We start from the raw sequence: 71,055 nt of genomic DNA, 5'->3' as shown, positions 1-71,055 counted from the left end.
AAAATCAGACTATTTCTAACTTAAATGGATGAATTTATTTTGCTGTTAAAAAAATGGCCTATTTTCATTTTTTTCATTTATTCCATTTTATCACATTTTCATCAATTCTCTATGAATTTTTATCATCATGATTTTTTTCTTCCGATAATACGTTTCCATAGGAAATTCGGTTTTAATAGGCGTACGGTTTTTTTGTTATGTTTCGGTTCATTTTCTCGTTTACGGTTTTTCAAGTATAAATACTGAAACCATATAAAAACCATATGTAATTCGGTTTGGTTACGGTTCGGTTTTCACAAATTATCGGACTTATAAAAAATGAATATCTCGGCTCGGTTCGTTTTCGGTTGATTCCATATTTTTTAGGTTATTCCATGTTTTAAAAAATAAAATTGATGCATAAATAAAAGATATCGTAGAATAAGAATAATTTATCAATCAATAAGTTTTACATAACTCAAAGAATATACTGGAAGCCCCCTTGGCCCATTGGTTGACCAAAGGTTGATTAATGCTTCAACACTAAGAGGTCTGGGGTTCGAGTCTCAGATATTGCGATTTATTATCAAATTTGCACATTAATGGAGGTAAGTGTGCATGAGATCTCCAGCGATGTACAATTATAGCCGTGCGCCAGGATTCTACGCAGAGAAGGAAGTGTCGCCAGGTCGTGGATCATTGAAGGTATTCATCAAGATCATGAAGAAGGAAGTGTAGTCTGTCGTGGATCTACTAAGGGTCGGCAGAAATTGTCAGTTGTAGAATCGTCTATGTAACAGTTCTCATAATTTGCAATTAATAATAAATCTAGACGACAAAAAAAAAAAAAAAAAAACTCAAAGAATATAATCCAAATCTAGTTTCCTAAACCCAAATAATATAAACTCAAATAATTCAAATATAGAATTCAAATAATTATAAGCGGGAAAAAAAATTCTTAAGGACATTATTAAATATATTAAAAACTGAACAAATATAATTATCTCAAATTTTCATCAAAAACCAAAAAAAAAACATTCGGATTTACGGTTTTTAATCAAACCAAACTAAACCAGAAATTTAATAAAAATGACAGTCAAATGAGTTTTTAAGATAAACTATACAAACCAAATAATTTATTTAGGTTCGGTTCGGTTTTTCGGATTATGGTTTTTTCCCACCCAAATCATATCATCTTGAATAAAGTATCTCTAATTTCTCGGGTTTGAAAGCAAATTGCTTAAATATTTTCAACATGATTTGCCAACATATTTGAGACGAATATTTATTGTCATTGTAAATTTTATTAAAAAATTGGTAAATCTACATACGCCTAAGAAAAAGGTCAATATGCTTGAAAACTAAGCCGACGAAAATGTTGAAATCTCCGAAGATAACAGGCCTAAAAAGAGAGATAATTTGGGAAAAAACTAGTAAAATATAAATCAAAACTGCTAAACCCAAGTTTTTACCAATTAAATTTTAATCATATTCATTTGTTTTTTTTCGAGATCATAAATTGTCTTGATGTCAATAAAAATCACAAACCTCACCAAAAATCTATGGTATTCATGTCCTCACTTGGTGTTTGGTGGAATTTTTAAATTGAAATATATGCTTACTTATTCCAGTGTCGGCTAAATCTTGATGATTAGATAATTCAAAACAACAAACACATACATACGGCGTGCCTCGACATCTGCATAATACTCTGGGCGACGGTATGTGGGCTCCCCATATTTCTTTGACAAAAAAAAACAAACACATACGTGAACAATGTGGCAGGACAGACGAAACAATCAATCACTGTCTTTTTACATGTCCTTCTGCTATTTTAACTTGGAAACTATCAAATATTCCGATATCACCTTCGCATCTCTCGTTAACAGATGTTGAAGAAAATCTTTCAAATTTGTTCAGTCTCCAACAAGTCACTGGAATTTCAAAGGAGAATAAATTATTACCCTTTTGGCTTCTTTGGCAAATATGGCGTGCAAGAAATAATCTTGTCTTCAATAAAATCAGAAGCAGTCCATCTACTGTTACTTTGAGAGCAAAAGCAGATGTAAAGGAATGGATAGAAACAAATGAAAATAGAATTTCTTTTAACAATAACTCGAACTCAATGACGGCAACTGTTTCATCTTGGACAAAACCTCCATTTGAGTACGTTAAATGCAATTTTGATGCAAAATTTGATGTTAATATTAATCAAACAAATGGAGGCTGGATAATTCGAAACCATGATGGAACAACAAAAGTGTGGGGTTCACCACGCTTGAATGTCACAGGATCACCATTGGAAGCAGAAGCACAAGCGTTACTCTCTTCGATGCAACAAACATGGATTTGTGGATTCACAAAGGTATAATTTGAAGGGGATTGCAAGATTTTGATTGATAGCATCAATGATGGTTTATCGAACGCATCTATCAATGGAATATGTGAAGATATCAAGTTTTGGGCTTCTAAGTTTAAGGATCTTTCTTTTGTTTATGTTAACCGATCGATCTTGTAACCAAGTAGCTCATAGTCTTGCTCAGTTTGGATGTACTCATTCTAGTTTTTATTCTGCAATTTCAGATCCTCCCCCTTGGATTGGATTGTGAACATTTTGTATGATGATCTTTCAAATTAATATAAGTTCTTTTGATGAAAAAAAAAGAGAAGAGAAAATGTATTTTGAAATTTAGAAATGTACTTAAATTAAAGAGTTTTTCTTTGGTTAAATTAAATTTTAAGAGAATATTAGAAATTAATATTATATTTTGTTGAAATATATTTAAATTTAAAAGGAAAAGTAAAATTTTCCAAAAAACCTTTAAAAATTAAATTATTTATTGGATATAATATAAGTGGTCCTAAATTCATTGATAATAAATTTTATAATATTATTAAACAGAAATTGACACACATCCATTACAATATTTATGAGAAATATCATATTTAGACACTTCACTAGAAATTTATTTACAATAAATAACATTTTTATAAGAAAATAATAAATTTAAATCACTTATTCAATCTAAAATCACTTATTTTATCATAAGAAAATATATGGTAGAAAGTTTTATTTTCCAAACCTATAATAATATGTTTTTATTATGTACCAAATCTATAATAAGATGTTTTTACATTTTTGTTCTCTTAACAGATTATTATAGAGAAAATAAATGACATATTTTATCCTAATTAACTCGACGACGCACCAAACCCTAGTTCTATCTAGGTTAGAATTTAAACTAGGTTTCTTTTTTTTGGTGTGTGCAAAAACTAGGTTTCTTATATCTTGTATATATATACACATGTATGTGAGTCGCAGAGGGCAGAGCCCTCTCTCTCAAAGACGAAAACTTAAAAGATGGATTCAAAAAGGAAGAACCCAAATCTTAGCACATCAGAAGTCGCAGAGCCCTCTCTCTCAAAGACGAAGAAAAAGCAAAAGATGGATGTGAAAGGAGCGATGAACAAGCAAAACGACGTTGCTCTGTTCCTTGCGGGGAAAGTAATCTCTGCCATAGCCAAAAACTCTAACTTCGTCTTCTCTCCGGCATCTATCAACTCTGTTCTCACCATGACCGCTGCTACCACCGACAGCGAAACACTAAGATCCTTCATCCTCTCCTTTCTTAGGTCTTCTTCCACTGGCGAACTCAACGCAGTTTTCAGTGAAATCGCTTCCGTCGTCCTCGTTGACGGAAGCAAAAGAGGTGGGCCAAAAATCGTGGCGGTTAATGGAGTGTGGATAGAGCAATCACTTTCGTGTAGTCCCGAGTCGAAAGATCTCTTTGAGAATTTTTTCAAGGCTACTTACGCTCAAGTTGATTTCCTACACAAGGTTGGTTTCTGATTTCTCTAGTTTTCTCCAGAAATATATCTTATTGATTTCGAATTTGCTATGATTAGATTAGGTCAAGAGCTTTGTGAAACTGTATAGTAGTTTCCTTAGAGAAACGTTTCGGTTGTGGTTTTGTGATTATGGTTTTTGTTGTTTTGAAGGCCGAAGAAGTGCGTGGGGAGGTGAATTCTTGGGCTTCACGTCACACCAATGGTCTCATCAAAGAACTTCTTCCTTCTGGATCCGTTACAGATGAAACCATTCAGATTTACGGAAACGCATTGTACTTCAAGGGAGCCTGGGAAAAGAAATTCGATAAGTCTATGACAAAACACAAACCTTTTCACCTTCTCAGTGGAACCACAGTGTCTGTGCCATTCATGAGAAGCTATAAGGATCAATACATTAAGGCTTATGATGGTTTCAAGGTCCTTAGCCTTCCTTATCGACAAGGCGATGATGATACCAACCGAAACTTCTCAATGTATTTCTATCTCCCGGACAAGAAAGGTGAATTGGATAATCTTTTGGAGAGAATAACTTCTATTCCTGGATTCTTGGATAATCACATTCCAAGAGAAAGAGTTAAAGTTGGTGAATTCAGAATCCCAAAGTTTAAGATCGAATTCGGGTTTGAAATTCTAAAAGTTTTCAATGACTTTGAGCCTAATGTAGCATTCTACCATAAAGCTTTGATTGAGATCGATGAAGAAGGTACTGAAGCTGCAGCCGCTACTGCTCTACGTGCCCTCGGTAGCAAGTATATCCCGAAGATGATAGATTTTGTGGCAGATCATCCATTTCTTTTCTTGATTAGAGAAGATGTAACCGGAACTATTTTGTTCGCTGGTCAAATCTTTGATCCTTCTAAATTTTCTTCTGCTTAGGACCGGCCTTAACCGGATCAGAGTTTGATATTTTAATAAGATTTAAACTAGGTTATAATTTTGCTGAATTATGTTTGATCAATTAGAACCTTGAATCTCATTCTGAAGATCCTTTGAGTCTATTCCATCTAGCATCCTTTGGGTCTGTGTGTCAAAGAATATGATAAAATTAAATACAGAACACTAGCATGTAAAAACTCAAAACAAAGACTTGTCTAAAAAGTCAGCAACTCTGTTCAGTCATATTTTATTGCTTCTAAAGAAAAAGTCTTTCTCTATTGCTGTTAGTTCTCTTTTCTTCTATATATGCAAATCTCATTTCTGGCTTCCATACATATACACAACTCTGAAGTCAACAATCTTTTGTCCAAAGAAATTCATCATCATGGAAACTCTAAGAGAGCAGGGTCCTTCAAGCTACTTGGTTAAGCTGGTGGGTTTCTCTGAGGTTAGATTAAGTCATGAGTCATCAACCTCATATATGAATCTGCTGACATAAATGGTATAGTCAACCCAATCTAAGATCTCCTATGTATGATTTGTTTATGGGTGATTTATCAATGAAACAATGATAAATCGAATCAGGAGATTGATATTTTACCCGGCTGGAAAGGTAGAAGAAGGTGGAAAAGACCATGTTTCGATTTATGCGAGGATCGACAATGTTGGTGCTTCTGAGATGCAGATTGATGTAGAACTCAAGTTCTTCATCTACAATCACAACATCAAGAAATACTCTGTTTTCCAAGGTATGAACATATTTATAAACACACTTTTTATTAAGATATATCGATTTATAAAGCTACATTGTGATCGATTTTGCCGGGTTTTTTTTTTGTCAAATCTGTCAAATGAAAGAAGATATTACTTGGACAGAGTTATTTTTATGGTGTGTGTATATATGTGTAGATGGAACTATGAAGCATTATAGTAAGGAGAAAAAAGAGTGGGGATTAGCACAAATGCTTCTTCTTTCGAAGTTTAACGACCCAAAAAATGGGTACATCGATGGAAATGCTTGTATCGTTGGGGTGGAGATATTCGTTATAAAGCCGAGAGAGAAGGTGGAGAGGGTTGCATTCACACAAAACCCACCAGAAAACAAATTCACCTGGAAAATCTCTCATTTCTCAGAAATAGGAGACAAGAGATATTATTACTCGGATGAATTTGTGGTCGGAGATAGAAAATGGTGAGTTTTTATTCATTAGTATAATGCTTAATCGCTAATTTTCGATATTGATTACTTGAAAATATTTATTCTGTGCTATTATGATATTTTCAAGGAGAATGAAGATTAGTCCAAAGGGAGACAAAAAGGTAAGAGCACTTTCAGTCTATGTTCAAGCCATGGCATATCTGCCAAATGCGGTAGCTTCTAGCACTTACGCAAAGCTCAAACTTCGGCTAATAAATCAGAAAAACTCTAACCACATTGAGAAACGCGGTACATATCAAACTATTTCTTTTTCTAACGCGTAGAAAAATCGATATGACATCCTTAAAGACTGACTTTGTGTGATGTTTGTGTATAGTTTTTCATTTTTATTCGAGAGAAACTCAAGACGGATCAGGGATATCGGAGTTAATATCTGTGGAGGATCTAAATGATGAATCAAAAGGGTACCTTGTGGAAGACTCCATCATTCTTGAAACTACTCTGCTTTGTGTCTCTGAGACGATGTTTGTCGACTCTATCTAATGACTCTTATTACCTCTCTCTTTCTTTGCATACATCTTTCTTTTGTAAGCAACAAAAAGTCTCCTTCGCTATTTTCTTTTCTTTTCTGTTTTATTGTTTTTTTTTAAAATTTTAGTTTGTTAAATATATTGATGTTATTGTTGACTGATTATGTAAGAATCTTTGTACAATTTGGGAAGGTATTCTTAATCAAAGCTCTATAATTCGGTCATTTAATCAGCACTGGAGCAGTTGTTTTTGATGTCTTGTACATTACACAACACAATGAGACTTTAGTTTGATCAACAACTTGTTTTTGTTATCAAACAATCTACTGTTCTTATTCCTACGAAAAAGACTAAATATGTAGTGACCATATGAAATCAGCCACTAATTAGCTTCGGTTCGTTCTAAGGAAATTCAGGTTTATTTTTCCCCTTGTCAAAGAGATATTCCAGTGAAGAAGGTGCAGTTGCAAAGTACAAAGATTGCGAGGCCTAGCAGCCGAACCCTACTTTGAATAAGGCCTCGAGGACGAGTGAGCCTCGGAGTCTCCTGATTCTTCAAGAGATAAGTGTTACACCTGTCTTAAGACCTAAGTCTCGGACTCGGGGTTAAGCATTCAATAACCCAAAAGTTCGCTGATAAAACAAGGTATTCAACTAAATGCAATGCATAAGAGAAGATTAAAAAGGTGGAAGGCTATGTTCGACTAATTACAAGAAAACTTAGCAATTTTGTTAAAACTTTTAACAATCTCCAATTAAATAATGTCATAAACTTCCGACATTAGACCTTTAGGGGGGTGTATTGGAACAATGATTTTGGAAAATTTTGGTTTTTTTGTTAAAATCACCTGTTATTCAATCAGTGATTTAAAATTTTCTTCTCAAATTCCATGTTATTGAAACCGGAATTTATGTAAAATCATTCCAAATCATTTCAAATCTCATGTTATTCAATCATGAATTTCTAAAACCCATATCAAATCCACTGTTATTCAAACTTAACAAAACTTTTTAAAACAAATATTGAAAACTGATTTGGTGAGACTTTGGATACCTTTTTAGTGTAAAAATAAGAATTAAACAATCACACCTCTAGGGGTGGTATTTGATTTTAAAAAAAAGACGTAAAAAAAAAAACATGTGGCTAACGAAACTAAACTAGTGAAACAATCTCCTCTCTTCATCCTCGTCTTTATCTCCCTCGATCTCGATCCCTTGAACAAAAATAACATAAGAGAGTCTCTTCTTTGGTAGTGGTGGTGACTCACTTCTCGTCCTCACAAGTCTCGAGCAGCTTCAATCTAATTCTCAAGGAGCACAAACGGAGATTTAAATTGATGAATAAAACTATTCGACGATTAGAAGTCAAATTGTTGCGAGGTCGGTTTTGATCTTCAGTTCTGATGTTTGTTTCTTCGCTAATAACATAATAGAACTTTATTTGCGAAATTGATAAATTTCAGATAGAATTTTGAGTTAGTTTATGTGTCGTCAAGCATGGAGGTGAATCTCGTTTTGCTTCTGTGTATAGCTTTGATTTGTCGCTGATAACACTAGATTTTTGAAACTAGGTTGATGGAGTGACATAAGTTTTTGTTTTGAGCTTGATCACGAATTCCACCACCGTCAAACGTGTTTTCGAAATTCAAACGGCATGTTTAAGAAGTTACCACAAACCAGAGAAAATTATCAAGGCAAGTTTTCTTGTTGTTATAGCTTGGCTAGTTGCACATGTTACTTGTTGATGGTGATTCCAATTATTTTTAAGCCTTTGAATGGTTCATTGATATTGATTATACCGTCGGCAATTTTTTAGGAAATCCCAAATTTTCTATTTTTTGTGCTAAAAATCTCACCAAATCACCTATATATTATCTCTTTAAAAGCTCACCAAATCACAAATTATCTTTCTTTTTTTAAAATGAAAAATAACAATTCCACCAAAAGTATCCTATAAACTCATTTAAATCTCTGCAAATCCAAAATTTTCTAAATTCCACCAAATTCTCCTAAATCTTTAATCGAATACACCCCCTTAGTCTCGCGTCCAAACTTTACCACCAAACCTGCCAATGTACTAATCATTTCCGTTACAACCCCTCTACAACACTCTAATCTGCCTAAAATCGTTAAGCCATTTTTCACAACAAATCCATTGTCTCTTTCACCCTTAAAGTTTTGACGGAATATATTCTGCATATTTTTATGGACGAAATTGACAACAAAAGGTAGTGGAAAACATGATTACGAAACAAAAATTCTTAAAGAATATAATAGTAAAGTTGCAAAATCAAAAGAATAATCAAAAGGATAAACAGTTGAAAGAGAAGTGGAGGGTCAAAATTTGTTGAACAAAAGCCAAAACATTACGAATTATTTAAGAATCCCATTATTTAAAGAAAATATGTAATGACTCTTAAGGGAATCTTGGTTCTCAACCAGACGTTAAGTCTTAAGTCTTCATTTTTCAACTCTTTTGACTTGATTCTCACATTACGTGGAGTCAAAAGTATTTCTAGCAAAATAAATTATCATCCAAAATTTCGGATTATTGATGATACTTGCATCATTTAAAACGAAATAAATACTTTAAATAACAAAACATTCACAGAGGGGTTCTCTTAGAAAAACAATTTTTTTTTCTTTTCAACAATCATCAGTTCATCACGAAAATTAGTTATAAATTTATTTTATTGTAGAATTCTCGGAAAAAAAATGAAAGTCGTTTTTTTTATAATTTTATCTTTCATCTTCAAAAATTGCAAGTTTATTTCGCAGATTCAAAAATAATACGCAGTATAACCTCTATTCGTCATCACCGTTAAATTTGTAAAATTTTGATAAATAGTATATTAACTCTATGTTTTCGCGACGAAGAATTCGAATCCACCTTAAAATTTTTGAAATTTTAATATATGTGATCGCGATAATTTTTAAAAAATACCATTGAAAGTTATATTGCGTATTATTTTAATTTTTTATAATTAATTAATATTTTCTAGACATAGAGGTAAATTAGTAAAAAAAAAATGGTGATTTGGAAGTTTGTTTTGCTGAAATTTTTTATTGTATCATATAAAAATGCTCAATGTTATCTTGTTCAAAGAGTGGTACACTAACGTGTCGTGTTCTCATTTGTTTAGTAAGCAAGTGGAATCCAAGTTGAGTTATGCAATTTAACTGTGAGATAAAATAAGTAACGAAGCTTCTCTGTCTGAAAATCAGCAGCAAAATGTCCGTTTCTGTTGACTGACGCCTACCTTTCTCATTACCTACTTTTGTCTGTCTCACTCACTCACCGTCCATAATTTTTACATTATGTGTCGACATACCAAAGTATGTTATATAGAACCAAGAACTATGTGTGAAATCTAAACCAAAAAGAAACAAGCAAACTGATTAGGGTAGTTTAGCAAATAGTCTAAGACGATAAATAAATTTGAAATTACTTGTCTTTTTATATTTATAATACATATTTATGATAGATACAAAACGATTTGAAATCATAAATATGTATTATAAATACAAAACGACAAGTAATATATACAAAAATTTTAATGTTAATATACTCCTTCCATTTTTATATTATTTGTCGTTCTAGTTGGTTTATAAATTAAGAAAACAATTAAATTTAATGTTTACTCCTAATTAATACACTATTTTGTTTGATATAAGTAATTAACATTCTTAAAAAGTAAGGATAAAACTGAAATTTTTATCATAAATATGTATTATAAATACAAAACGACAAGTAATATATACAAAATTTTTAACTCTAAGACGATAAATAAAACCAAATGGAAGGAATAAAATTTATAGGTTATCTGTTTCTGAAACTCTTAGCTAAAACTTCTAAAAGTCATTAAAATGCTTACAAGTACTCTTTGAAAATGTCATTGTATAATCATGGTAATCTGATATATTATACAACTGGTACAATAATGTAAATGCCATTAATTATGTTGATTGGTATTTTTTTTGCGCTCAAAAATGCACCTTATACTTGTTGACGTTGTGCTTATCATCTTCTAGCCATGTTTCTAGTACTATTTTCATTTCTATAATTCTACTTTCGTCATTTGATAGGATCATAGGAGTGTTCTGATCAAAAGATTTGGTGTAATATTGTTGGTACAATTGCATCTTACCAGTCCCTCTATTAGAGGTGTTCTAGAAATGTAAAAATTAGATCAGGATATTTTAATTTATTATTGAAATATTTCTAAAAAATAGATCAGGATATTTAATATAATTGTTTGTGTTAATATTGTCGTTATATCACCATCCAAATCAAACCCGAATAATACATTGAAAATTTTATTTTATTAACTTACATAAATTTATCTGAAAAAATGCTTTAATTTTTTTTTTTGTCAACAGCTTTTAATTAAAATTTAAAAGAACCAGGGGAATGTTGTTTACATAAGTGATATGATGCGGTTCGTACGAACTTTTCGTGCCACATTATCCGCTTTTACATTTGCACTACGAGAAATTAAAGATAAAGAGAAGCTTGAAAATTCCTCCTTGTCGCTCTTGATTTCTTCCAAATATGCTGAAAAAGTCGGCCATTCGGTTGGGCAAGACACCATCTTCACAAGATCTGAACAGTCTGTATAAAAAGCTACATCTTGGTTGTCGGCTCCAATCATACACTTCATCGCCCAGAGAAGAGCTTCCACTTCGATATGTAAAGGTGAGAGACTTCTTCGGATATTGGCTACTCCCATAGTTGGCGCCTCTCCATGTGATGATGTGCAGAACTACCCTGTTCCTGAAAATTTATTAGTCCCTTTCCATGATCCATCCACGAAACAACGATATCCGGAATAGATAGTATCATGTGAAATATCTCTCTCTCGAACTCGTGTTTCGCAGTTTGAAGGACCACGATTTTCATTAATAAGCTCGAATTGGGCTAGTTGCCAAGATTGCGCCTCTTTTTCCGCTAAACATAAAACCTCCAGTGGGTCTTTATCCACATTTTCAAAGATCTTTTCGTTTCGAGCTTTCCAAATATACCAAATTATCCATGAAAATGAAGATGAATCCACCTCTGAAGGAATTCTCCAAAAGAGGTGATCCAAATTCGCATAAATTAAAGTCGTTGGGACATAAATTTTAGCAGATTTTGTTGTCAACCTACATGTTTTACAAACATGCTCTTGTTGAGAGTCAAAATTACTTTATAAAGCTTATTTAGTGTTTTAATACGTAACACAAGACGGTTTTCATACAACATGAAATTTGTATGCTGATGACAAAAAAAAAAAAAAAAAAAAAGAAATTTGTATGCTTTGCATCACCGGTAGGCCTGGCATTCGGGTACCTGTACCCGATCGGTTCTTTTTTCGGATTTTGGGTCTATTCGGGTAGAAGGGTTGAAACCCATTCGGGTATTCTAAAAATTTGGTTCGGATTCGGTTCGGGTATTTTAGTAAAAAAACAAAATATCCGAAAATAACCAAAAAATACCCGAGATATTTTTGGGTTCAGATTTTTTACTCATATATACCCAAATCTAACTGAAATACCCGATTACTCAAAAATACATTGGTTACTATTTACCCAAATATAACAAAATATATCTAAAAATACTAAAATTACCCAAAAGAAAACTACAACATTGGTTACTTTTTACCCAAACTAATATATCCAAATATATCCGAATTACTCAAAAATATCTAATATTTTCATATTTATTATTGTAATTTTAGGTATTCGGGGTATAATTAATATAAATATAACTAATATTTTTAAGGTGTATATTTGTATTCGGATACCCACGGGTATTGGATTCAGTTCGGATTCGGTTCGGGTTTTTTAGGGTAGGAAGGTCTAGGATCCATTCGTGTATTTTTAAAAATCGATTTCGGTTCGGTTCGAATATTTTTTCGAGTTTTTTGGTTCGGGTATTCGGTTCCGGGTATTTTGCCCAGGCCTAAATTCACCGGCTTGAATGTCTAAACTTTTTTATATAATATAACTTAGTGACAAACAAAAGTTTATTTAGTAAAAAAATGTAAATAATATTCAGACTTAATAACCCGCTCAAAATTTATCTTTCACCTTTACCAAATCAAACAAAATTTTCTGTTTCTTCCTAGAAGAAAATCCAAGTATTTGATATCTAGTTTGATAGATTTTTTCATGCGAATAATGAATATTTAAAATTTCACAAAATAATAATACCAATTTTTTTCTTTACTTGTGTCTCGGTCCTCTCAAATCCAACCCACCAAGACAAAGAAATAGATATTCCCATTCTTGTGTAAAGACAAAAGTCCATAAATACTCTCTTTCCACACCTCTCTCATTCACCATGCAATTTTTCTTTCCTTGTGACCAAGACTTCTCTCCAACAATAACCCAAAAAACACAGATTTTTTCTTTCTCTGATTTCAAGATTCCCAACACTTTTTTTTCCAAGATCATCTGCAACTTTCTTGATAGGCCTCCCTCTTCTTCTTCCTAAGTTTGATCATTCAGTGAAACTAAGACTTCTTGATCACAAACTAAGTTACAAAAACAGAGTACTTCTAAATCAAGAAACAGAGAATTTGATTGTTTTTTCTTCTTATAGATGGCAATAGGAATCTTTGGATTGATCCCAAGCTCATCACCAGACGAGCTAAGGAAGATTCTTCAAGCACTTTCGACGAAATGGGGAGACGTGGTCGAGGATTTTGAGAGTCTTGAAGTGAAACCAATGAAAGGAGCGATGACTAACGAAGTTTTCATGGTTAGTTGGCCAAGAAAAGAAACAAATCTTCGATGTAGGAAACTTCTTGTTCGTGTTTATGGAGAAGGTGTTGAGCTTTTCTTCAATAGAGACGATGAGATTCGTACTTTTGAGTATGTAGCTCGTCATGGCCATGGACCTACTCTCCTTGGACGCTTCGCCGGCGGTAGAGTCGAAGAGTTTATCCATGCTCGGGTAAATTATTTTATTCTTTCACTTTTATTTTATTGATTTTCTCAAAATTTTATTTTTCTGACCAATCTTGTTTTTAGATTGGTTTCGGTTCGGATGTTTGGTTTTTTTTTCAATTGTTCGGTATATGGAATTTTAGAACCGGATATTATTATTATTTATTTTTTTTGTCAACAATTTTATTAGATTAGCTTGAATTTAACATATACGGAAGTTTATCAAAAAAGAAAAAAAGATAGAAACCGGATTGAAACCAAACACTAGTCGGTTTTGGATTAATATTTAGTTCATGTTTCGGTTTAGAACATATTTAAGACGGATTTTTAAAGGAAATTAAGGTTTTAATCTGTTTAGTTTCTTCCGGTTTGGTTCACTTTCGATTTGTTAGATGAGTATAAGATTAATAAAACCGAATCAGTTTAAATTTCCTTTTGGTTCAATTTTGGGTACGATTATGGTCCGGTAAACCTTATCAATCATATATTTGGTTTACCTTTTTTACATGTGAGTATTGTACCGGGAAAAATCTAAACCGGTTTAGCTGTGAAGCTGTCCCTTTTAAACTAATGCCTCCACTAGATTCATGAGCAAATTCTTCTGCTGATCTCTTTCCATTAAGATTGTAACAATATTAATACTTGCATCTGTAACTTTGGTTCAGACACTATCGGCAACCGATCTTCGTGATCCGAACGTATCAGCTCTGGTTGCATCTAAGCTAAAAAGATTTCACAGCATACACATTCCTGGAGATAGAAATGTGCTCATATGGGACAGGATGAGGTAAGAAACTGCAAAATTATAAGTTTATTTCTAGTAAATTTTGATCAGATGAAGGTAAATACCATTGGAACATTGAAATGACAGGACTTGGATAGGACAAGCCAAGAATCTGTGTTCAAATGAACATTCAGCAGAGTTTGGTCTAGACGACATTGAAGATGAAATCAACATGCTGGAACAAGAAGTGAACAATGAACAAGAGATTGGCTTCTGTCACAATGATTTGCAGTATGGTAACATCATGATTGATGAAGACACCAATGCCATTACTATCATTGTAAGTCTACCTCATAACCACAATTGTTCTTAACCTGTCTTCCTTTTTTCAGAATGGGGTGTTAAAGTTAAAACCCATTTTTTACGGTACGATTAACTCGAGGTAAAACAATATCATCACACATTGATGAACAAGAGACTTCTCATTTCTATGTCTAAACGTTTGTGTGAAAATGGATTTGAACAGGATTATGAGTATGCAAGTTATAATCCAATCGCTTACGACATAGCAAATCATTTCTGTGAAATGGCGGCAGATTATCATTCTAACACTCCTCATATCTTGGACTACACTCTATATCCAGGTACAGTGATTAATCAAGAAATGTTTATAATTCCATAGTCGTCGAAAACTGAGTTTTCTTCGTTTAACTATGGTTTGGGAAATGCAGGAGAAGAAGAAAGGAGGAGATTCATCTGTAACTACCTCACTTCTTCAGGTGAAGAAGATATAGAACAGTTCTTGGATGATATTGAGAAGTATACATTGGCAAGCCATCTCTTCTGGGGTTTATGGGGAATCATCTCTGTAAGCTAATTCTCTCTTACTCTAATGCAGATCAAAGTAACTATAGATGAAAATAACAACAATCTCAGAAGCTTATGTGATTGTGCAGGGTTATGTGAACAAGATTGAGTTCGATTATATCGAGTATTCGAGGCAGAGATTCAAACAGTATTGGATTCGAAAGCCACAAGTTTTATCTTTCTACCCATCCTAATAAGTAAATTCTCTGTTTACTTATGTTTACTGTTTGCGATAACGCGGTATAAAACGATGATGGATTCATAATATAGCTATGCCAAAGCTAAAAACTATGTGTAATTCTTTTGTTCTGATACTATGTAATGAGTAAAAGTTAATAAATATCCAGCACAATAACAATGCCACAAAGGAGAAAGATTGATATTGTTACCTGCAATCACATTTTATTTTCAAGAAAAAAAAATTACGACGAAGATGGACATTTAAGGATCAAGAGCTGCCATGGAATGCACAGTATCAATGACTGAGTCTATAAGGTCATGGGACTTGCTTGTACCTGCAAGCTTTAGATGTTTTGGTGCTTCAGCTCTATCGAAATAGAATGAACCAGAGACCAGCTTCTCTTTAGGCTGCAGTGCTAACCAGACTATTGTGTCTGCTCCTTGTTCGCTTGTTCTAAGCTTACCCGCGAACCTGATTCACAAGTTTACATTCTTTAGCGCAAAAAATGATGATTCCTTTAGCATAAAAGATGTTTTCTTTAGTAGAATTATCTTACGATTCACTGAAACTCGGTAAACTCTTGGCAACACCAGGTGTCTCAGCCCAGCCAGGGTGCATTGAGTAGTACCCTATGCCTTTTTCTTTGTACTTATCAGCCCACTTTTCTGTTAGAGCAACCTAATAATTTTCACGTAAACAAACTCAGAAAACCAAACAAAAAGGGTTCTTGACTAATAGATTCTGCTTTTACGGACCTGGATTCTTTTGTTCCGTGCGTATTGTTCCACTCCATCGAATTTTTCACCACTAAACTGCAGAAACAATATGTAGCCTGAGTTATAGATCCGACATAGGAGTGATGCAAACAGTTCCAAAGAGGTTAAAAAAAATTGAACATAAGCAATTCCTGAAGATGACATACATGTCCTGCAGATTGATTACCTGAAGATCTGTTGTAAGCGGCGAGGTGTACATTCCACCAGAGGCAACTGTAATGACTTTGGCGTCTGGTGTTGCTTTCTCTAACAATGGAAGCATCAACTCTGTCATTGTGTAAGTCCCAAGTACATTCACCGCGAAATTTAATTCGAATCTGGTATAACATAAGATCATATCGGAGTAAAATTAAATAAAGATGAAATGAAATTGGAACGTTCAAGAAAGATAAATGAGACCAACCCTTCAGGTGTAGTAGTACGTTTGTTCTCAAGCAAACCGGCATTATTAACCTAAAATTTGAAAATCAGAATCAAACAAGTTCTAAGTAGCTGAGTTATAGTAAAAGAAAAGACCACATACCAGCACATGAACCGGAACATCCTTGGAAGCGAAACTTGAAGCAAATGACTTTATTTCATTAACGGAAGACAAATCACATACCTAAGACAACGGCAAAGCTAAAAGGGTGGATAAAGAGTATGAAACTTGCAAAAATGAATTTGAAAGTAGAAGATAACATACTTCCAGGTACACATTCTGGTTTCCTGTTGAGGTTTGAATCTTAGAAAGAGCCTCTTGTCCTCGTTCCTTGTTCCGGCACACCATGTAAACAGTTGCCCCACTGGAAAAACATAAGCAGACATTATAAACTTTGCCAACACTCTTCCCACAAGATCTCTTTCAAGAAGACGATAATATTTTCAACTATATCCTCTATTGAAATGGCAAACAAACTCGAGAAATTTTCGACACAAGTATTCGATTGATTCCCTTAATTGGATAACTAAGAAACTTACCGTGAAGCTAGACCCTCTGCAGCAGCATAACCAATACCAGAATTAGCTCCAGTAACCACACAATTCTTTCCTTCAATTTGTAACTGCATATCTTCAGGTTTAAACTTCTTTGAATGCTCTCTGCCAAAACCACCACAAATACATCAATCACTTCTCTATAACAGAGTTTCTCAAGGTATCAGTTTTCTCATGTGAAAGTAAATGTTGAATCTTTCTACGAAATTCTGATTCCTCCAGTTATACTAATCAACAAACTCACAAAGAACATGAAACAGCATGAATCATATAAGTCTCCAAAATCCATAAAGATTCAAACTTTTCATTTCCACAGGATTGAAAAATGTAGAAACAAGTGAATTTGACTTACATGAAACCGTTCTTGGTGAAATTCATATAGCCATAAACCCCAAAAGCGGTTGATCTCCATGTCTACAGATCAAAATCAGACAAAAGTAACCATTTTTAATCAGACAGTAAACAGAAACAAACAAGCGATGGTAATGAGAGGACAAAAAAGGACGTACCTTTAAGAGAAACATTTTCGTGAGTTGTGGAAGATAGTTCCTGAGTTTTTGGAGAATGAGATGTTAGATTAGCGATAATGGTGCGGAGTTATAAGTCATGCGACGACGTTTCGAATCCTTAGTCAAGTCGTCAATTGAGAATAGAGAGGTTCCGGTAAGGGTTGTGCCACGTAGAAGCGAGCCTCACCGTGAAAAGGACTTAATGATGACGTAGGTTTTTTTTTTTTTTTTTTAATTTGCAAACAAACCCCTTTTTTGTTCATATTTCAGTTTTGGCCAAAATATTATAAGGTTTGGAATTAAGTATTTTGGATATAAATTTTTTTTTTTAAATCCTTTATATATTAATAAATAGTCAGTGATGCTTATAATTATTTTCATCTTTTTTAAAATTCTAATATCTTTCTTACCAAACACTATTAATCGCTTAATTCTATATACTACTTATTCTTATAATTTACCAAAATTAAATATCTCGAATTTTTAAATAAGAAAGCTTCTATATAAAGAATTTATTTATATTAAATGTATTGTGTTTTTTAATTGGAAGATTAAACAATATAAAAATATAATATAATATATATATATATATACTATAAAAAAAACACACAAATTGTGACGTCCAATATCCCTCGCAAATTTGCGAGGCCATTGCAAGTAATTTACTTCGACGTGGACTCGCCTCGCAAATTCGTCGCAATTTTGTGAGATACAATATCCCTCGCAAATTTGTGAGGGAGTTACGAGTACTTTGCGGCAAAGCCCTAATCCATCGCAAATCACCCGCAACTAGCGAACATTTGTTTAGTTTTTCCAAAAGACATTTAAAACATCTATTGTTCAAATTAATTTGTTTGAAAATACTCTATCCATCACATAAAGGTATGTTATTAATTATTACATTTCATTGCTTCTAGTAATAATATTTTTTCTTAGTAATAATTAAATTTATATTGTTACATTTCGAGAAAAGCACTATATTTACATAATTTATTGATCTATATCCAAAGACATGTAACTAATAATTTTTAAGTGTGTTTAATTCTTTTGTTCCAAATTGATTTTCTCTTTTAGCGAGAGAGTTACGAGGAACTACTAGCAATTCCCTCGCAAAATAGAGTTTTTGCAATGGCTTTGCGATGGAATTACCACGGATCCGTAGCATATCCCTCGCAAACATTTACCCTAAACCCTAAAGTACTTAAGAGTGTTTTGTAAACTTTGATTTTCAATTGTAAAAGTGAATCCAAGAGGCCATATAATCAGGCAAGTTGAATATATAGTGATGCATGAAAAAAGAGTTGGATAGGTTTCAATACCAACAATTTCAATAGAAAATGTTATAGACATTGATCCATATAATAGAGAAATATAAGACATCATTGATGCATTTGAGGAAGATGCACATTCAGACGAATTCGAACAATCTGATAATGGGGTAAATTGAAATGAAGATAATGAATTTCGTAATGATTTAAAAAATGAATCCGAATGATTTTTAGTAGTGCTTTGTTGTTTTTTTTTCAAATTGATTATCTTTTGACGAGAGATTTGCGAGGAGCGAATAGTAATTCCCTCGCAATTTTTTTTTTATGCTTTGCTATGACTTTGCGAGTGATTTGCAAGACATTTATAGCACTTTCCTCGCAAAACTATACCCTAAATCCTAAATTATTTAAAAAAATTTATCATGTTTTTTTGTTTGCGAGGGACTTACTAAGAACCGTCGCCAATTCCTCGCAAAACTATACTTTAAACTCTAAATTATTTAAATATTTTATCATTTTTTTTGTTCGCGAGGGACTTATTAGGAATCTTTTCAAATCCCTCGCAAAACTATATCCTAAACCCTAAATTATTTAAATATTTTATCATTTTTTTTTGTTCGCGAGGGACTTACTAGGAATCTTTTCAAATCCCTCGCAATACGAATCATGTTTTAATTGTTTTAATTGTCGCGGTTGCTTTGCGAGGGACTTGCGATAATATTTTGATAGGGATTTGCGACGAAATTTATATATATAGGGTATAGTTTTCCCTCGTCTTCTCCGATTCAACCGAAAACCCTAATTTTCCCTCGTCTTCTCCGATGATCTCTTCTTCTCCGATGATCTCTTCTTCTCCGATTAACCGCTCTTCTTCTCCGATTAACCTCTTGTCTTCTCCGATTCTCTCTTCTTCTCCGACCAACCTACTTCTTCGTGAATCTACAGAGGTAAAGTTGTTCGATTCGTTTTAGGGTTTATTCTTCTCTGTTTAATCTCTCTTCTTCTCCGTTCAAATCCTAAACAAATCTATTATTTTTCAATAGATATTAGTATTTTTCAATTTAGGGTTCCGATTTAGGTTTATACACAAATCGATTTTTGTTCTCGATTTAGGGTTTATACTAATCAACCTAATTCTTTTTAAATCTTCAGTTTTCTTTCGTTGTTTAGGGTTTCTATTTAGGGTTTCAATTGTTATTTAGAGTTCCTAATATTTTCTTTGTTTCTTGTAGATGTCTGGGTATTCTGGAAACGACTATAATAGGTATCTATCCACGCAAAATGTAGCTGCTCCTTCCCGTCGTGCTTCCAATTCTCAAGGCAATGCATTGAGAAACCGTAATCCAACCTCGCCTCAGACGCCAGCCAGTCAAAACCAACAAGCCGATGGTTTGACTCCTCCACCATCCAATCCAAACTCGCCTAATCCATCCCATTCAGCGACTCAACCACCAACTGGGCGTCTCAACAATCTGACATTGGAGGAGCTACTTGAGAGTCCCGGTCGTGCATCTTTGAAGAGACTAGACCCTAAACGTCCTCCGGGAACTCTCTGGTAATATGTTTTATTTAAGATGATTTGAAGTAATTGCCTTCTCATTCTATGTTTTGTGTAAGTTATCAGATTTCCCTTCTCATTCCAATTGATTTTTTTTTTGTAGGTTTGACGATGACCCTGCAGTTGCAGGTACTTTCCGCAGTATCTTTGAAAGATATTTCAAAGAACCTCATGCCAATTGGACACACACACTGGAGCATGTGGTCAACCGTTGGTATGAAACTTTTGCGGTAAGTCCAATTTGTGTTGCTTTTTTGTTTGAAGTTAATGACTTTAGTCCATTCTGATAGGTCTTGTCTCTATTTTGTAGCAAGTATATAACTGGGACCGTTCAATAAACAAGAGAGTTAGGATTGAGTTTGAAACAAAGCTGAAGGATATGATGTGTAATCAAATCTCTAGGTGGAAAGGAAAGTGGAAGAGTAAGGGTGATGAAGCCAAGCCGAAGTGGATTGATCCTGAGGTGTGGGCTGGTCTTGTTCGGTATTGGCTAGATCCGCAGTCAGAAATAAGGAGTATAAGCGCACGGAATGCCAGATATCATGATCCCGAGGGCCTCAGCATACATAAACACCATTCTGGTCAGACCTCTTTCAAAGCCCGTGCCCAAAAACATGTAAGTTAAGTATGCTACTTTACTTAATCCACAATGTTATATTGACAACTAAAATTATCTGTTTATGTGTTTTAGTGTGAGAGGACCAAAGAAACAACTCATGATTTCCTTGTGCTCTTAGATTAGACACTTAGAAAACCTGATGGGACTTTCATCGATAGAAAGTCAGAGGAGATCTACAAGGAAGATTCATCGAAGATAGAAGAGGAGGAGTCTCAGCTGTGTACAGGGGATAATACGGAGAGCTCTGCTTCTGGTGGCTTAAGTATTCATTCCAAGAACAAGATTTATGCTGAGGTAAATTTGTATATTTCAATTCATTGTGTCCTTTATTAGTGCTTTGTCTTTGTGTGTTGTGTATGGTGTCCGAATTGTTTTGTATGATTATGTCAAATTTATATGATGATGTTAGCAGCCTTATCATTATACTTGTGTATTTGGTAGGAGTTTCTCTTGATCTTGGCAGCCAACTCATTATATTTGTGTGGTTTGTATCAGGTTGCTCCAAGGAAGAAAGGAAGGATTTATGGAGTTGGTTTTCTGCAGCATGAAGCATCCTCAGTCCATGTTGGTCCACCGCCTACTCATAATGATCTGGTTGTTCTATCGTAGAAGCTTGCTGTCGCTGAAGCTCTTCTTCAATCCCAGGCTGAGAAGATCCATAGCTTCGATGCCTACTTTGAATAACTCGCACAGAAAGATCCAGTGTTTGAAGACATGTATCGAGGAGGATCCGAACCGGAAAATGCAAACGCGACGAGAGGGCAACGAGACGGGAGGTGTTCAGACCGGATCCGAGACGGGAGCTGATCAGACCAGAACCGAGGCAGGAACCGGTACCAGAACCTGTTCTGTACTAGGATCCTCTCCTTCACAAGTCTTTTAATTTCAAGTATTTTGTAATCTCCCTTTTAGAACTTACTAGATCCTGACCCGCACGTACGTGCGGGGTTTCATATTTCAAAAACATTTCTTACAAATTTTCATACAATATAGATTATTTTATTGTTTTTATGATGTATATTTTAGTGTATTAGATCTAGATCCACATGTACGTGCAGAGATATTTTTTTAGAAATTGTTATATAGATTTTAAAAATATAAAATATTTTGTTGTGTTAGTGAACTTTATAATAATATAGATATTATAAAGTTAGAGTAATGAACGAAATTTAGTTGCGTTAGTGCATAGTTATATTTTAAGATTCGGACCTACACGTACGTGTGAAATTGTATTTAATATAAAATTAAGATATTATTTAGTTGCAAAAGTTAAGTGATGTTACGTTTTTATTTTCTAAACTATTCAAAACATTTCTAACAGTTTGATTACATGTGTTAAATAGGATACATATTCGGTTTAGTTTGGATTATTTCATGTATATTAGCTAGGCGTAACTATTTTGGAACAGGAAACCTATCCCGTCTTGTATATGTCATAAATTTTTCGTCCCATAACCCGTCTCGTATACGTGAAATAAAAATATTACGGTCCCGTATCTGTCATAAATTGTAACTAAAAATGTACGTATAAGGTTATGTGTGTAAACAAATTTATTTTATATAGTGCTCATAACACAAACTCATACCAGTTGAGTATTAAGTTTGATTTTTAATTTATGTTCCTCTGCCATCCCGTCTCGTAATTCTTATTCTCATTTCATTCCATTAAAACCATGTTCCAAATTCTTGTTTGCTTACTTTAAAATATCATAAAATACATACTGTGAGTTTTGCGGATTAATATGTATGATGTTAAAGTTACAAATATTTTAACAAATTTATTAATGTTTCTTTCCTTAGCTAAATTTTGCATATTCTTCTTTTCATTGTTTAATCATAATTAGTTCAATATTTGGACTAAAAATAAAAGTTTTAGATACATCTATAAAAGGGATATGCTATTGTTGCATAATTTGTGTTGAATGCAAAATATATAATTAGTTTACATAATTTCAAAAACTGTGTGCAATATATTATGGATTTATTTAAGGAAGATCTGAGTTGAAAAGAAAAAAATAAAACACAAAATATTTCAAAATTAATATGTACATTCTATTGTTTAGATTTTTTCAAAAATTGCTCTAAACGAAAACCATTATGATAATTACTTAAAATTTATTATTATTTGAGTTTATTTCATAGTAAAAATAAATATTTGTTAATATTTAATATGGTTTTTTAGAAATTATGAAATAAAATTTCGTTTTATATTTCAAAATTTGTAATAAAAATATTATAACAAAACTGAATATTAAAATATTTGCATTTAATTTTTTTACCAAATTTCAAATTCAATCTTAAAATCTTCCTTAAATAATATTTGCATCTAGTTATTATTTAAGGAAGATCTGAGTTGAAAAGAAAAAAATAAAACACAAAATATTTCAAAATTAATATGTACATTCTATTGTTTAGATTTTTTCGAAAATTGCTCTAAACGAAAACCATTATGATAATTACTTAAAATTTATTATTATTTGAGTTTATTTCATAGTAAAAATAAATATTTGTTAATATTTAATATGGTTTTTTAGAAATTATGAAATAAAATTTCGTTTTATATTTCAAAATTTGTAATAAAAATATTATAACAAAACTGAATATTAAAATATTTGCATTTAATTTTTTTACCAAATTTTAAATTCAATCTTAAAATCCTCCATTGATAAATCTTTTTAAATGATAGTTTTTTTTAATTTTGAATTAAAATGATATTATTTTTATTTGTATTTTTGATATAGAATAGTCTATTAGGATTGGTTTAGAAAAAATCTTAGTTGGATATCAAATCTTAGTTTTTCAATTCCTATTGGTTAACAATTTTTAAAAAATTAATTTCAAATTTTCGTTTATAATTAATAAGAGAGAGAAAATTAGTTTTTTTTTTTGGAAATTAGTAAGTATTTAAAAGAATTAAACTATTTTTTATTTAAATATATTAATTTTGTGATTACTATTGTACCCTTAATGAAGTTATTTAAAAACACTAAAAACCAATGGCATTTTTTGTAATTCTTTACCCTTTATAAGGTTATTTATTATCCAATGCTTCCTAATTAATAATATAGATGTTTTAATTTGACTAATGTTTTGAGACTACTGTTTTAATTTGGAATTATTTCTTTTAAGACTAATGTTTTAGTTTGGAATTATTTTGTTTCTGATTTGATTTTTATTTTATTTAAATCAAATTAAAATCAAACTAAATTCGTTCGTATAATCATACTAAATATAACAGAAAATTTGTAAATGAAAATACCAAACAGACTTGCAATAGACTTGCAAATCCCTAGCAAACTTTGCGAGAGAAGTGCTACTGTTTTATTTTGCGAGGGATAGTGGTCCTCGCAAAATTTGCGAGAGATTCTGTTCATCGCAAAATTTGCGAGAGAGTTAAAAGATATAACTGTTTGCGAGACACGTTTTGCGAGGAATGACCTGGTGTCGCAAATCCCTTGCTATACACGATTTACGAGGGATTTACGACGAATGCTTCCATCGCAAAATACATGTTTTCTTTTAGTGTATATATATTTCAACATCAAAAAATTCTTTCATATATTATAAAAGTTTAAATCGAAACCGCAAATCTATAAGTCTAAACTTATGAATCATGTAAATGTAACTTTATTTATATAATGTAAATTATTAAAATATTTGAAATTTAATTTGTAAGTTTCTTTATAGAATAAAAGGTAGGGTTTTGACATTTCGGAATTCAATGATAAAACATTTGAATTTTTTCTAAAACCGTTCAATCATAAAATTAAATCGAATAAATTTACCCTACGGGTTGTGCCACTTAGAAGGGAGCCTCACTGTGAAAAAAACTTAATGATGGTGTAGCTTTTGTTGTTGTTGAGAATTTGCAAACTAACCCGTTATGTTTTTGCATATTTCAGTTTTGGCAGATATATTATAAGGTATAAGTAATTTGAAATATCATCCCGGGTTAATTTGTATACCCCAAATTAATTTTAAATTTTATTCTATTTAAATTAATATGTTTGCATGATGTATGTATTATGAATAGATAATTAATGAACTAATATAAACTTGTTGAGTTTGGCTATATTTTGATGACTTGCGAAATTTTAATATACAAATTATTATCACATGAAAATTATTTTTGTTGTTTTTAATATATTAAATTATATAGTGGTTTATTTATTTAGATAAATCATCTAATTAGATAGCATAGTATTTTTCTATTAATTTTAAATGCAAAATGTATTTTAATTAGTTTCTGATAATTTACATATAAATGTCAAATAAAAAGTTTAAAACAAATTTTGGTCATATAATTTAATGATTTTAATTTAATTTTCTATCTATAACAAAACTATGAATTTTATTATAAAAGAGATTCAAAATATTTTGGTAAAACATATCAGCACCAAAAATCGAATCATATCTTTTGTCAAATTTTGAAATAAATAAATTAGGAAATAATAGAAGATTTTCAAATTACCAATATTTCGTATCTATCCATTTATGAAATATGTATGTGTGTTTGGTTAGTGATTTAAAGTCAATGAGGATAAGTAAAGTTGTGTTTGGGTAATTGATAGTAAAACTAAAAAAATTAAAAATAAAAATGCTGAAAAAAATTGTAGGCTTGCCACAGCAGCACCTATCATGTGTGCACATTAATTCCCCAAGTTTATATTGACTACGCAAATCGAACCTTCAAAGTCAACGTTAAATAAGAAAACGTAAAAGTTAACGTTGACTTTTCCTGAACCTAATTTTGCGTAGTCAACACAAACTTGAGAAATTAATTTGCAAACGTGAAAGTTGAAGAATAATTTTGCAAAATTGTAAAAAGTTAAGGAATTTAATGACCATTTTCTATACTTAGGGAGTTAAATGATCATTTTCCTACATCACAAAACGATCAAATATTGTTAAGCTTTTTTTTCTTTTGTGGGTCTAACCACTGGAGGCAAGTTTCCTATACAAACGACAAACACGTCGAGGTTTTGAAAACACGTTAGTGGAATATTTTCTAACGGCTCTCTAATGTCCAAATCAGAAAATTATAAAAAGAAAATGACAAATCACGGTATTAATGCGTCAAAGATGTAAAAAAGTTAGAAAATAAAGGAAAGAAGCGGATAATGAGATTATGTATTTGAGAAGTATATAACCAAAAAATGGTGGAAAAAATAGAGATCCGAAGTCTTAAAACTAATGAAAAGGCTAAAAGGAGTGTATTCAATCTTTAATTTTGAGTGATTTGAATTTAATTGAGTTTTTGGGTGTATTCAATCTATGATTTTGATGATTTTAGGTGGATTTGAGAAAGTTGTTAAGATTTATTGTAAAATCCTCCCAAATCCAATCTAAAACCATGAAATTTAAAATTCAGTATTTTTAACTTAGGAAATCCATTCAAATCAACTCAAATCTCCTAAGGTCATTAAAAATCTAATCCTTAAAATATTATCAATAACATGAGATTTTAAAGTAGATTTTCAAATCACTATTTTAATAACATTGATTTTCATTCGTCTTTTTAAACTCTATGATTGAATAACATTAGATTTGTTATTTTAACACAAATCACTTAAAATGTTTAATTGAATAGACCCCCTAAGCGTTTAGTGAAAGTACTCTTGTTAGAGAATAAGATGTTTTTTAAGAATTTTACCTCCCTGGACTAGGAACCAGATCATTCGTTCGAATCGGGTGAGATCTTATAGTTCGGATTGGTAAGCACCCTATCGATATAGAGCATTTCTGTGTTGGATAGGAAACTTGTAGTAAAATTAAATATGTAAAAAAATGATCATTAAATTCCTCAACTTTTGAAATTTTGCAAAATTATTCCTCAACTTTCACGTTTGCAAATTAATTCCTCAAGTTTGTGTTTACTACGCAAAATTAGGTTAAAGAAAAGTCAACATTAACTTTTACGTTTTCTTATTTAACGTTGACTTTTTAAAGTTTCTATTTGCGTAGTCAACATAAACTTAGGGGATTAATGTGCGCACATAATAAGCACATAATAGTTAAGGAATTAATAAGTCAATTGCAAATACTTGAGGAATTAAATGACTATTTTCCCTTTTAATATATAGAGGATTGCATTCGTAAAAAAAAAATTATTTACAAACATATAGATGCTATATCATACAGAAATTATATATTATATATTGAAAATATAAACTAATACGACTTCACAACTATTCTATATCTTCAGCGTAAAAGAGTAAAATAATGTTGTATTACACATCAAGTGTGCTGGTGAAACATCAATACAACCAAAATAATCTAAAGATAATTTTAATGATCTAACAACACATTCACATAACCAACATCAACTTCAAGTCTAGCATCTGTTATTTCACACCTTGACAAAACACAATTATAAAATAGATAAATTTATATTTCCTATAAGAAATTTTTGAATTTTCTAATAAATTTTGGTAGCTTTTGGATATTACCATTGCCAATGGTAAATTCAAAAATGACAATCTTTCACTACCAACAAGATATGAGACATTTACAAATTTCTTCCCAGCAAAAATGCCAACGTTAATATGATGTCATCAAACACAGGTAATATAGTTTATGTACACTAAATATTTGCAATATTGATAAATTTACTTACATTTTAGGTTAACTAACATTCGACTCAATAAGCATAATTTCATTAACGATATCTAAATTCTTCGTTAAATATTTAATATTCATATAAAACACGAAAAAGACAGTTGTATTTCATTTTTATATCTATTTTATTAGTTGGCTCCAGAATTATCTCGCCAGAACTTTCACTCGCTCCTTCTCTGGTCTTGAGATGACACTCTCAGAGAATTATACTCGCATCACATTTCATGGGACAAACCCAAAGACAATTCATATATTCGGAAATTGTATCCTCAATTGTGACTCTAAGGAAATGAGATGTTTAGGCAATGAAGAATAAAAATAGACAGCGGAAGGAAATTCACTGCCTAATTACAGAGACAGCAGAAGGAGATGCTTTACTTCATCTTCCGGTTGCTCTGGTGCTTCTACATCTATTATCCAGAAGTAATATAGTGATTCTTTGTAGGTAGTTATGGGAATGAGCTATTACAGAATTTTAGACTCTCTGACTAATCTTTGATGTGTATTTTTGATGATATGTTTATAAGAGTTTCACCTGTTTTGTCAGCAAGACCGTGTTCTCACAGTCCGCGAAACCGCAAGACTATAAGGATTTCCTGATTTCTATAAGCTATTTGGCCCCATTACGCAAAAGTGAGTGCTCTTCTTCCTTTCTTGTTACAGTAATATGTTCTTAAATTGCATAATGTTGTAAATCATATATCAAACCATAAAAAACAAGAAAAAACAAAAACCATTATTATATTAATGGTATACAGAAATTGTGGTAAATCATCAAACCATAAAAAACCAAAAAGCATAATGTTGTAAATCATATATCAAACCATAAAAACCAAAAAACAAAAACCATTTTATTATATTAATGGTATACAAAAATTGTGGTAAATCATCAAACCAAAAATCCAAAACCAGATTCACTTCCTAAATAACATAGGGGATGATTAAAAAAAGAAAGAAGTTAATGATGATGTACTTGTAGAATAGTTACAGTAATGTTGATATGGAATTACCACATTAGCATCACCAGTCACTTCCTGAATAACATAGGGTATAATTAAAAAAAAAAAAAAAAGTTAATGATGATTTGAGTCATACTTGTAGAATAGTTACAGTAATGTTGATATAGCATTAGCATTAATATGATCTATACGACATCAACCTCTATAAATAGTTACAGTAATGTTGATATGGCATTAGCATCACCCTTGTCTTCTGCACTCTTCACGTTTCTTCTCTTCTCCTCTCTTCTCCTCTCTTCAATGGATTATGCTATTTTTACACTAAAATAACTAGATTTTAACCCGCGGTACACCGCGGGATGATTTAATTTTAAAGTTAGTATAAAAATATTTTGTAAATTGTATCTCCTTATAACATATTTATTTATATTATAGTTTACAATTGTTATTAAGTAACGGTATACCACGAGTCCACGAGATAATTATTAATAAACTGAGGATTTAACCCGTATTAAAGCGGTATATAAATATTGATTCAAATTCGTCCGCCATATAAATCATTTCCGAAATATAACCCGTTCCATAATTTCTTAACCCGTCCTGTGATTTGTATTAAAAAAAATAAGGATTAAATCCGTATTGAAGCGACAGATTAATGATATTTTAATCTTTTTATTATTGTTGATTCAAAAACCCGTCCCGCCAAACCCATCCCACCAAAAAACTCATTTATTTTATTAATGTTCTTATTTATGATATGATTCTGAATCATTGTCTAAATATTTTAATCGATGTAGAACGTTGAACACACATTTTCGTCAATTGGATAATATATGTCCGTTTTTAAAATTTCGAATCACAGTTTATGCAGAAAAATAATTGATTTTTTTTTTTACTTTATGTATTATATGATGATTCAAAACAGTTAAAAACAAATCAAACAAAAATGATAGGAGAATCATAATTATAAATCTTAATCAAATCTTCTAAAAATCTAAATTATTAAATATGGAATATCCGGTGTATGAGTTGGGTTAAATATAACCCGACCCAACAAATTTTTTATGAAGGAATTTTTAAAATGGGTCGGATATCCGATATACCCGAAAGCTTTTTTACCCACCCGTCACAAAAAGTGCTGCGATTATACTAGTATAGATGTTACACTAATATCAGTGTAATGATTAAACATTAAGGGGGGTGTATTGGAAGTAGGATTTTAAATTTTTTTGGGTTTTATTAAAATCACCTGTTATTGAATTTGGAATTTTCAAATCTCTTCTCAAATCCAATGTTATTCAAAAAACCATTTCTAAAGTTGATATCAAATGATCTGTTATTCAAAACACAACTTTTTTTAAAAAAAAAACCATGACATTGATTTTAGGAGACTTTGGATACAATTTTACATGAGAAATCCAATTGAAAAAATCACACCTTCGGAGGTGTTATTTGAAGAATTTCCTTTTAAAAAGAGAAATTGTCCTTTAACAACAACAAGACAGTCCCTTTCTCTTCCTTCTCGGTTCTGACATCGCTTGGAGATTTTCGTTCGTGTCTCTCTTTTTGTTCATCGTTTTCAATCTGGGTAGTCTTCAAATCTGTTAATTCAGTTAAATTTCCCAACCCAAAATTATGGATTTCAATTTTCCTCATGATTTACGGTGGTCGACGACCATAAGTCTGGTCTGATTCCGTACACAATTCATGCTTTACCAGGATCTTCTAATCTGATAATCCTTGATTCTTCCGGCAGTAAATTCTACACTACTTCCTTTCCTTTATCCGGTGGTAAATACAAAAGTCACTCTTTTGTATCATCTATGGATCGAATCATTATATTGTTTTTGTATATGAGTAGTGAAATCGTGGATGCGTAAAAATGTTATGGGCTAGTCTTTTTGGAAGAATAATAAATATATTATGATGGGCTTTCACGTTTAGCTTTTCATTAGGGTTACTTTGCAAAATCACAACCACACCACACCATGATTTCTCTATTTTTATACTATAGATGAGTTTGAACATGTTTTCAAACGTATTGCATAGAGAATCCAGTTTTTCTATTTTTTTTTGTAAAACAACGTTGCAAAGAGAATCCAGATTTTGTGTAAATCAATGTCGCATCGTTCTGTTTTGTAGATCCAATTTTTCTATTTTTGTTTTAAAATCTCACCAAATCTCATCAAATAAATCTCACCAAATCATCCAATATTTTACAATTCTACCAATCAACTCACTTAACTTTCTCAATATATCCAAAATTTCCTAAATTCCACTAAATCCTCCCAAATCTTTAATTCAATACACCCACCTAATATAACATAAACAATCCAAAATATAGTTTTCTTATTCAATAACACATTCACATAACCAATATCAACTCTAAGTCTTTTATATAGTTATCCTTTCACACTTTAGCAAAATAATTATATAATAGAAAATTTATAGTTACTATATCAATGTTTTTTTTTGAAATTTTAAATAAATGTTGGTAGCTTTAGATATCTATACTATTAATTGGGAAGGATTACATAAAAAATAACCTTACAATGTGTACAAAATTACAAGAGAATGCCATTGGAAAAATTACATTCAAAGAGTAAATGAAAATAATTGTTTAAGGGTAAAAGTATAATTACAACTTAAAAAAAACGCGGATCATGGGCTACTGGATCGGATAAAGACGCAGATCCTGGACTTCTCTGGTGGGTCGACGCGCGGATCATGGGCTCGACCCGGACGAAACAGAATTTGGCAATTTCATTACTTGACATCGATCCACGGCTTAATCTTGAAGCCCGTTGAGATTTGGTAATCTGAACAAATCACCAGAAACCATAAATGACATTTACGAATTTAAAGGTATTACCAAAACAAACATATCCCTTTAATTCCGAATTGTAAATAAGGATATATTGTAAATGTAACAATAATTAGTTTTAAGAATATCCAAATTTGAAGATTGTTTTCAATATGATTCGAATTCAGTTACCAAAATATGCAAATAAAACAATAACTATATATTGATTATCTCTAAAATCAAGTATATACCTTAAATCTTTATTCAAAAACTTGATTCGTACATATATTCGAATCGATCTAAAAGAGTTAACCCTAGCCGACCTCTGTTTCCTATAAATATAGAATGTATGATTCCATTTCCAAGCCTCATTAAGCTTTCAAACGACCTCTCTACTTTTTTTCTACTACAAAAAAAAAGGTTGACCTCTCCGTACAAGATATTTTAGTGTTTTTCAAGAGATTTTGGTGTAACAGGTAGCAAAACAATTTTTCTCTGTAAGGTTTTGACTTTTATCTACTTATGCTATACTACGATACAATTCTTTTTGTTTATGTGTTTACAGTTAAAAGTTGGTGTCTACCGTGCATTAAGCAAGAGTTGGTGTTACAGAATGAGTAATGAAGAGAAGAAATGATGTTGCAGCCAAATCGCCCGTGTTATTTTCATGATTTGTTTTTCCAGACTCTCTGACATTATTTTCAAAACAGCTTAATTTTGTTTTTCAAAAGTTTTCTGTCTAACTAACGTCAGATTAAGTATTATGAAGTTAACAATTCCATATATACAAGCAGTATGGGTTATTACTGCTTATCAAACAATAAGAAAAATTATAGTGTATGGAAGCAAGCAATTGGAAAGAGCATAAGAATATGTATATATTCTTAGCAACTAAACAAAAGTGTTATACTTAATATCTGACTAACCTTTTACGTTTAGAATTCTGCAAATCTCCACAAATGATGGGCAAATGATGGTTGGCCTGCAGATATTGAACTTATAATCATCAGGGTTACTTAGAAATAACTGACGTTGTCTAATTTAGGTGAAGAAAACTTCTTCAAGTCAAAGGGATTTTTACATTTAGAATTCTGAAAATCTCCAAAGTGAACATCTAAGCTACCTCCTCCATAAGAATTATTTTCTCTTCTTTTGGCAACATCATTATGTTTGTAATACTCTGAAATTTAAATGGAAACAAATCTAATTGGATCTATTTCCAGGTCTCAAAATATACTGTGTCTACATAGTTAGAAGCCCTCAATCGTGTTTCAACTAGATGATTTTCAAGAAATCCTATCTCGGTACAATGAAAGTTTTAGCCGGATAATGGATTTTTTAGCTAAAGTGTTCAAAGAAAACGAAATCAATTGGTATCATTTGATCTAAAATTATATATAGATTTCAAAATAATGACCTATAGAAGATCCTGGTTTTTAACAATCCTTGGCGAAGATTTATATTAAAACAACATATTTCAAAGATTAGAAATTGAATCGACAGATTTGAAAACAGTAAAAACCTAATCTAATGCAATAAAAGTCTTACCTCTTTATAGAACTAACACTACATTATAGACAAAGTATAAACAGAGATGAAATAGGTAGATTCCCTGTGAATTTCGCTGCAGATTCGTCGATCGATCGATGTTCGACAATTTGTGTTCGTTGGTTTTTTTCTTTTTAAGATGTGTGTTCTACTTCTAACAATAATTATCTGTAAAAAAAAAATCATTAATATATTAAATACAAAACAACAAATCTCTATACTATTAAAAGAGAAGTACAAATGAAAATGGGTCGGGTTAAAATCAGAAAATTGACCCGAAATTCTGAAATCGGATCTTTGAAATTTTTTTGAAATATAAATTCAAATTAATAATGAAAAATCGAATTAAAATCAAATATTTATGGAAATCAAATAAAATCTGATTGTACTTATGGTAACTAATAATAAAAGCATATTCCGAACAATATTATACATTAATTACGTATAATAAATTTGTTCATATATTTTTGGGACTAATTCCATAACAATCAACGTTTTTGTCATTAATTTCGCTCATTTTAGCCAATTATCATTAATTGAAAGATATTTTACTTGCTTCTAAAGATTTCTAGAAAATTTATCACAAATAACCCATCTGTTTTATAAATTAAATTGATATTTTTATTTTGGTCGTGTAAATTAAATAGATATTTTTATTTTGGTCGTGTAAATTAAATAAATACGAAATCCATGTAACTAATTTTAATTTAATTAGATTAAATCGAAATTATGATATTTTCATACCTATAGCTTACCAAAAAAGTTTAATTTTCAATTTATAAAGATTTCTTGAATATAATTTTAGAATTATTCAACAAGATAATAAGTATTTATTAAATTTTGTGAATCATGAAAAATAATAATTAATTTTCAATCATTATACTTCATCTTTCAATCTCTCATCTAACAAATAAGATACATATTCTATTATTCCTATGTCCAAACTTCATTTTGTTGTATGACTAAATAATATTCCAATTAAAACTGTCAAAACGAGTTGATTCGTCCCGCTAAGTCCGTTTTGCGATAGACAAAAAATATTTTGACTTGTAGTTAGTCGGTCCACACGACCCGCGGGTAGCATATATGAAATACAAACCCGTCCCGCGAATGTATGCGGATTTGCGGGATTGTCCATGGATTTTGTTTAAATAATTTTAAAGTAACCAAAATTTAAAATACTACTAAAATAAATAAATAAATAAAAATACTATTAAAAGTTTGTTTAAATTACCACATGTTGAATAAATTATAATTTTATCAATAAATACTAATATGCGGGCTGATCCGCCAACCCGCGGATGAAAACCGATTAAACCTATGACCCACTGCGAATTAATCCATGTGGTCCACTTATTTGCGGGTTTAATATATTTTCCCAAATCTGCCCTATAGTGAGATGATGTGGGCTCGACCCGCGGTTTTTGACCTATTTTGACTGCTCTAATTCCCATGAATCGTCTAATTTTAGAATTTTAAAACACAAAATTCTATTTTGTAAATCATAATTAATACGATGGGTATATTTATAAACAATTTTTCATTTTCTCTACAATTCGTTATTAGGAATATTTATAAGTATACTACACGATTCGTTCTACTAAAAAACACACACAATATTAAACGCAACGTATGTAAACCAATATTCTCCCGCGGTGGACCGCGGGTCCGATCCTAGTCAATTACAAAATGTTAGTCGGCCCAATATTTATATGTTTAGCGGCCCACAACAAAATAATACGGTTTGCGTAACGGACCACTTAATTAAACACTGGATAGAGATGTTTTCTAAATATGTAAAAAATTTAATTTATAAATAACAATTAAATTAATTTTAAACATTTTTTAAAATTACATACATTTTACAAATTTTACATTTCTATTCTAAATATTTAACAATTAATTATGCATATTGTATGTAATTATTATTTGTTATGCACGAAAACCAAACTGTTTATTTAAATGTATAATGTTACATCTTTAATAAGTATATACTTTTTATTCATAATGTATAATTAATCAAAAAAAAATCAATATGTGTAACAATGTTTATGATGTTCACATAAGAAAAAGTGTAATTTCAAAAATTTGTTACTATTATTATATCAATAATATTATATAAGTCACTTACACAAACAAACACAAAAAAGAAAACAAAAATTAAATTTAAACTTTATATGAACCCTATTTTCGTACATAACTCCCGCACGTATGTACGGGTCAGGATCTAGTTATCATTGTAAATGTTATAACCAAAAATGACAGTTTTTCAATACCAAAAGAGACATGAGACTTGTACAAATTGTTATTCCAATAAAAAAAATATCATCATTAATATGCTCTCATTAAATATATGTTGATATATTACTTACATCTTAGGTTAACCAAATATTTGAGTAAATAAACACAACGCAAAATTTACTTACATCTTAGTTGACCAAATTATGTGTCTGCATTAATGATATATAAATTCTTTATTATATATATAAATAATTAATTAATGCATGTGATTAAATGACTATTGATAAGAAAACAATAAACTAAACAAAATTACGATATTACATATTTGTTATCTTCATCCATGAATCTAGCTATCCAACCTTAGTTTGGTTTATTATATCAAATATTTCATATGTATTCGATTTGACAACATTTTTTTGCTTCTTCGCATCATTTCACCAATATCTAATAACCAACAATAACTTTTAATTTTTACATTTGTTTTATTCAATACCAAAAGAGACATGAGACTTGTACAAATTGTTATTCCAATAAAAAAAATATCATCATTAATATGCTCTCATTAAATATATGTTGATATATTACTTACATCTTAGGTTAACCAAATATTTGAGTAAATAAACACAACGCAAAATTTACTTACATCTTAGGTTGACCAAATTATATGTCTGCATTAATGATATATAAATTCTTTATTATATATATAAATAATTAATTAATGCATGTGATTAAATGACTATTGATAAGAAAACAATAAACTAAACAAAATTACGATATTACATATTTGTTATCTTCATCCATGAATCTAGCTATTCAACCTTAGTTTGGTTTATTATATCAAACATTTCATATGTATTCGATTTGACAACATTTTTTTGCTTCTTCGCATCATTTCACCAATATCTAATAACCAACAATAACTTTTAATTTTTACATTTGTTTTATTCATTTTTCTTTCGCTATGTATTTTTTTTGTTTTGATGATGTTACAGTTAAACTAAAAATCATAAACGTTTTTGTAATAAAAGTTATCTTTATGTCTTTAATAGTTGTTTGAAGAAAAAAAAATTATTTTACATAAATTCGTAATAAATGGCTTATATTACAAACAATTGTATATATTAATTTTCAAATTGAAAATACCATATGCAAATCAGAATTAGAATACACAGAAAAACCGAGGTCAAATATTTTTTTATTGCTAGCTACTTGTAAATTGTTAAATTTTCTGCATAGTAACGCTAATATAGTTTTCATTTAAAAATTTTCTAAACTAAGTCTCCTAAATCCATTGTTAAGATTGTTCCCAAATTATGTGATAGCAAATCAAAATATTTTTCGTTAACATTTTAATGCGTAGACAATTTTAATTATTTTAAATATTGGTGTGTTCCCTTCAACCTTTTTTCCATTACTTTTTCTGTTTATTTGGTATTATATCTTTAATTGAACAACTTGCAACAAAACAATATCTCATTATAAACCTTAATAAAGAAAAATAACTAAAAATATATCTGAAAGAAAAAATCAAACTAAAATTAATATACTACCGTGAGATGTAGATATGAAAACAACCCGACAAGATAAATTTGAAACTTTCTTATGACTTCAATATAGATAAAAAAAAACATGTCTTTCACCACAAAATAATATATGAAACATGTAATAACTACAAAATAGACAAGAAAAAATTATTATTATTATTATTTTTTTTTGAATACCAGGAGGTTCTGGGCCAAAGCCCATAATCCCCCATGCCCGAAACCACAACATGTAATATTAGTTTCGTCCCAAGCGTTACTCGAACCGGCGACTTCTATGCTTCTCCTAGGATCTTTACCAGTTGAGGTAACGACACTTGGTCAAGAAAAAATTATTACTTATTGAACTAAGAGAAAACATATCCAAATTTCAATATTTTAATCTATTTTAAATCTCAAGTCTTGATAGAAAATAATTTATTAATTATAACAAATGTTTTTTTCTATATTGAAAAATTAGAAAGCTTAAACTATGTTGCATGACATGTGTTAAAAGAATATATACGTTAATAAAAATGAGATTTTGAGACGTTTATAAACGTAAAATTAAAATTTTTTGTGAGCAGATAAATTTTGAAAATATTTTAGTAGATTGATCCAATTATATTTTCTAAAATATCAAGAGAAATTGTTAAAAATGCCCCTTTTCAATACCCCTTTTCAAAAATGCCCCCTTTGAGAGTCCATTTTTACGTTTGCCCTCTTTTAATTTTTAATGACCATTTTACCCTTATTTGAAACAAAATTAGATCCACAAAATACAAAATATTTTTTGGCAGAAAAAGTGATCCCGCAAATTTTTGACGGGAAACGTGATCCCGTAATTTTCCCGCCAAAAATTTTTTTTTCGGGAAAAGTGATTCCGCAATTTTTTGGGCGAAAGTTTTTGGCGGGAAAAATTTACAATGTATTTTACAGGTTTTACAGAGTATTTACAAGTGTTTTGTAAGGTTTTACAATGTATTTTGATAGGTTTTACAAGTTATAAATACCTTATAAAACCTTATAAAAAACTTGTAAAACCGTATAACTTGTAAAACCTTATAAAATAGCTTGTAAAATCTTATAATATCTTATAAATACCTTATAAATACGTTGTAAAACCTTTTAAAATACATTGTAAAACCTTATAAATACCCTGTAAAAAACCTTTAAAATACCTTGTAAATTTTTCCCGCAAAAAATTTAACGCCAAAAAAATTGCGGAATGACTTTTCCCGCAAAAAAAATTTTTTGGCGGGAAAAATTTTTACGGTAAAATTTTACAAGGTATTTTAAAGGTTTTACAAGTTTTTACAAAATCAAATTTGTAATTTTGATGTGTGCACATTCTCATGTTTTCCTTATATATTTGTGATACCTTTTATTAAAAGAAGGGTAATTTAATCATTTTGTACATAAAAAGAGGTATTTTTAAAAATGGACAGCCAAATGAGGCATTTTTGAAAAGGGGTATTGAAAAAAGGGCATTTTTGTGATTTTCCCAAATATCAAATCAATTACACATATTTATTTCAAAATAATAATAATAATTCTTTATAATTTATATTGTAATTTATGAAATATGTAATTTATTTATGGATTTAAAAATATATATATATATATATATGTTACATACTTATATGTAAATTATTAAGTAATGGGTGGAATAAAAATTACAAAAAAATTAGAAACAAAAATATACAATAATTGGTACATTCCTGATACTCGCACTCGCACTCTTGCAGTTTAGGCCTCATTCTTCTTTCATTTCTTTTTGGACTCAAGCAGCTTTTAGGTTCCGTTTACAAGAAGTTGACAAAAAAAAATTCCAAATAAAACAATTTTAAAATGTATAGAAATGCGATTAGGTTCTTGTCAACCAATCATCAATCACCACCACCCTAAACGCCGGCTAATTCCAGATTAATGCTTAATCACAACTTTTGTGTTCTGTCTGAATTTACTTCAACAAAATCACAAAGTCAAAACAAACAACAATGGTCGTTAATATCTCTCAACTGTCTTCTCTCTCCTCACTTCTTTGCTTTGATTAGACTTGGTCTCAATCTATGGCTCCTGGAAGATCCCAATTGCAGCGAACAGAGGTAATGCACAGATCTCTCTGTTGTTTTCTCTGCTCTGTTTCAAATTTTAGGGCTTTCTTGAAATTTGAGAACAATTGAGTTGGAATTTTGCAGAGAAATTGGGCTACACTGTGTTGTTCTGCTTCTTCATCGTGCTTACAACTTTATTGGGCTCGTTTTCTTCTACGAAAATGGTTTAATATCTCAGCTAATGAATCAGATCACGTTGCTAATAGTGATGATGAAGAAGATGATGATGATAGTGTTGCAGATTCTGACATTGAAGGTTTAATCTTAAGGAAATTTTATGAATTTTTTACTTAAATCTGGATGTGCCCATTTTGGTAGCTAAATCGAAATATATGATCTTTGAGTTACAGGAATTGAAGAAGCTCATGATGAAACTAATGGTATTTTGCTCTATACTCGTAAAATCGAACCTCGAAAAACGGCTTTTTTCGTATTTTCTTTACTTAATGTTTGTTTTTGTGGAATGTTTTAGATGCTGAACCAAGGCTAAGAAGAAGGAATTCAGAAACGTTTAGAGTTCAGTATATGGACACCAAAGCATTCAGGTCTTTTGATTTTCTAATTTGAGATGTTTCTGTTTGCATTCTCAGTTTTGTATGTGGCTTTACTTAATCCATTGTGAGTACTTGGTAATGTGGTTTTGGTGTAGCTAGAATCTGTGTTGGAACTTGGAATGTGGGAGGAAGAGTTCCACCTACTGACTTAAATATTGATGGTTGGGTTGACACGATCGAACCCGCTGACATTTATGTTCTCGGGTACGGTTTCCCATGATTCTATCTCGGTTCTACGTGTTCGCTGTTTCTTGAATTGAAATGTTTTTTTTTTCATTTATCAGTCTTCAGGAAATTGTTCCACTGAATGCTGGAAACATTTTTGGTATTGAGGATAACCGGCCTGCTTTAGAATGGGAGGATACTATACGCGATGCACTACATAGGATTCGACCTAGGAAGGTAAAGATTGTAAGTTACAGTGATCCGCCTTCTCCGTCGAAGTTTAAGCCATTTGAAGAAGTCACTGATGTAGTAGAAGAGATGGTTGTTGAAAACACTAGTGATACTTGCAATGTGATTAATTCGGTTAGTGAGAACTTTAGCTTTGATGACGGTATTGTTGATACTAATTATGACATGAGATCATGGTTGCCAAGACAAGAGTATCTGCAGAGACAATTTTCATCGCCAAAAAAGCTAGACAGGTTGTTTTCAATGCAGCTTGGCACTGGTTCGAAACGCGCAGAAAGTTTAAGTCGATGGTTTAGTTACTCCGAAAGAGTTGGTTTGAGCTGGCCAGAACCTCCTTTGAGATTGTTAAATCAACATGTTCGAGAAAGACGATGTTCCTTAAAGTCTTCGTTGAAGCCTTTTAAGAATTATAGCTCTTTCAAAGCAACTGCCAACAACCTTGCAGGGAAGAAAACACCTCTACTTTCGGATTTAGATCTCAAGCCTCTCATGAATGTGCGAAAACCGTCATATGTAAAGATCATAAGCAAACAGATGGTTGGAGTTTTTCTCACCATTTGGGTCCGAAGGAGCTTACGCAAACACATACGAAACTTAAGTGTGTCTACTGTTGGTGTTGGCGTTATGGGTTACATTGGTAACAAGGTCTTCAATAATTCTCTTATTAGTTTGGTTAAGCTTGATTTATGACTACACTTGAGGATTGTAACAATTCATTTGGACTTTACAGGGAGCTGTGTCTGTGAGTATGTCAGTGTATCAGACACCATTTTGTTTTGTGTGCACACATCTAGCATCAGGGGAAAAAGATGGAGATCACAGAAAAAGAAATGCTGATGTAAGCGACATTCACCGAAGAACACAGTTTCATCCTCATTCTCTTAGTGCAACTAGACTACCGAGAAGCATCCGTGATCACGAGTATATGCTCTTCTCCTCGTAGTTGCACATTCCAAAAAACAATGTTTTCTTGATATAAACTTCTAACAAGACGAATGTTGTTCGACAGAAATATAATCTGGCTAGGAGATCTGAACTATCGGATTAACTTATCTTATGAGAAGGCGCATGAACTTATTGCAAGAAAGGATTGGAAGAGGTTAGCTGAAAAGGACCAGGTACGTTACTAAACATCGATAAGTTTAAGAAAGGATCATGACTTCACACTCATACCTTATTAATCGTTGGTAGCTTGTAAGAGAAATGAAACAAGGTCGTGTGTTCGAGGGATGGTCAGAAGGAACTCTAGATTTTCCACCAACTTACAAATACGAAATCGATTCAGAAAAATACGGTGGAAACGATCCCAAGTCCGGGAAACGGACACCAGCCTGGTATACCGCTCTCACACACACTACTACAAAACTTTTGTGATAACGCGTCAAAATTGAAATGATATGTACTTAGAACTGAATCTGATTCAGGTGTGATCGCATCATTTGGTATGGGAAAGGAATGAAGCTTATGAGTTACAGAAGAAGTGAAATTAAACTCTCTGATCACCGGCCGGTTACGGCTACATTTGTGGTAGAGGTTGAAGTTTTCTCTCCTCGGAAGCTTCAGCGTACGCTCACGCTCACAAACGCAGAGCTTAATAGCCATGAAGGTTTTGCACATGATTAGCTCTTTAATAAATCAGATCCATTCACTCCATTTTTCTTTGCAAATCACTTGCTATTCATACATTCTATTTGTGAAATGTCTCTTCAAAGAAACATATTCTTATTATATAATGTATAGTAGTATATCTTTATCTGAATGATGTATAGATGTAAAATGTGATCCCACGTTTTAGTTCAAAGGTTGTATCGACTATCAAAGTCGAGCTCAACGAATTTATTAGGTTACTTGTCTCCAGGTTTCGTAGCTGAATTAGTGAAATGCTAGTCTTTATGAACAAAATAAAAGACAATATGGAAGGTCAGATCCAAGTTCTTCTTCGGAAGCGAAAAAATTGTGTTGAAATGAATATTTTGAACCTCTCTTGTTACGATATCTCATGCGTTTCTCTAGTACCTTCCATTTCCAATAGTTCAATCTTTTGCTCGTCGTTTTGGCTGATTTAAGTAGAGCCAGATCTTAGTCAATGGCCCAGGTTGTATCTTGTTGACTCATGCTTGAATATTTCATTTAGTTGCAGACTGACAAGGAAGTGTTGATCTTCTAGGATCGGATCAGTCTAACATAAGTTTGCATTGGCGTGTTAGTGGCAAAAGCTGAAAGTTTCAAGCCCTTATGGTGCCAGATTGATTCATGCCACAATTCAAATATTGTTGAAGCGGTGCATTGCATCCTTTGTGGACCAAAACTAATTTTGCAATTTAGGATTTTTACATACTAATTTTGTATTTTATTTTTAAAAACTCATGCTTAACAAAATAACCACGACATGAATCGTTTATTTGGAAAATGTTGAAATGACTAATTGAATTAAATAAATTTCGAGAAACTTAAATTTGATGATTTTTTTATCGATAAAACGGAATTTAAAACTATTTCATTGGATGGAATTAAGAAAATGAGAATGAAGATAGTGATCTAAAATCTTGACTTTGAACTATTTTATTTTTATTTATTGTAAAATAAGCTATTTGGTTTTTATTTGTAGTTGAAGTATTTAAAATTTATGTATTAGATTTGTGTGGTTAATTATATGTTTTAATATTATATATAGTATATATATATATATATATATATATATATATTTATATACACTTCCAACACGTACCTATTTCTTAAAATTTCTAAAAAAATCGTTTTCACGTTTCCAAACGCTTCGCTTCCGCGTACCCGCTTCTGATTCCATGCAACCTAGATACGTACTTTAAAAAATTATATATAGTAAATGTCAAGTAAATCATAAATGAAAATGAGCTTGGCGGAGTAATTAACTGATTGTTAATATGAAAATGTAACGTACACGAAGTAGCTAGCGTTAGGCAGAAAGAAAATAGTGGACATAAAACTTTGTCACATCACATGCTTTGCAATCATGCACATCACCTTATAACCATCGACTCTGACCAAAATTAATATTTTATACTGTATCTTGTATTTATAAATTTATTTGAGGTTGAAATGTATATAATGATCTCATTTGGCATAAATTGAGTAGGCAAAGAAGCATAGTAGCAATAAATTGTAAGAATGAGGGGCATAATAAACTCCAATGTTTCACAAATAGATCGAGATAGTAGCATAAATTGTTGGTGCGGGATTTAACACCCCCGACAAACTCGACTTAAACCAAGAATAATTCCATCAATTAACCAGTAATCGGCCCATGGGTAAAAGTCCGCAAAGCTCGTAGCCGATTTACACGAGGAAAAGGGAAGACAAACCTAAGAAGATAATCTTGAAGATCCGAGAAAACAGGAAAAAAAAAACAGATTCAAGATCGAAGATTAAGGAAATAAGACATATCAAAAACCGACTACCCCTCTCTATACTTCTTCCAAGAAAAGGATTCGCAATTTCATACTAAAAACCTAGTTTTATATTCTTCTTTAACAAAACCCTACTTTTTTTTTTGAAATAATCTTAAATCTCTTTGTAATCAAGTTTTTGATCGAGATTTCAATAAAAAGAGTTCTTTTAATTTGTTTTCCCCCTTTAAACAAATTCTCACTACAAAAAGACGCTTGTTAACGTCATTTTTATGGAAGGTTAACGTCGGTTTATGACTAATGTTAGTATAATAAACCGACGTCTCCGAGCATGTTTCTTGCATGGATCTTTGGAAAAACCCTTGTTTCTACAAAACCAATAACGAGAGGAATTAAAAACATATATATGGTGAACACGCAAGAAATTTGTGCAATAGGTTTGCACTTAATTAGTAGGAAAACATGAACAACAAACAATTAATTATAATAACTAATAACTGAGATAAGTTTATAATGACAACTGAAAAGTGAAAACAAAATAAAACTAACGGCAAAATCTAACATTGACGTTTTGAGGAATGGGTGCTGAAATGTTTTATACAACCATTTCTACGGCACGGCATCTCCATATCAGTAAAATTAGTCCCACTCAATCAGTATTCTCACACGTGAAAAATGATAGTTTGCGTTTTCACAACTAAATAAGATTGCTTTGTTTTTTTAGATCAAGTTTTTATTTAACCATTATCCAAGCTAAGTGAACCTATTTGCTCACTTCCAATGTTTATTTTTAGTAGAAATAGGAGTAGATAAGTAGCAAATGTTCAATTGAATTTTTGTCAATAAAGTAAATTATACATGGGAATTAGGAAATGAAGTTTGTTTTTCTTTTCGATCATGTCAAATATTTCGTTGTTTATCTTGGCGAACTTGGATTTTGGGATAAATGAAAAATATGGAGTTTTTTATTTGACTATTAATTGTTATTTAACTTATTTTGCTTGTACATCCAAAAGTCTAGGTATGGAATCGGCGTATTTGATTTTGAGTCTTTTTTTTTTTTTTTTTTTTTTTTTTTTTTTGGGCAAAATTTGATTTGATTTTGAGTCTTTGACCCCTTTTTAACCAAAAACTTGTAGGATCTTTTCATATTCAATTTCTTTAAGTCAAGTTTCAGATACATACCTATACACAATTTTGGATCGTTAATTACGAAGTATTTTTACATTTCTACAACAATATATTTGCGTAAGACCTTCCAAATTTATGGATATTACAGGACCTATAATAAGTATTTGTTTCTTAAGAAGCCGATTTAAATTGATATAGGTTTTAACATATTGTTTATCAGTTTCAATAAAAAACAACAATAACAAAAAAAAAACCATTAAAAAATTAAGTAGTGATTCGATATTTTTTTGTTTTGCTGTAAATGAACCAGAACCACGCCTTTCTAATGAAATTATATTAAAACTCCTACACTAATAAATAACGATTTATAAACCTCCACAAATGGAAGAGAAAAAATAAAGTATGGTGGTTAGAAAAAAAGGATATGATGTGAAATGTCAATAACTACAACTTGCTATATCGAAAACCTTTAATTGTAATCATCGAAACTTAATTATTGTTAGAGAACATATTAACAGTGCAGCCAAAATTACCCTAAAATTACGTGAAACATCTCATGAAATGAAATTACGTACCCAACTTAACTTGCATGGGATATCTATAAATACCCTCATGAACCACATTTCATGCAAAATCAAAACACACTCAAACCCCATTTCAAAAGAGAAACATTTCTAAAAACAGTTCTAGTAATAAAAATGGGCAAGCTCTTGGTGTTAATGTTAGTTGGGATGTTCTTGGCTTTTGAAAGCTTGGAAGCTCTTGACTATGGAGATGCACTAAACAAGTCAATCTTGTTCTTTGAAGGCCAAAGATCCGGTAAACTCCCGACTAACCAACGGGTTAAATGGCGTGCTGATTCTGCCCTCTCTGACGGTGCATCAGCTAATGTAAACCAATTATATTCATAAACATCTCTATATGCCTAAGTTTTGGCATTATGCTATCTCTTAGACTTAACCAATTTTCTTGTGTTTTTGATTTTCCAGGTGAATTTGATTGGAGGATATTACGATGCTGGTGACAATGTAAAATTTGTGTGGCCAATGTCATTTACCACAACCTTATTGAGTTGGGCTGCAATTGAATACCAAAATGAGATTACTTCCGTAAACCAGCTTGGTTATCTCCGGTCTACTATCAAATGGGCAACCAATTTTATCCTCCGCGCTCATACTTCGCCCAACATGCTATATACTCAGGTAAGCCAACTTTTTCCCCCGGTTTACACGTCTAAACCAAACCGAACTGTCACATTTTGGTTTGTTTGAGAATTATTCCAAAATATTTCATTTCATGCTGAATATCCAAAATACAGTATGTATATATCTCGTTTCTTATATACTATATACCTCTATAATATTTTTACAAATTCACTATCGAAATTCGAGTAATTATTTTTTTGTTTTGTTTTATAATGGATATAAAAAAGGTGGGAGATGGAAATTCAGATCATAGTTGTTGGGAGAGGCCAGAAGATATGGACACACCTAGAACTCTCTACAGTATCTCTTCCTCTTCCCCCGGTTCCGAAGCCGCGGGTGAAGCCGCAGCCGCTCTTGCCGCGGCCTCACTTGTTTTCAAACCGGTCGATTCTACTTATTCATCCAAGTTACTCAACCATGCTAAATCCGTGAGTATATATTCATATTTAGTCCATAAAAAATCATTACATCAATTCAATCATAAGGTAACGTATAAATTATCTATTTTGTGGTAGCTATTCGAATTTGCGGATAAGTACAGAGGTTCTTACCAAGCATCTTGCCCCTTCTACTGCTCACACTCAGGCTATCAGGTAATTAAACTGATACACATAGATATATTTTCATGTTTACGTAAATGAGTTACTTAACAAGACACTTTATGTTATTAAACATTTTGGGGTAAAAATAGGATGAACTTTTGTGGGCTGCGGCTTGGTTATACAAAGCAACAGGGGAAAAGAGTTACTTAAATTATGTTATAAGCAATAAAGATTGGAGCCAAGCCGTGAATGAATTTAGCTGGGACAACAAATTCGCCGGTGTTCAAGCTTTACTCGCATCGGTTAGTATATATTTCCTCCGTTTTAAATTATTTGTCATTTTAGAAGATAAATTTTGTTCCAAATTAGTTGTCGTCGTTTTAAATTTTTAATGCATATTTTTAACAAAATTTTCAATTTAATCTCTAATCTCTTAAGCTTATTAATTGATGATATCATATAAAACAATACATTAATTAATTAGAGGTAAAATAGAAAAATTGAATGTTTTCTTAATAAGCGTGAAAAAACCTTAAACGACAACTAATTTTAAAAGGAGGGAGTATTAGCTAAACCGATTTCGCTAAATTCTATAACATTAATTAGTTGATCTAAATTAATATTACTTGTTATTTTCTTATATTAAGGAGTTTTACAACGGGGCAAATGACTTGGAAAAATTTAAGACCGATGTTGAATCATTCGTCTGTGCATTGATGCCAGGAAGTAGCTCTCAACAAATTAAGCCAACTCCTGGTAATGTTCACCGGTTACTTGGTTTTGAGTTTTTTTCCCCTTTGGTGTTGGTTTTATGGTATCATTTATTTGTACTTTTTGTTTATTCAGGTGGCATTTTGTTTATTAGAGACAGTAGCAACTTACAATATGTAACAACGGCTACAACTGTTTTGTTCCATTACTCAAAAACTCTTACCAAAGCCCGGGTTGGTTCAATCCAATGCGGTTCGACCCAGTTCACCGCATCTCAAATTCGAAATTTCGCCAAATCACAGGTAAACAAAATTAAATTATCCCCACCTAGTCCGGTTCTGTACACCATTTCCATGTTCTTAACCAACCGGTTTAATATTCAGGTTGATTACATTCTTGGAAATAATCCATTGAAAATGTCTTACATGGTTGGATTTGGAACAAAGTACCCAACTCAACCTCATCATAGAGGCTCGTCATTACCGTCAATCCAATCTAAACCGGAGAAAATCGACTGCAATGGAGGATATTCATACTACAATTCTGATACACCGAACCCGAATGTCCATACCGGTGCAATCGTTGGCGGACCGAATTCATCCGACCAGTATAGCGACAAAAGAACAGATTATTCTCATGCAGAGCCCACAACTTACATCAACGCCGCCTTTATTGGGCCCGTCGCTGCTCTCATCAGTTCTTCCCGACAAACCCACGTTTAGATTTGGTTGTGGGGAAACAAATATTAGCAAGGAAGAATGACTATTCATCAACAACTATCAAGACTATGAATTTGAATAAATAATCAGGGGATGCATCATTTGCTTTAAATACATTTATCTATGTACACACTCACATATAATTGAATCGTATAGCTTAGCTAAATGAAAACGATTTAATTTCAACTATCTATATTGGTTCTTATTTCATTGTATCATATCATTGTATCGTATAGATATTTTATGATTAATTTTTTTTTTTTCTAAACTTGTAAATATCATATAAAATGAAAATAGGTGTTACATGGGTTAAGACCATCTCCAATGTAGAGCTCTATATCTTACTCTAAAATAGAGTAACTCTATTTTAGAGAAGGGTTTCTCTCCAATGTATATCTCTATTTTCTACTCTAAAAAAGAATATTCTTAGAAATATTCTATATCTATTTTATATACTAATGCCTTTTAATTATATAATTTACAATTTGACCCCATATATTATAGATTTGCAAAATTCCCATAAAATATGAAATTATTTAAATTAAACACTAATTATTTATTAAAAAAAAAACATTACATCATATAACAATAATAAAACATTACAAATTTTATTTTAAATAACACCATTAGAATATTTTTCCTACATATGATCAATTAAAGCATTTCGTAGTGAGAAATGAGCTTCTTTATCTTTGATTTTTTAAAATTAACCAAGAAACTCTTGAAACCGGATATTATGCTTTGAATGAGCTGAAGGAAGAAAACAAAATAAATGTGATTTGAATTCCTTTCAAAACCCAAATGTTCGGGCATATTTTGAGAGTGAACAAGCACGGATTTTACAAAAACGACGTGTCCAACAACAAGATCAAGATAAAAAAAACTCCTCCTCCATCTACTTCATTTGGACAATATTTTAACTATCTTGGCGGATCTACAAGCAATTTACCGGACTATTAAATTACTAGTTTTATGTTTTAGTTTTCTTATGTTGTTTATTTTAAATTTAGTACTTGTTTGTTTGTTAAGTTTATAAAGCTATGTGTTGTAATTGTTGTTTATAGAATGATTATATGTATTAAATAAAAAAGTTTAAATTTGAGGGACTAAAGTATAAATAAAAAAGTTGAACTCAAAAATAGAGTTGAGAATAGAGTTGCTCTATATATAGAGTCAATCTGCAGAAATCTCTATTTTAGAGTCAATTATAGAGTAGAGTTGGAGGAGAATTTTGCATTTTTACTCTAAAATAGAGTAGGGTTGGAGATTCCCTAAGACCTAAACGTTTGAGCTCTGCCGAAAAAGGTGTAAAAAACATAGCACAGTTACTCATTCTCAGATAAAGTGAAACAATGGATCCCTTAGTGAAGCCATAACGCCAAAACAAGCTTCTTATGATATAACTAGTACTTATTTAATAAATGGTTTTCTGCAAAACAACCCTTTAAATCAATTTTGTTTGCAAGTTTATCCTCCAAGTTCGAACTATGCAAGTCAACCCCACAATCTCAAAAGTCACCCGCAATACAACCCTCCCGTGTAGCGATGACGTGACACCCGATAACTCCGTTTGAAAACATAAGGGATTTTTGCAAAAAAACCTTCCATGTAATTTTTTTTTGCAAAACAAACCTGCATGTCAAATAAATGCAGGTCAAACAACAATCTCAAAAGTCACCTGTAATATAGCCTTTCCGTGTATCGATAACGTGACAATCGATAACCTATTTTATGTAATATAGTATGTAGGAGTATCATGCATCTCGAGCCTCAAATTAGTTAATTCTTCCATCATAGGCTCATCCCACCATTTCTATATGAGAAAGCCCTAGATGGAAGAATTAACTAATTTGAGGTTCGAGATGCATGATACTCCTACATACTACATTAAATAAAATGAGTTATCGATTGCCACGTCATCGATACACGGAAAGACTATATTGCAGGTGATTTTTGAGATTGTGGTTTGACCTGCATTTATTTGACGTGGAGGTTTGTCTTCCAAAAAAAACATTATATGGAGGAGTTTTTTACCCCTTATGTTTTCAAACGGAGTTATTAGTTGCCACGTCATCGCTACACGGAAGGGAAGTATTGCAGATGCCTTTTTTTTTTGAGGTTTATCTTGCAAAAAAACATTATATGGAGGTTTTTTTTGCAAAAACTCCTTATGTTTTCAAACGGAGTTATCAGGTGCCACATCATCGTTACACGGGAGGGCAGTATTACGGGTAACTTTTGAGATTATGGGATTGATTTGTATAATTCGGACTTGGAAGGTAAACTTGCAAACGAAATTGACTTAGAGGATTGTTTTGCAGAAAACCCTTTAATAAATTAATGTTTTCACGTTAGTCTCTCAAGATCTAGAGAACCCATATGACCTTCTTGAGTTTGGTATACGTAAGTGGAGCATAGAATCAGCTGCGTTCCTCGACCATGACCATTTTGTAACTTGCGTTTATGATTTCTAAAGATTACGATAGCTCATATATAGCTTCAACAAAAAATATTTATATATACCAAGGGTACCTACAAAAATATCTGAAGATTACAATAGCTCTTGACATTGTTATTTTCTGTTTGAAAAAGAGAAAAAAAAAATTGGATCTTTAATTTCTCGATTTGTGCATGTCATCCTTGCGCATGGGCCATGCGAATCTTCTCAGTATCGTTCCATTTTTAACGGATGTCCTCGAAGGGATAAGCTATGTGTGTCATGTGGATGCATAAGAGTTGTGTTGACACAGCCGATATGGGATGTTATAGCAAACAAGGCATACATAAATGATTAACTAGACAAAGAATTTCTTGATGAGCTGATTAGGCTGTCTAGTTTTGCTACCATCGGCTGTTAGAGGATCATAGCTAGCCTAGGTTTTAATTAAAATCTCGCAAAGAGGTCACATGATTCTTTCCGGGAACTATGGCCAAATTAATAACAAGAATAGAATAAGCGTATTCATGATATAAAACCAATGTCTCTCTTGAGACCTCTTTGTCAATTGTCTCCCAGAAAGAGTGGTAAAAACCCGCAGAAAAACCGTCTGGCCCGGGAGCTTTGTCAGCATGACTATCTAAGACAGCATCATGGATCTCTTTTTCGTTTGGCATGGCTGTAAGCTTAGTGTTCATGTAGTCAGTGATATGTGGCTGTGACAATGAAGCTGACGTGAAAAGATTTTCATAAAAGGCCGAGACTGACGCAGCTATTTGTTTTTCTTCAAACAATTCAAGTCCATCCTCATCTTCTATCACTGAGAAGTGATTCATAGCTTTCCTTCTTCTTGTTACAACATGGAAGAAACTAGTGTTCTTATCTCTTTCCTGCAACCATAAAATTCTGCTTCTTTGACGCCATAGAGATTCCTCTTCCACGTAGGCTGCAGCAAGCTTAGCCGTGAGAATGCTTATCAAATCATTATCAGGCACTAACGCCGATAATGCAGATTCAAGGGCTTCTTGGTCCTCTTTAATAGCTTGTACTTTTAATTGTTTTTGCTCTTTTGTCCAAGAGATCAACTCTCGACTGCACCGATTAAACTTTGATAACAGAGTCTCTGATTCTCTGGCTCTCCAAGCATCTGAGACTAGATTCCTGATTTCTTCCTTTCCTCTGAGCCTTCTATTGAATCTGAACAAACCTTTAGCTTTAACCTTTGTGGGATCAAAGTAAGTAATAAGCGGCCTGTGGTCTGAACCTTCGAAGCGAAGGTACCTGCATCTCCCTAAGGGAAATTTTTCTTACCAGGCTATGTTTGCAAGAGACCTATCCAACCTAGAGAGGATGAAATGAGAATGCCTTTGTCCTCGCCAGGAGAGCATATTTATTACCTGAATGTTGAACGTCCCATAGCCTGTTTTCGGATAAGAAACTACGGAAAGGTATGAAAGAACCCTCAGCTCTAACCATTGGCGGAGGCAATGAAGAATCATGGGGGTCATGTGACACCCATGAAATTATGATTTTCAGTTTAACTTTTGTTAAAATAATTATTTGACACATGTCCAAGTAGTTATTGACACCCCTAACAAATTTTATTGACCCCTTTCAAATCCATGACGGTAGTTTAAAGATTAATATTTAACATTCTAAAGTTTGAAGTTTGATAATATTTATCACAAAACAAGTTTAAAATATAAATTTGCTACTAATTTTCTTTACTGTTTGGCATATTAACATTATCGTTGGGCATTTTTTACAAACTGTTGGGCTTTAGCGAAATTTTAATTGATTTTGTTGCTTAATTTTTTTTTTTTTTTGTCATCCGAAATTAATTAAAGCTCAAAAGAGCCATTCCTGAGGAATATTGTTTACATAGGTGATATGAAGCGGTTCTGTACGAACTTTTCGTGCCAGATTATCCGCTTTAACATTAGCCCTACGAGAAATTAAAGATAAAGAAAAAGATGAAAACTCCTCCTTGTCGGTCTGAAATTCCTCCAAATACACTGAAAACGCCGGCCATTCGGTTGGAGAAGACACCATCTTCACCAGGTCTGAACAGTCTGTAAAGAACGCTACCTCTTGATGATCTGCACCAATCATACATTTCATTGCCCAGAGAAGGGCTTCGACTTCGGCATGTAGTGGAGATAAACTTCTACGGAGGTTCGCAGCTCCCATGGTTGGCGGTTCTCCATTTGACGATGTACAGAACCATCCTGTACCAGAAAACTTATCACTTTCTTTCCATGATCCATCCACAAAACAAAGGTATCCTGAATAATTCGACTCAAGTAAAGCATCTCTCACTCGAGTTCGAGTCACCAAGTCCATAGAACCATGATTTTCATTAAGGAGCTCAATTTGAGCTGATTGCCACAATTGTGCCTCTTTTTCCGCTAATCGTAATACCTCTATTGGGTCTTTATCTATATTTTCAAATATCTTTTCATTCCTTGCTTTCCAAATATACCAAATAATCCATGGGAAGGCTGATGAATCAAATTCTGAAAGTATTCTCCAAAACAAATGATCCAAATTCGCAAAATTAGATTCTGTAGGAAAAATCCTTACAGCCGTAGGAATCTATGAAAGCGCCCAAATCTGCCGTGCAGGGTGGCACTGAAAAAGTGAATGATTGACTGTTTCCTCTACTGCGCCACATCTGGCACATCCCGTGTCACAATCAATTCCTCTTTTTCGCAAATTTTCCGTAACCGGTACACAACCCGTTAAGATTTACCACAAGAAATGGCGTATCTTAGGTGGACACTGTACTTTCCAAGAATGTGCTTTTAGTAGGTTGATGTCAGGGCCAAAAGCAGGTAAATTGGTCTCCGACTTTTCTATCCGTATGGTATGATATCCCGATTTGACTGTATATTTTCTGGATTTTGTAAAATGCCAACCCAAAGAATCTTCCTTTGTTGGCACACCCACATGTATGGCGCTTACTAGCGCGACATCTTCTGGATCAAAGATCGCTTTTAAGAGATCAATATTCCAAAAATTCGACCGACTATCTATAAGATCGTTAACTTTTAAAGATGGGTCAGCAACTGAACCATTACTTTTTGCTGGTCTCGGGAATTGAGCTGGAATCCAGGGATCCTCCCAAACCGAGATGGATGTCCCAGATCCGACTCTTTTAATAAGTCCTTTATTAACCAGAGATCTAGCTGAACATATACTCCGCCATCCATATGATGGAGAATATGATTTTATATTTTCCAAAGGATTGGATTTCCTAAAATACTGTCCTTTAAACACCTTTGCGAAAAGAGAGTCCGGAACCGTGATCAACCGCCATAATTGTTTTGCTAGTAAAGCTGAATTAAAATCGTCAACGTTCCGAAATCCTAATCCCCCTTCCGATTTGCTATTGCACAATTTATTCCAAGCCATCCAATGCATACCTCTAGAATCACCATTTGAGCTCCACCAAAAATTAGCAACCGCACTAGTAAGTTTAGAAGTGATTGTTTTTGGCAATCTGAAGCATGACATAACATAGGTTGGTAATGCTGCAACTACCGATTTTATCATCACTTCTTTTCCTCCTTTTGATAAAAATTTTGCCGACCATCCGTTAATCCTTGTTTGTAGTCTATCTCTGACAAAAGAGAAGATTTTTGTCTTCGAGCCCCCCAAACTCTCCGGCAATCCAAGATAAGAACCCATTCCACCGATATTAGTGATACCTAAGGTAGATTTGATTTCTTCCTTAATTTCATCATCTACCTTATGTCCAAACTGAATCGAGGATTTTAAAAAATTAATCTGCTGTCCCGAGACCGCTTCATACTTCTTTAAAATCCCTAAAATTACCCCACACTGGTCTTTATTAGCCTTGCAAAAAAACAAGCTATCATCCGCAAATAACAGATGTGAAACCGAAGGACTTGCATTAGCTACTTTGATACCTGTAATTAATTTTTCCCGTTCAGCTTTCCGAATGTTCGCAATTAGCACTTCTGTGCATAGGATGAATAAATAAGGAGAGAGCGGGTCTCCTTGTCGTAAACCCCTCTATGGTATTATTAGTCCTTTAGGTTGTCCATTAAGGAGAACTCTATATTGGACCGTTGTAATACACCACATTATCCATTTAATCCATTTTTCACAGAAACCCAATTTTCTTAAAACCTTCTCTATGAAAATCCATTCCACCCTATCATAAGCTTTACTCATATCCGTTTTAATGGCCATGAATTTTCCTTTACATGATGGGTTAGTTCCCAACCCATGGAACATCTCTTGTGCAATGAGAATATTATCTGAAATCAATCGTCCTTCTACAAAAGCCGATTGTGTTTCCGAAATCAGTTTTGGTAGCACCGTCTTAAGTCTTTGGCAAAGAATCTTCGATATAATTTTATACCCAACATTGCAAAGACTGATAGGCCGTAATTCCTTCATCCGTGTCGGTCTTTCCATTTTTGGAATCAGACAAATATTAGTCGTATTTAACCGTTTATCAAAAATTTCATCCTCTAAAAAGGAATTGACCAGAAATAAAAGGTCTGTTTTAATAGTAACCCAAGCCTTTTGGAAAAATAAAGCTGTCATTCCATCAGGTCCTGGCGCTTTTTTCGGATGCATCATAAACAGAGCTGTTTTCACCTCACATTCCGTTACGGGTGCCGTTAGGAAATTGTTAATCTGATCCGTAATCAGAGTTTGAACTTCTGCCAAGGATTCTTCAAAAGCCTCAGGCTTAGTTGTAGCAAACAATTCCTTAAAATAAGTTACCGCTATATTTTGAATATATTTATCCTCTGCAGACCAAATTCCGTTTTCATCATGTAACCCCGTTATTCGGTTCCTTGCCCGTCTTTGTTTTGTTAAAGCATGAAAATACTTTGAATTATTATCCCCTAGTTTCATCCAAAAGCTTCTGCTTTTCTGATGCCAATACAGTTCCTCATCTCGATAAGCCTCTTTCAACCGCAAAGTTAATTCTGTAATCTCCTCACGTGGTCTCCTATCGTCTCTTTGTGCCATAAGTAATTCCGATTTTAGTTCCTCAATTGTTTGCCGCCCAAAAGGAGTTAAATCTTTCCTCCACTGCGAAATAGCCCGCCTACAATTAGTCAATTTTTCCACAAATTTTCCTTCTCCTAACTCAGAGTCAGAATTCCAACCATTTGAAATTGCCTCGAGTAATCCTTCCTTCCCAATCCATCTTTTATCAAACCTGAAAATTCTTTTCCCACGTGGGACCTTATCCATGAGGGTAGCTACCACCGGTGAATGGTCGGAAGCTACCATTGGTAAATATTCAACGAAAGAATTGCAAAATAATTTATGCCAATCTTCGTTTGCTAAAGCTCTATCCAACTGACACCGTATTGGTTTCTTATCCCGCCAACCCCGCCATGATAACCAATCTCCGATATATGGGAACTCCAAAAGACCACAATTTTGAATCATTAAATTAAAAGGGATAAAAGAAGATGCATGTCTTAAATTACCAACTCTTTTCTCGTGATTTCCGGTTAACTCATTAAAATCTCCTATTAAGAACCAGGGTGTGTCTCTAATCAAACCAATCCGTGTTAACCGTTCCCAAACTTGATCTCTGTTTTTCGGAACCGGATCACCATAAACGAAAGTAAGATGTATTGTTTTTCCTTTTATCACCGCTTCAACATCAATTAACCGATTACTTTCATAAATAATTGAACCATTAAAATCATTATTATAATAAAGGGCTAAACCGCCACTACAACCAATAGGATCAACCGTTTTTAAATTTTTGTAACCAAAATGACCGATAAATTTTTCCATGAACCAAGAAGGTTGTTTTGTTTCCGAAAGAAATAAAAAGTCTGGCCGGTGTTGTTTCCATATATCCCTAAGATAACCGATAGTTGCCTTATTCCCAAGTCCTTGACAATTCCAACTCAAAACCTTCATTTATCAACCTTGTGTATTGGTGGGTTGCGTCCACCCGTGAAGTCCTTTACCGTACCATAGTACGTCGAGTTATAGCCTTCATTCCTTTGATTCTTCTTTAAAGAAATCCAATCATAATTTAATACTTTTTGATTGAATTACTTTTTGGAATAAGTTGATTTAAAAAAATCAATCCCTAAATGTCGGTAATAAAATTCTTCAAAAATGTCATTAACATAAATATTTGTAGCCAAAAAAATTAAAGATGTCATTACAAATATTTACAAAGATCTTTACAAAAAAATATGAATATATATATATATATATATATATATATATATATATATATATTCATCTTAAAGATCAATCATATGCTCACTTATAATTTTTAGAAAATGTTTTAAAAATGAATATTTGCAATGATATTTTTTCTAATAAAACTATTATTTATAAAATAAAAAAACATTATGACCCCCCATAACTCATTTTTCTGGCTCCGCCACTGGCTCTAACTGGTCCGCCCACCTTTTCTGTGTTCTCTAGAATCTCGTTAAAATCGCATGTTAAGAGTCAGGCTTCATCTCTAGCAGCTCCTAGAGCAGAAATCCCTTCCCACTCTATTCTCCACTTGTGGAGCTCCGTACATGAAAGTAATGAAAGACTCAACTTGCTGGAATTTTAACTTCGTGTCAATGAAGTTCTGAGAAGAAGAGAGAATATCAATCTTCACATCATCCTTCCAAAATAAAGCCAGCCCTCCACTCAGACTTTGTGGAGGCACTGTAAATTTATTAACAAAACCCATCGATTGAAATACATGAAAACAACATCATCTTGATTTTTGGTTTCCATGAGAAACATAATGTTTGGGAAGAATTCTGAGCGAATCTCCTTTAATCTTGGAACTGTAAGGGTGCTTCCAAGTCCTTGACAGTTCAAGCTAACCACCACTATGGAAGAGGATTTGGTGGATTTTGAAAATCCACCTTCGTCTTTGCCATTTTGGGCATAGAGGTTGACGCTATAACTGGTGAAGCACACTAAGCATCTCCTCTGCTTCCCGAGGATCTTCCGTCAGATCCGCCGTTCCCTCCACCGTCTCCGTCTTGGTCAACTCCACCTCCGCCGTTCCCAAGATTGTTTCCACCGGCAGAGCGAAGTAGATGCTCCCAGGGATTAGTTTTAGGGTTATTTTAATATTTTAAAAATATTAATTTTGTTTTCAAAATTGTAGTAAATACATAAAAATATATTTTAAGGCAAATTTTTATGATTTTTTATTAAAAATTTATGATTTTTATTAAAATTTGAACATAAATTATTGTAAAATATCACAAACTTCCAATTCAAATGTTTGAATAACAAAAAAAAAAGTTGTTTTATACTTGCAATTAAAAAATAATCGGGATATGTAAGAATAGGCGGAAAATAATCGGATTAGGCGAGAATTAATCGGATAAAGCGGAGAGTAATCGGGTGACTGATTTTTTTAAGGGGTTAGTCATTAATCGAGGCGGAGAGGATGGATCTAGCGATTAAGCGGGGAGTAATCGGGATAGACCGGGATTTTTAGAACAGGGAGTAGATCCATCTGCTTGATCACGTATGAATTCCATCATTGGCTCTCCAGTTCGAAACTCAGGGTAGATGACATATACTTGAATGTCTCTGCCTTAGTTTTTTTTTAAATCTTTATGAACAGGAACATAGTCGCGATTGCCACCAACAAGAACTATCAGTTCATTGTCATATAAATCAAGCCAATCCGGCATCGTTAAGTTGATGTAATCGTTCGATGCTTGTTTGGTGTCAGCTGAAGAATTAACAAGATAAACTTTAATCATTATCAACAGACTTAATCACTATCAAATAAAGAATTGAATCAAAGGAAATGAACTCACGTTTTTCTAAATCGGTAAGAAAGAGTTATCCGTCTCTATACTGTTCAGCCTCTAAGTTGTCGTCAGTATTCGAGTTAATCTTAGCGGGAGCTGTTCCATCTGATACAACAAACTCAACAGAAATTTCTCCCCAATAGCCATGAGATTGGAGATGGCTCTAAAACATGGGGATCAGTAGAGTAACGTCAAAACCATGAAAGAGAATGGGAGCATTCTTGTAATCGCTAATCACTCGAATTCTTCGACAATCTCTCTTCAATTTTGATTTTGATCTCTAAGAAAAAAAACATTTAGAAATCAATTTCTGGGTTACTTTAATTCTTTTCAAAAGAAAATAAACACTCACATTCTTCATTTCGCTAGATTCGGAGCATTTTCTCTTTCTTTAGGAGGATTTTTTCGGAGGACTCTTCGTACTTTGATATAAGGGGGTTATTGAAAATTTGAAACCAATGAATTTGACAGAATTTAATAGAATTTCATTCCTTAAAATTTAATGGATTTAATAGAATTTATTGGATTTGAAAATCTGTTTACATTTCTTAAAAATCTCTAATTGATGTATTAATTTTATTCAATCCAATTCTATTACATTCCTTAAAAATCTCTAAATGGTAACTAAGGACTTGAATTTCAAAGAAGGAGCTTAAATTCTTCATTGTTTAAAGTTGTATGGGGGTGCATCAGGTCAAGAGATAAATCTTCAAAAATCATCTAATATATGGCAAGAAGATTGAGCCGATTAAGAAGCATTTGTTGGGACTTTTCTTGGGAATCATTAAGCCGACAAAGGAATTTTTGTATTTTTTGTAATCTAGCTTTAAACAATGAAGAATTACAATGTTTTTTGTAATTTTGATATCGTACTCTGGTTTTAAATGAAGTTAGACGGCAAAAAAGAGAGAGTTAAAAAGCCTGATTGGTAAAGTTAGTTCAATATTATAGATTTAAATTTAAGTTTATGAATTTTAAAATTTTGCAATATATTACATACGATAACAGATGAACATATAATAAATAGTAAGTTTCATATATAGATAATATATTATACAATTTTTGGTGAAAATATATATTATAATATAAAATTTTATAGTAATTAAATGATATATATATATATAAATTAATTTATATATTTTTTTGTCATTGTTTATATATGTTATTTACATTAGTAAAAATATTGTACCGAAGATCGGTGTTAAAGCGGATGCTAACTTCTTAGTAATAACGGGTTTTTCGACTTCTACATTATTGGCTAAGTTGCATGTACAAGTCAAAAAAAGAAGAAGAAGTTAGTGTCCAATCTTCTTTTACTTTTGTACTATTGATTGTATGCTAGGCAGTGTTCTAAAAAGCGGTCTAGGCGGTCGTCTAGGCCCCGACTAGGCGCTAGGCTCTTATGCAACGCCTAGATAACCGCCTTGACCGCCTAAAATTACACAGATCTTGTTTAATGTATTTTTTCAATTTTAATTAGAGTTTTATTTATATATATAGTTATAAATATTCATATATTGTTTAATATAAATATAAATAAATGTTTTATCTAATTTTTGTTTATAATTTCATAATTTTTAGTTTTATATAGATATTTTATATAACTTTTATATATAATATCATATTTATAATATTTTATGTTATAAACGTCTAAACCGCCTAAAAAAGTCGCCTAGGCTCCGATTAGGCGTTCTAGGCGCTAGGCATTGGGTCACCGCCCGCTTAGCGCCTAGCGCTTTCTTGAACACTGATGCTAGGTGATTCAAATGGAAATAACTAAGATATTTCATTTAAATATTTAACTCTGACATCAATCACTCCATATCTATAGCTTATTTTTCATCAGCCTAATAATCCATCAAATCGAGTTTTTTTTCCAAAATTATAATTGTGACACCAATCACTCCATGTCTTATACGGTTCTGTTATATAAGTGGATTTTGAATCCAATACAAGTAAAAAAAAAATCAATTTGAAAATCTGATTAATTGGATAATATAGTTATATTCAAGTTAGTAGCACCAGTTGTTGTTTTATTTTTTCATTTAGTGGAGCCGATTGGCATTGCATCTTGGGTGAAAAAAAAAAACAAATGTACTGCAATGTATTCGTCTAAAGTAACCCCATAATTTGATCGAAATTATAAGTTAACATACACATAATAGAACAAGTAGCCGGAATAGCTCAGCTGGACAGAGCGTTTGGTTGTTGACCACAAAGTCGGACGTTTGAACTCACCTTTTCTTATTATCATCACCTTAAATGGCAAACTCGTCTTTTATGCAAACAACTAGAACCATCATCTTTTTCATCTATCTGATTCTGAGGTTCTTGTTCTTATATTTTCCCATGAAAAGTATGGCATCACGCCAGATAAAATCCGTTCTTTGACCTCTGTCTATATGTCCATGAAATGGAAGTTAAATACCTATTTCTCCACTAAATGAAAGTATAATAGCTTAATTCCCCCATAATCAAAAGTTCGAGATCTATAACCCCACAGTGCTGGTTTTAATTGGTTTAATGTATACTTAACAGATAAATAAACCATCTAAATCTCATTATAACCAGAGTATATCCTATTACAACGATAACATTCATTTTAACCCCAAATCACCAGATCGAAAACCCTAAAATCTAAAATCCCCAAAATCGACAAACCCCGGAAACTAAGAAATCAAAAATCGAAACTCGTCGATTTGCTGCTCAAAATCTTGTAGATGTTGTTAGTCCTGCATCACCCGTCTGTTATTGGTGATGTCGATCCTGAAGCCGGAGAGAGAGAGAGAGATGAATTTCACACAGAAGAAATGTTGAAGGAATGGACCGACGAACCACCGATCTGCCATGATGTGTACCCGGAGAGCGATACTGAAGAAAACAGCGACGACCCAGCAAGATATCAAACACATATCAGGCACGGTGATGGCCATTTGTACGATAAGTTAACATTTTTCAGTGGAGTTGCTTTCAAAGAGGCGGTCATTGATCACACTCTCAGAACTGGATGCAATCTGAAGCAATACATGTAAGATAAGGATACAATTGGCTTCAAATGTGTTGGTTTTGATTGTAAGGAAGATGGAGCACAATGTGATTGGCAAGTATATGCCACAATTCTTCCGAACGATAGAATGTGGAAGATTAGGAAGTTCATAGATAAGCATAGATGTATCCCAAATAGAAAATGTGAGATGTTTAAGGTGTCTCATATAGCTAGGTTATTTATTGATAAGATTAGAGATAATCCTGAATTCTATATGCTTATGAAAATTGAAGAAATCATTAAGAAACAATGGAAGATCAGTGTCACTAGGAATCAATGTCAGTCTGCGAGGAAGAAGTCAATGCAATGGATTGAGAAGGAGTACGATGACCAATTTAATTTGCAAGACTAAGGGACTGCGACTGAGATACTTGATGCAAACAAAGATTCACATGTAGAGGTTGAATGTCTAACGAATGATAAAGGTAAAGACATGCTCAACATGTTCTATGTTTGTTTTCATAACCTTAGAATGACATGGAAGGACTCTTGTAGGCCTCTAATCGATATTGATGGTTGTTTTCTAAAGAAGAAAGTGAAGGGGTAGTTATTGGTAGCATTAGTTAGGGATGCAAACAATCGTATCTATCCTATAGCTTTGGGGTGGTGAAAGTAGAGAACATAGAAAATTGGGTTTGGTTTGTGAAGCTGCTGAAAGAAGACTTTGGATTAAGTGATGGTGAAGGTTTCATCATGATCTCAGATAGGCAAAAGGTAGAATATATTTTGTTGTTTTGTTTTTTCTTTTCATTTGAATGGTAATGATTTCTTATGTTTGTTCTATTGTTTCAGGGTTTAATCAAAGTTGCTAAGCTTGAGTTACCCAAGATAGAGCATCAAATATGTGTTCAACAAATCTATGGGAACTTGAATAAGACGCATGGTAGTAAAACCAGGATAAAGCCACTGCTATGGGATTTGACTCTCGATTGCTCGATCTCCACATGATGATTTACTCATTCCCTATGTGATCTAGGATCCAACATTAACCTCATGCCCTAGTCTGTTTGCTGAACAACTTGGGAGGACTGCTTATAGGCCTACACATATCAATCTTCTATTAGCAGATCGTTCAAAAGCGAATACCTGAAGGTATCCTCGAAGACGTTCCTGTCAAGATAGGAGACTGCCTAATACATGTTGACTTTGTGGTATTGGCCTATGATGAGGAACCCAAAGATCCACTTATCTTTGGTAGAACTTTCTTAGCTACAACTGGGGCTAAGATTAATGTGAAGAAGGGACAGATCTCGCTGAATGTATGCAATTTTGTGATGGGAATCCAAGATAACCCTTTACTCATTTCATCCCTATCGCTTTGCTCGAGTCACTTTCGTCTCGTCCTTTCTTCATTTGCTTTTGCTTGGTTCACGGCAACATACCAACATTATTTTGGAAAAAAAGCAAAGAATTATTCTTGAAGGAGTTCAAGGATGAATCGAAAAAGAAATCTTTATTGGTTCTAACCGCCATGTAATTCTCTGTAGGCATTCACAACATCCCAAATTCCATACCAAATTTCACAACTATATCCAATAGGCCTTCCAATATATCCAATGGGGCTCATCATTAAAGCTAATATTCAAGAACCTTAATATTCAAGAACCTTCTAGACTCATTCTCATACTAAACCATGATAAATCAACCATTTTCACATTCTTGACAAAGAAGTATTCGCATCATTGGAAAAGTATCCTCAGCATTCTTCCAACCTTTGTGCGGTCATTCCTTTTAAGTAAATTAGTCGGATCATCGGACATGGTTCTCACCTTTTTACTCTAAAGGAAATTATATCAATAGTATATTTTTTTTATATATATAAGAGAGAAAAATACCATCACTTTTCCACTATGGTCTTATTATCAAATATGAACAAGGACTCAAGTTCTATGAATATTAACCATTTTGAATATTAACCGTTTTGACGAGGTAAAAGAAAGAGCATTGAGATTAGCTTCAGCCTTTATGGATTATGTTGGAAACGTGGATGTCCTCGTGTTTATCGGTTTGCCCTCTAGATTTTTTATTAGTCGGATTGAATTGAATCTGTAGCATTACTCAGTCATGTTCTATAATTAGTTATGGGTTTGTCTTTTATGGCGTGGATATTCGTTCGGTTAAATGTTGGTTTTTGACGGAAAATATGCAGTCGAGAATGCATTGCTCAAAAAATAAGAAAAAATATGCTTAGGGCTTGATTGGTTCTCCCGCTAGTACCCGCCTAGCGGTTGCTAGCGGTCGATTGCGGTTGTTAGCGGTTGATACCAATCATAGAAACCTCTCCATACCGCTTCGAACCGCTCCAAATCGCTGGATTTCAAAACCTCATTTCCGCAAGCGTTTGCGGTTGCGGGCGGTAGCGGTTGGATTAAAAAAGAAAGAAAAACAAACGTTACTTGAAATTATTATAATATATATTAATCCTATATTTATAATCTTGTATTAAAAATTCTTTATTTTTGAATAATTATTTAGTACTTTATTTATGGTTTTAATTATTAAGCATGTTTAATTTTTCTAATATTATAATAATAATATATTGGTATTTTTATTTTTTTTAGTAATATTTCTTATTTATTTTGGTCATTTTTTTATTTAACTGCTACCGCACCCGCTGGTTTACCAGTCATAAAACTCCCGCAAACGCATCTATTTTCAAACGCTAAACCAGTCGTTCAAAATGCTTGGTAACGCTTGAAGCCGCAACTGCCCGCTTCCGCAAACTCCCGCAACCGCAACCGCAACCGCTGCGTTTAAACCAGTCAGGCCTTAGTGGAGAGTTGAGAGGAGGCTAGTAGTAGAGATATCCCACACCGAGTGATTAATACATCGTTTCTTTGTGATATACTAACCAAAAAAGTTGTAATCTCTGAACATGTATCATTATCATAGTTAGGAGCAAAACCCAAATACGAGCCCGGAAAAATAAAAGGGAACCTGTCAGACCGCCATGCGACCACCCCCAGCAACCTCCAGAAACTCTAAGAGTGTCGTAGCCGTCAACCACCCCTTTGATCGTACGGTTTTGCCTCACATCCACTAGGGTCCAGGGACTGTCCCCTAGAACTCAAGGACACAGAGGTGCTAGCCTCCTCTCAAACTCTCGACTAATCATGTCTTACCATTGAACACTTACAACATTAATATAAACAAATAAACAAATTATTTCTCCACGCCATAACCATAGATGTCAGGGCATATGCTTTGGTGCATCTTTGAAGATTGATCTTAAGGGAAAAAAAATATTAAAATATTATAAGAGCTTTAATTAAGATCTTTTGTAAAGTAATTGATTATTGGTAGAACATATTTAGATCATATGAATTAATAATTTAATAATCAAAACATTTTAAAGTATATTAATTAAAAAATTAGTTTTAAAATTGAAAACATAAAAAAGTAAACTTATATTAACATTGATTTGAAAATAAAAAGAAACACAAAATACAATTCCAAATAATTATAAAAAAAACATTAAAGATATAAATGAAAAACAAAAAAAACAATCAAACATATTAATTAAAGGTTACAAACATTTTATTTAATTAATACAAAGTTAAAAAAACTTAAATATTTGAAAGATTTTCGTTATCACAAATCGCAACGAATCAGACCATTCCACGTCGCCACAAGATCAGCCCAAAAACAATTCTAGCCCAAGAACATGAGAAGTGTTCTAAACCCACTTTTTACAAAGTTTATTATTATTAAACTCTAAGATCAGGTCTGAAGATGTGCCGTTAAAAGTGAACTTCTTCTATCGATCGATACAAGAAAATATTATGATCTCCCAAGATGATTCATCTCTTAACGCTTTTGTAATCATAACCCGAACATAATTCACTTTTACCACTAACGTTAACTTTCGTCAAGTTTCCAGAATGTAAATCAAGAGGCTCTTGCCGAAGAAGACTTTCCCCTGAACCCAACAACACTTAGTTTCTTTCCTGGTCGTCTATCTGAACCCGTCTTCCCCCTCGCAGCAATCGATCTGGATCCAACCGTTTTTAATATTTTTCTTTTCGGCTTTGAAGATTTCTCTGGAGGTGATGATGCTTTCCTGGGTTTTGAAAACGAACTTGAACTTGACTTTCTCACGGGTGTCTTCCCACCTGTTAATCTTGCAGGAGGAGATGATGACGGTTTGTCTCTGGAGTTTCGTTGCTTGCTTACTTCTCTCATCTGCTTAACGCTTCTTCCTTTCTCTTGAGTGATTTGGCTTCTTGCAGCGTCTCTCCTCACATTATCAGTGGTGAGTGATTCTAAGCTCTCGTTGTTTCTCATTGCTTCTTCGATTCGTGCTGCTAACATTTGGTCCTTCCTGCTCACTAGACTTGTCACTTTTCCTGTAAAGAGACAATGTCAATACTTTCAGGGCCTCGAACCATAACCGAAGTAATAAGTATAGCCAAACACGCACCAAAATGAATTAAACCTATTAAAACCTAAAATTCTTTGACAATTCTTCAAATGCTTTGTAAGAAAACTGAACTCAGCCGAAACCGTATAGTATTCAGTTTTGGTTATCATTCTGTTTCTATATTTCATTAACAAAAATTCCGAAAACTGGACTCGGCACCCTAGCTGAAACAATCTGAAATACGAAAAGTCTTAACAAGTGATAAATCTAGAGGTATGAAACAAACCTTTAGCACCCATCCGAGCTGTTCTTCCAGTGCGATGAAGGTAGTCAATCTACGGAATTCAAGTTTAAATCAAGTAAAGTGTCAAGAAGAGTGGATCAACAAGTTAAGAGAAAAGAGAATAAGGATTATAGGCAGGAACATTTGCCAAGATACTTACAGAGTTCTTTGGAAAATCAAACATGACTACATGATCAACGTCGAGGTCCAGACCCCTCGCAGCCAAATCCGTGCACACTAGCGTGGGACAGTCTCCTTCTTCGTCCTTGAACTTTTTCAAATTCTCAACCCTGGATAGATGAGTGAGTAACAATTTTACACCTTGGTTAAGCATTGCATTCCTCAAGAAATGGATTACGTTTTAGCTAAGCTGTTTTAATCCCACCTTTGGTCTGCTGGAACTTCACCGTGATAATTTACAGTGGAGATCTGGTTTTCAGAAAGAAAGTGATCAACGGCACGACTGGAGTTCAAAGTGTTACAGAAGACCATCACCTTGCTCCCTTTGGCTAAGCTGGGTTCAAGAACCTGCATTCTCATCAAAGCATAAGTAATGTATAAGTACCGTAAGCGCATACCAGAAAGAATGTACATGTAACTTGGGACACATTTGCACCCAAACAAGAACCCTAGCATGTCTGATTGCCTTAATAAATCAGAATCTTAATGATGCATGTTACCTGTAGAAGTGCTTCTAGCTTATCTTCACCACCTGAAAGCTTGATGAAGTCATGGCGAGCGTTTGCTATCTTTTTATGCAATGTTGATGTTCGCAAATGTTCTATCCCTTGAAACTCCTCATCGACTAACTTCTGAACAGCCTGAAAACTCACAATTTCATTCACTACCTTAATATCTGAAGTTCAAGATGCATGGAACAACGACTTTATAAATCATGATAATAGCAAAGAAAATGAACATGTGCATACCGTTGTCATAGTAGCAGTCACTAAGACAGTTTGAAATCCTTGGTCATTTGTTTTTAAGGCACGCTGATTCAGTGGGGCAAGGAATTTACGAATCTCGGGACCAAAGCCTCGATCAAACATAGTGTCTGCCTCATCCAGCACCTGGGTAAAAAGATTTTCATTGCTCATCGTTTCATGTAGATCCCAAAACCATACGAATCATGGAACATAATGTCAAGATCATAAAGTGGAGCGTACCAAATATGTGATATCTCCATAGACCATGTTTCCTTCTTCGATATGCTGAAGAATCCTACCAGGGGTTCCAACAACCATGTCTATTGCATTGTTCAAAGAATCTTCCTGTGGTCTTATCCGAGAGCCACCACTAACCAATATCGATCTAAACCTCGCGTGATGGCTTATGGACTTCGCCACACGGTAAACCTAATGCAGACTCCTAATTAGTTTATCTTTCGCCATTTCTCTGTCTAAAAACAGTAATGATATATAACTAACTGGCATAAACTTCTATAATCACATATTAAACCATTCGCCAATTTTATCATCATCCTATAAGAAGGCAACCAAGACTTTTTTTCGGGCAACCACAGGGTCATATTGTTCCAATAGTCGAACTAAACAAAGAAACCGCATTTATCAAGAGCACTAACTAATCTTGGTAAAGACACAAACCTGCTCAGATAGTTCTCTGGTGGGACAAAGAACAACAGTCCTGGGACGCCTAGGCTTAGTTTTTTTACCAAGGTTTGCCTCATCTTCTCTCATCAACTACAAAAATCAAATCAACACAACATAAACCGCCATAGCGATATAACCATCTCGAATTCTCTACACATTACCCTAATGAATCAACACAACATTGAAACCAAGTGAGCTATATACACTGTAAAACAAAGAAACAAACCAAATCACTAGCAAACAAGCAATTCAAGAGCCAAACACTAATGTATGCTGCAACATTCAACTACAAAGCTCACTAAGCACCTGAACAATAGGCAACAAGTAAGCAAGAGTCTTCCCAGAACCGGTATGCGAACCCAAAACAACGCTCTTCCGTTCCATAACCGCGGGTATTCCGATACACTGAATCTCCGTAGGAACCTCAATATTCAACTCTTGTAAAGCTCCCATTACTTCCTCACTTAACCCAAGCTCCTGAAAATTCTCAACTAACTTCTTACTCTTCTTCCTAATACTATTCTCTTCCTCTACACCAACAACACTACTACTCGGTCTCTGTTGTGGTGGTTTCGCTGATTCCTTCAAATGTCGAAGCCTAAGCCTCTCAAGCAAAATCGTGTGTTTCAATTGATCCGGATCGGTAACATTCGTCTCCGTCGTCGGAGAAGTTTTTGCGGCGGCGGAGTAAAGAGGACGAAAAGCGTGGCGGAATCTAGGTTTGTGGAGGCGGAGAAATGGGAAAACGTGAGGGATTTTGGAGATAGTGAAGAGGGAAGAAGATAGAGATAGGGATAGGATTGTTCTTGAAGCTCCTACCATAGCTTTCGCGCGTGTTCTTGTTACTGAAGGAAGGAGATTGTGAGGTTTATCGGAAGGTTTTATGAAGTGTTGTTGTAGTTCATGGAGAAGAAGAAGAAGAAGAAGAAGAAGAAGAAGATAGGTTTTTGCAAGTGGAGTGTAATAGTAACAGATCAAAAGCCTTTTAAGGCCCATATGTTGGCCTATTAAGAGTCATTATGGGCCGTTTTACAGATTTGGGAATGAGGATTTGGGTTAAACTTTATTTTATACTTAGGGGGTGTATTGGAGTAAGGACTTTAGAAGAGTTTGATTTTTTACTGTTATTCAACTAATAATTTTTAAATGCCTTTCCAAATCCTATGTTATTGAAATTAGAATTTATGTAAAATCATTCCAAATCATTTAAAACCCCTTGTTATTCAATCAATGATTTTTAAAACTTATATCAAATCCACTGTTATTGAAAAATTTAAGAAAGGATTTTGAGAGAGATTTTAGGTGATTTTAGATACATTTTTAGTTCAAAATAGTGGTAAAGAAAATCACAGCTTTATAGGTGTGATTTGGAGAGGTTTTAATTAAAATAAAAATATCTTCCTATAATAAAATTGTAAAACGCTATCGAAAGAATTGAAGATCCTATCTCCCTCCCTCCATCCCTGCAACTCCACCATAATCAAATTCATTCTCCAACATGAGCTTTTGAAATAGAAATTCGTAGATGGCCTCCTCTTCAAATAGTGTAAGTTGGAAGCTTTGCAGAAATTAAAGAGCTAATCAATTTCTTATACCGGCAATGGAACTATGGTTGTGTTGATTCTTCTACTCATTAGAAAATCAAATCAAACATTTAAACTCGTTCTCTCTATAATCAATCATGTCTAATTGTCAAAAGAGATGTGTTAATAAAAAGTTTTGGTCAATATGCTGAATCTGAATGATTCATAAAGATGTCAATAAAAAGCTATTTTCATTCTCATGTTAATGGCTAACATGCTGGAGAGTGCTGGGAAAGGGAAGCAACTCTCAGCTTTGATCTCTGGAACATCTTGTCTTCATCATTGTTTTTGTATGGTTTGTCGGCTTACCTACACTTCTTTGTTTTGTCTTTTGACAAGGGTTAAAAAGAAGTATATGGTCATTTATGATAATTGTTTTATTTGATGGCAAAGTCACACGTAGAAATCCAAAATCTTCTAAATTCAATATAATAAAAATCTCACCAAATCAATGATAATATATTCTAAAACTCTCAAAATTCACTAAAAATTTCTTTAAAATTCTCATAAATCACTCCAAATCTAAATTCCACCAACTCTCCTAAAATCCATAATTCAATACACCCCCCTTAGTTTTCTATATTTTATATTTTTAAAATAGTTTTTATAATATATTGTATTAGTTTATGTATTGTGATATTATTATTATAGTTATAGTTAATTATATAACCTAAGAAAAACCTTTTCTTTTTCTCTCTCTTTCTTTCTCTAGGCGATTCTAGAAGCGATCTTCACCGCTTCACTCTGTTTGGTTAATATGCCTTCTGCCGACTGCGGAATTCTTTTCCGTTAATCGGATTTTCAAATTCTTTGATCATGGGTGATAATGATTTATGGTTTGCTCTACAAAATCTCACCATGGGCTCGGAGCGAAGCTCTATGAAGTTATTCATTGAAGCGAAGAAGAAGCGAGATGATGATCATTGACTCAGTCTTGTTGTTAAAGGCTTGCATCCCTCACAAAATCCAGCTGGAAATAAGATTATGATGCCGAAAATCTGGAAGTTAGAGGGAAGAATTAATAGTCGCATAAATGAAGATGGATCTGTCCAGCTCTTCTATAAACACGAACACCATATGCTTGATAACAGTCCCTCGAACTATACGGGTTGGTTGGTTGCAGTTGATAAATGGTCTAGGAGAAACTAACCTGATTATCTCTGCAAAATTCTTTTATAGGTAAAAATTCTAAATATACCTGATGATTCTAAGGAGAATCGAGCGATTGAGAAGATTGGAGGAGTCTTGGGCCGTGTTGAAGACAACTTTATCCAGCATTGAAAAGGAGAAATAGACTCATACCTTTTTTCTACTACAACATTATAATTTTAACAGTTTTTAACTTTCGATATTCAAAATTCTATTTTATTTAAACTTTATAATTGTGATAATTTTCTTCTTTTGGTCAAAATATCGCTTTATTACTTCAAATTTTTGTACCCAAAAACAAATCAGGGCCACAAATGTCCTTTTTGACAAATATTTTGCTACTAAATTGATTAAACATTAATATGAGAGTCGGTCCTGAAATTTAATGGGCTACAAAAAGAAAGAAAAAATTGAGCCTATTAATGAATGAGTTAAAAAAAATAACTTAAAACAAGGTTAGTTAAATAGAATACTTTCAGAGACTTTTGGAACTCAGGGGTCTAGGTTCTGCTCAAATGAGATCTGATTTGAAACTCAAAATCTCAGTAGGATCTGTATAAGTCGGGGCAGCGAATCTGTTCGAAAAAGAAAAAAATCTATGAGTTATTTTTCCTTAGCAAGCGACAAAGGTGAGAATGTGATATGTGGATTAATTACAATATTCCCCTTTTGTTATGGTGTATAATAGATCTTACACTATGGGCCTGTTCGTTTTCTTGTCGATGGCGACAAAAACCAGCAACAGCGACCAAATGTTGTTCATAATTTTTAGTCGCTATTTGTTTTAGCGATCCGAATTCAATACACGGCGACTAGACCATGTAATTACAATAATGCCATTGCCTTTTTAAAGAAACAACAACTTAACCAGTAACTAATAAACTCGATCTTCTTCTTCTTCTTCGTTCCTCTTTTCTTTCCGATCTCACTCGATCTTCTTCTCCATTAGCGTTAGCTCAGTTCCTACTAAGGTATACATTTCTCTCTTGTTTTCGATTCTTACTTGAAATAGATTTTTTGGGTTTAGTTTAAAATTGAATCTTTTGTTCTCGATTTCAGAAGAGTGAAGAGGAAAATCAAAAATCAAAAACTCTAGACCGTTCTCATTTCTGGGTCAATCTTCTATTCAGCTCTCTATTTGATTCTATTGGTAAACTCCTCCTATGTATCTACTGTTTTCGATTTGGTAATGGATTGGTTCAATTAAGGATTTGTTTAGCTATAGCTTATGAAGATATGTTGCTTAAACGTCACTTGATTTGGTTAACTTGTTCATATGACAAAAGAAATAACTCGTTCATATGCTCTGCTCTGACGAATTTCTCACTTCCTAGCTTCTATTAGTGTTTTGATCAACAAACGAACTCTGTTTTAACAGAGTATGAAGAACAAAACCAAAATGAAAAAACAGAGTATGAAGAAACTTGATCTTTATTGATAAGAGAAAATGTATTACACACACTTTTACAATGATGTTATTGAGTTTGACTCGATCTACTTATACAACACGAACCAAC

General features: G+C 32.8%; 8 protein-coding genes, 1 long non-coding RNA gene and 1 pseudogene across 9 annotated transcripts; 6 read left to right on the top strand and 4 right to left on the bottom strand.

The window, feature by feature from the left end:
* The first annotated feature begins 3,188 nt into the window (after window positions 1-3,188).
* On the top strand, window positions 3,189-4,838 carry LOC9310656 (serpin-Z2). The gene is made up of 2 exons (XM_002874543.2): window positions 3,189-3,817; window positions 3,979-4,838. Exons 1-2 carry the CDS (start codon window positions 3,341-3,343, stop codon window positions 4,702-4,704), a joined length of 1,203 nt encoding a protein of 400 aa, XP_002874589.2. The 5' UTR covers window positions 3,189-3,340; the 3' UTR covers window positions 4,705-4,838.
* Window positions 4,839-5,202: 364 nt separating this feature from the next.
* On the top strand, window positions 5,203-7,180 carry LOC9310655. The gene is made up of 4 exons (XM_021020585.1): window positions 5,203-5,453; window positions 5,614-5,896; window positions 5,991-6,151; window positions 6,240-7,180. Exons 1-4 carry the CDS (start codon window positions 5,273-5,275, stop codon window positions 6,404-6,406), a joined length of 792 nt encoding a protein of 263 aa, XP_020876244.1. The 5' UTR covers window positions 5,203-5,272; the 3' UTR covers window positions 6,407-7,180.
* A 5,520-nt stretch (window positions 7,181-12,700) lies between these two features.
* LOC9308530 (probable choline kinase 3) lies at window positions 12,701-15,277 on the top strand. Its single transcript, XM_002874541.2, has 6 exons — window positions 12,701-13,330; window positions 13,989-14,110; window positions 14,195-14,387; window positions 14,574-14,691; window positions 14,779-14,915; window positions 15,004-15,277. The coding sequence occupies exons 1-6, from the start codon at window positions 12,977-12,979 to the stop codon at window positions 15,106-15,108; spliced, it is 1,029 nt and encodes a 342-aa protein (XP_002874587.1). The 5' UTR covers window positions 12,701-12,976; the 3' UTR covers window positions 15,109-15,277.
* Window positions 15,213-17,503, bottom strand: LOC9310654 (dehydrogenase/reductase SDR family member 12). The gene is made up of 10 exons (XM_002872414.2): window positions 17,356-17,503; window positions 17,199-17,260; window positions 16,832-16,951; window positions 16,557-16,656; window positions 16,395-16,475; window positions 16,275-16,324; window positions 16,038-16,188; window positions 15,851-15,907; window positions 15,652-15,773; window positions 15,213-15,566 (listed from the first exon to the last, which is right to left on the bottom strand). The coding sequence occupies exons 1-10, from the start codon at window positions 17,368-17,370 to the stop codon at window positions 15,356-15,358; spliced, it is 969 nt and encodes a 322-aa protein (XP_002872460.1). The 5' UTR covers window positions 17,371-17,503; the 3' UTR covers window positions 15,213-15,355.
* A 13,383-nt stretch (window positions 17,504-30,886) lies between these two features.
* LOC110227202 lies at window positions 30,887-32,918 on the bottom strand. The gene is made up of 4 exons (XR_002330995.1): window positions 32,729-32,918; window positions 32,262-32,360; window positions 32,107-32,162; window positions 30,887-31,196 (listed from the first exon to the last, which is right to left on the bottom strand). It is a non-coding gene; the product is annotated as an uncharacterized LOC110227202 (long non-coding RNA).
* A 5,446-nt stretch (window positions 32,919-38,364) lies between these two features.
* On the top strand, window positions 38,365-41,336 carry LOC9310653 (type I inositol polyphosphate 5-phosphatase 1). Its single transcript, XM_021023601.1, has 10 exons — window positions 38,365-38,597; window positions 38,691-38,862; window positions 38,957-38,986; window positions 39,079-39,151; window positions 39,260-39,364; window positions 39,445-40,219; window positions 40,305-40,495; window positions 40,584-40,692; window positions 40,766-40,908; window positions 40,999-41,336. The coding sequence occupies exons 1-10, from the start codon at window positions 38,562-38,564 to the stop codon at window positions 41,195-41,197; spliced, it is 1,833 nt and encodes a 610-aa protein (XP_020879260.1). The 5' UTR covers window positions 38,365-38,561; the 3' UTR covers window positions 41,198-41,336.
* A 3,453-nt stretch (window positions 41,337-44,789) lies between these two features.
* On the top strand, window positions 44,790-47,455 carry LOC9308529 (endoglucanase 18). Its single transcript, XM_021023355.1, has 6 exons — window positions 44,790-44,981; window positions 45,081-45,293; window positions 45,524-45,724; window positions 45,812-45,889; window positions 45,988-46,140; window positions 46,486-47,455. Exons 1-6 carry the CDS (start codon window positions 44,790-44,792, stop codon window positions 47,269-47,271), a joined length of 1,623 nt encoding a protein of 540 aa, XP_020879014.1. The 3' UTR covers window positions 47,272-47,455.
* Window positions 47,456-60,158: 12,703 nt separating this feature from the next.
* On the top strand, window positions 60,159-62,310 carry LOC110227774 (annotated as a pseudogene).
* Window positions 62,311-63,345: 1,035 nt separating this feature from the next.
* LOC110227410 lies at window positions 63,346-63,668 on the bottom strand. Its single transcript, XM_021021504.1, is given in 1 exon segment — window positions 63,346-63,668. A coding segment is annotated over 1 exon segment (294 nt). The 3' UTR covers window positions 63,346-63,374.
* A 534-nt stretch (window positions 63,669-64,202) lies between these two features.
* On the bottom strand, window positions 64,203-67,840 carry LOC9308528 (DEAD-box ATP-dependent RNA helicase 39). The gene is made up of 9 exons (XM_002872413.2): window positions 67,113-67,840; window positions 66,801-66,896; window positions 66,363-66,551; window positions 66,126-66,266; window positions 65,877-66,017; window positions 65,582-65,724; window positions 65,357-65,486; window positions 65,200-65,248; window positions 64,203-64,899 (listed from the first exon to the last, which is right to left on the bottom strand). Exons 1-9 carry the CDS (start codon window positions 67,800-67,802, stop codon window positions 64,442-64,444), a joined length of 2,037 nt encoding a protein of 678 aa, XP_002872459.2. The 5' UTR covers window positions 67,803-67,840; the 3' UTR covers window positions 64,203-64,441.
* Between the last annotated feature and the right edge of the window lie 3,215 nt (window positions 67,841-71,055).

The sequence above is a fragment of the Arabidopsis lyrata genome, assembly GCF_000004255.2.
Source record: "Arabidopsis lyrata subsp. lyrata unplaced genomic scaffold ARALYscaffold_6, whole genome shotgun sequence".
Taxonomy (NCBI): domain Eukaryota; kingdom Viridiplantae; phylum Streptophyta; class Magnoliopsida; order Brassicales; family Brassicaceae; genus Arabidopsis; species Arabidopsis lyrata.
The sequence above is the reverse complement of the archived record's forward strand: the minus strand, read 5'-3'. Positions and strand labels throughout refer to the sequence as shown.

Coding starts and splice junctions, on each gene's coding strand:
- LOC9310656 (XM_002874543.2), top strand. CDS start 3,341: ATGGATTCAAAAAGGAAGAACCCAAATCTTAGCACATCAGAAGTCGCA. Junction 3,818..3,978: donor AAGTTGATTTCCTACACAAG/GTTGGTTTCTGA, acceptor GTTGTTTTGAAG/GCCGAAGAAGTGCGTGGGGA.
- LOC9310655 (XM_021020585.1), top strand. CDS start 5,273: ATGATAAATCGAATCAGGAGATTGATATTTTACCCGGCTGGAAAGGTA. Junction 5,454..5,613: donor GAAATACTCTGTTTTCCAAG/GTATGAACATAT, acceptor ATATATGTGTAG/ATGGAACTATGAAGCATTAT. Junction 6,152..6,239: donor TAACCACATTGAGAAACGCG/GTACATATCAAA, acceptor GTTTGTGTATAG/TTTTTCATTTTTATTCGAGA.
- LOC9308530 (XM_002874541.2), top strand. CDS start 12,977: ATGGCAATAGGAATCTTTGGATTGATCCCAAGCTCATCACCAGACGAG. Junction 13,331..13,988: donor AAGAGTTTATCCATGCTCGG/GTAAATTATTTT, acceptor ACTTTGGTTCAG/ACACTATCGGCAACCGATCT. Junction 14,916..15,003: donor GTTTATGGGGAATCATCTCT/GTAAGCTAATTC, acceptor GTGATTGTGCAG/GGTTATGTGAACAAGATTGA.
- LOC9310654 (XM_002872414.2), bottom strand. Junction 16,476..16,556: donor ACCAGAATGTGTACCTGGAA/GTATGTTATCTT, acceptor CCGTTGTCTTAG/GTATGTGATTTGTCTTCCGT. Junction 15,567..15,651: donor TTACCGAGTTTCAGTGAATC/GTAAGATAATTC, acceptor CTTGTGAATCAG/GTTCGCGGGTAAGCTTAGAA.
- LOC9310653 (XM_021023601.1), top strand. CDS start 38,562: ATGGCTCCTGGAAGATCCCAATTGCAGCGAACAGAG. Junction 38,598..38,690: donor CCCAATTGCAGCGAACAGAG/GTAATGCACAGA, acceptor GGAATTTTGCAG/AGAAATTGGGCTACACTGTG. Junction 40,909..40,998: donor GGGAAACGGACACCAGCCTG/GTATACCGCTCT, acceptor AATCTGATTCAG/GTGTGATCGCATCATTTGGT.
- LOC9308529 (XM_021023355.1), top strand. CDS start 44,790: ATGGGCAAGCTCTTGGTGTTAATGTTAGTTGGGATGTTCTTGGCTTTT. Junction 44,982..45,080: donor CTGACGGTGCATCAGCTAAT/GTAAACCAATTA, acceptor TTGATTTTCCAG/GTGAATTTGATTGGAGGATA. Junction 45,890..45,987: donor GCTCACACTCAGGCTATCAG/GTAATTAAACTG, acceptor GGGTAAAAATAG/GATGAACTTTTGTGGGCTGC.
- LOC9308528 (XM_002872413.2), bottom strand. CDS start 67,802: ATGGGCCTTAAAAGGCTTTTGATCTGTTACTATTACACTCCACTTGCA. Junction 66,267..66,362: donor ATGGAGATATCACATATTTG/GTACGCTCCACT, acceptor CTTTTTACCCAG/GTGCTGGATGAGGCAGACAC. Junction 65,249..65,356: donor TTGATTTTCCAAAGAACTCT/GTAAGTATCTTG, acceptor TGAATTCCGTAG/ATTGACTACCTTCATCGCAC.